At 35.2% G+C, this 71,350-nt stretch overlaps 6 protein-coding genes, 1 long non-coding RNA gene and 3 pseudogenes across 13 annotated transcripts in view; 5 read left to right on the plus strand and 5 right to left on the minus strand.

Annotated features, from left to right (window-relative positions):
* Positions 1 to 3,377, plus strand: part of LOC120214669 (general transcription and DNA repair factor IIH subunit TFB2-like) — a 4,113-nt gene extending 736 nt beyond the window's left edge. Inside the window, exons 4-15 of the mRNA XM_039212505.1 lie at positions 222 to 315; positions 463 to 563; positions 652 to 697; positions 783 to 842; positions 1,259 to 1,327; positions 1,603 to 1,686; positions 1,781 to 1,864; positions 1,984 to 2,069; positions 2,521 to 2,611; positions 2,759 to 2,839; positions 2,963 to 3,037; positions 3,132 to 3,377. Coding sequence (XP_039068436.1) covers positions 222 to 315; positions 463 to 563; positions 652 to 697; positions 783 to 842; positions 1,259 to 1,327; positions 1,603 to 1,686; positions 1,781 to 1,864; positions 1,984 to 2,069; positions 2,521 to 2,611; positions 2,759 to 2,839; positions 2,963 to 3,037; positions 3,132 to 3,266 — 1,006 coding nt within the window. The 3' untranslated portion in view covers positions 3,267 to 3,377. The remainder of the gene's footprint in view (positions 1 to 221; positions 316 to 462; positions 564 to 651; positions 698 to 782; positions 843 to 1,258; positions 1,328 to 1,602; positions 1,687 to 1,780; positions 1,865 to 1,983; positions 2,070 to 2,520; positions 2,612 to 2,758; positions 2,840 to 2,962; positions 3,038 to 3,131) is intronic.
* A 646-nt stretch (positions 3,378 to 4,023) lies between these two features.
* On the plus strand, positions 4,024 to 5,466 carry LOC120214663 (tetraspanin-19-like). Of its 2 annotated transcripts, XM_039212499.1 has the most exons (6): positions 4,024 to 4,217; positions 4,383 to 4,482; positions 4,610 to 4,690; positions 4,770 to 4,874; positions 4,962 to 5,141; positions 5,228 to 5,466. In XM_039212499.1, exons 1-6 carry the CDS (start codon positions 4,051 to 4,053, stop codon positions 5,237 to 5,239), a joined length of 645 nt encoding a protein of 214 aa, XP_039068430.1. In that variant the 5' UTR covers positions 4,024 to 4,050; the 3' UTR covers positions 5,240 to 5,466. The 2 variants fall into 2 exon arrangements, with proteins under 2 accessions (XP_039068430.1, XP_039068429.1); XM_039212498.1 differs by having other exon boundaries at positions 4,962 to 5,239.
* A 231-nt stretch (positions 5,467 to 5,697) lies between these two features.
* LOC120214670 lies at positions 5,698 to 7,607 on the minus strand (annotated as a pseudogene).
* A 3,183-nt stretch (positions 7,608 to 10,790) lies between these two features.
* Positions 10,791 to 44,896, minus strand: LOC120214674 (annotated as a pseudogene).
* Positions 30,215 to 38,893, plus strand: LOC120214675 (annotated as a pseudogene).
* Positions 39,339 to 53,631, minus strand: LOC120214672 (clathrin light chain 1-like). Of its 2 annotated transcripts, XM_039212508.1 has the most exons (5): positions 53,625 to 53,631; positions 46,421 to 46,432; positions 41,977 to 42,411; positions 40,204 to 40,357; positions 39,339 to 40,116 (listed from the first exon to the last, which is right to left on the minus strand). In XM_039212508.1, exons 3-5 carry the CDS (start codon positions 42,372 to 42,374, stop codon positions 39,583 to 39,585), a joined length of 1,086 nt encoding a protein of 361 aa, XP_039068439.1. In that variant the 5' UTR covers positions 42,375 to 42,411; positions 46,421 to 46,432; positions 53,625 to 53,631; the 3' UTR covers positions 39,339 to 39,582. The 2 variants fall into 2 exon arrangements, with proteins under 2 accessions (XP_039068439.1, XP_039068438.1); XM_039212507.1 differs by lacking the exons at positions 46,421 to 46,432; positions 53,625 to 53,631 and having other exon boundaries at positions 41,977 to 42,475.
* Positions 43,398 to 54,508, minus strand: LOC120214671 (RNA polymerase II C-terminal domain phosphatase-like 1). The gene is made up of 17 exons (XM_039212506.1): positions 53,717 to 54,508; positions 52,412 to 52,882; positions 51,991 to 52,201; positions 51,726 to 51,883; positions 51,529 to 51,599; positions 51,301 to 51,406; positions 51,080 to 51,163; positions 50,357 to 50,935; positions 50,176 to 50,239; positions 45,865 to 45,995; positions 45,699 to 45,752; positions 45,431 to 45,527; positions 44,625 to 44,857; positions 44,434 to 44,520; positions 44,260 to 44,325; positions 44,079 to 44,155; positions 43,398 to 43,992 (listed from the first exon to the last, which is right to left on the minus strand). The coding sequence occupies exons 1-17, from the start codon at positions 54,038 to 54,040 to the stop codon at positions 43,884 to 43,886; spliced, it is 2,922 nt and encodes a 973-aa protein (XP_039068437.1). The 5' UTR covers positions 54,041 to 54,508; the 3' UTR covers positions 43,398 to 43,883.
* Positions 54,509 to 60,651: 6,143 nt separating this feature from the next.
* Positions 60,652 to 62,535, minus strand: LOC120214684. The gene is made up of 3 exons (XR_005524895.1): positions 62,408 to 62,535; positions 62,127 to 62,242; positions 60,652 to 60,819 (listed from the first exon to the last, which is right to left on the minus strand). It is a non-coding gene; the product is annotated as an uncharacterized LOC120214684 (long non-coding RNA).
* A 1,234-nt stretch (positions 62,536 to 63,769) lies between these two features.
* The window catches only part of LOC120214676 (protein RTF1 homolog), a 16,478-nt gene continuing 8,897 nt past the window's right edge, over positions 63,770 to 71,350 (plus strand). The window contains exons 1-2 of one of the 5 annotated variants that reach the window (XM_039212510.1): positions 63,770 to 63,909; positions 64,638 to 66,649. In XM_039212510.1, the coding sequence (XP_039068441.1) occupies positions 64,682 to 66,646 (1,965 nt within the window). In that variant the 5' untranslated portion in view covers positions 63,770 to 63,909; positions 64,638 to 64,681 and the 3' untranslated portion in view covers positions 66,647 to 66,649. Of the gene's footprint in view, positions 64,004 to 64,637; positions 66,803 to 71,350 lie in introns of those variants that run through there. The other 4 variants (XM_039212509.1, XM_039212511.1, XM_039212512.1 and 1 more) reach the window with 4 other exon arrangements.
* LOC120214677 (dof zinc finger protein DOF1.4-like) lies at positions 67,260 to 68,180 on the plus strand. The gene has a single exon (XM_039212514.1). It carries the CDS (start codon positions 67,311 to 67,313, stop codon positions 67,782 to 67,784), a length of 474 nt encoding a protein of 157 aa, XP_039068445.1. The 5' UTR covers positions 67,260 to 67,310; the 3' UTR covers positions 67,785 to 68,180.

Consider the following 71,350-nt stretch of genomic DNA (forward strand, 5'->3'; position numbering starts at 1 on the left):
ATTTCTTTTACAGTTATTAAAATGTAAGGGGATAAAATTAGCCCTTTGTTATATATTGTGAGTTTATATGTAAAACCTTCAACTTTGCCTGTTTAAAATTTATTCATCTTATTAGGTATTACTTTTATTACAGCCAATTCTATCGTACAAATAGGTGCTACTTGCTAGATTCCTTATGCTGTGTTGTAGTAGTAATTATATAAAGGATTATCACTTTGCAGTGGGATTTTGCCAAGAGAACCAATGCCTCCAAACGTTATTGCAAGACTTCCAACCTTGGAGGAACTCGATGCCTATGCACTTGAGCAATGGGAGGTGTGACTTTCACCTACCTTTTTTATTGTTTTACTAGCATAATTTATGTTCTTAATGGTGGTGTATGTGATGTGGAATTATAGAATTACTTTTGCAATTTGATTGACTGTTTAGTTTTTTTTTTCTTACTTAAGCTTTGTTAAGCAGTGTTTCTTGCTGCAACTTATAAGTTCAGGACAAACTGAAAGATCATCAAGCTTCAGCTCTTCCATGATGAGAATTTTTCAGCGTGGTCTTTTACGTCAGAGGTGTTATATCCTGCCATGCATGTTAGCTTCATTTCTTTTATGCGGTAGATATCAAGGGTTCTGTATCTCACGTTTTCTGCTTCTACAGAGACAAAGAAGCACCAAGATTGACTGAGAGTGGTTTCCAGTTCTTGGTGTGCATCTTATAAATCATGGTGCTTTTGCCTCTTTTTTGGTTTTCTGTCACCTAAAATTACCTCTCATATGTGAAATTTACAGTTGATGGATACAAATGCTCAGCTCTGGTATGTTATCAGAGAATATATATCCAACTCAGAGGTATACTTCATGAGATATTTTTGGTGTTTTGCTTGAAACTTATTTGCTACAGATAGTGTGTTGTAATGTTTTTGAATTCTTGAAGGGGAAATCGGCATGGATTTATTATAAATTTGGTATTGCTTTATTAGTATGTATTATCCTCTCAATACTATTGACTCTTAGGTCTGCAACTGTGCATATGTATGCATGCAAGAGTCTGTGTATACTTGTGTGTTTCTTCTGGAATTGTTTATATTTAATTCTTTTATGGGATTTATGGTTGCATACGTGTTTGTGGATTGATCGATCCATCTAATGATCTGTCTGGTTTCACCTCTTTACTCTAATTGGATGTTGTTGATGCAACTTTAGTTCTGTCATGCTATATAGCATATCTTTGTATCTTATGCTTGGACTTTCATCTTTTGGTGCAGGAGCAAGGTGTAGACCAAGCAGATTTAATTGCTTTTCTGCTAGAACTTAGTTTTCATACCACTGGTGAGGTATGCCATATTCATTTTTTATATTTCCCTTGATCCATGATTGTCGATAGAAAAGTTTTGTTAGAAGAAGTCTATGATTTGCCATTTGTTTAATCCATTTTGTCGTGGAAAGAATCTACATTAATCTTCGTTTTTGTTTTTGGTTTAAACCTTTGTTATCCTTTGTTATCTGCATAGCAGCTTATTTCCTTTCTTTTCTCGAGGTTCTTTAATGCTAATTTCTGTGACAATTTTTTTTAAAAAATTTGATATAAATTTGTTTTGTCTTGTCATAGGCTTATAATTTAGATACACTGACGGATGGCCAGACAACTATGATCAAGGACCTTGCAGACTTGGGATTAGTCAAACTTCAGAAGGTTCTCCTAATTAATGCTATTTTCTTATTGGATACATGACAATCTGTTTCAAGTTATACCCTATGATGGATCTAAGGTATATGTATATGTTCAGGGCAGGAAGGATAGTTGGTTTATACCTACTAAATTAGCCACCAATCTTTCAGTGAGTTTAGCAGATACAACATCAAGGAAACAGGTATGGTGGATTAAGTCAGTTGTATGACTACATGGATTCTGACGTATAAACCATTATCACTGTTTCCCAAGTAGTGTTAGTCTTTACTCATGCAGTTCTTATGCTGTATTTTTCTTCAGGGATTTGTTGTTGTGGAAACTAACTTTAGGATGTACTCATACTCATCATCTAAGTTGCACTGTGAAATTTTACGTCTATTCTCAAGGTACGAAGTGGTAATATACCTAATAACATTCTTCCCCTGAAAAAAATGGACTTTCCATTTTATAACTGTTGGATATGATTTTCCTGAATGGCTCCAAGGAAAATGGAAATCACCCACGGTCAAAAGCAGAAAATCCCATTTTCCTCTGAGATATTTGGAGTCTGTGGAGCTAATATGTGGAAATGCAACCATACCACCAAAAAAGAAACAATCTGAATGGATTTGACGCTATTGTATATAGAAGATAGAAATGTAGTAATAGTTTTTTCCACAAGTGAACAATGTGGCCGTTTCTGCTTTATTTAAAGCATAGCTGCTTCATGGTTCTCTTTTCTGATTCTATCTATCTGTCAATCACTTTCACCAGCTTGTTTCTAATATTCGGAGATTTATTACTGCTATATTAACTATTTGAATTCTTCATTAAACAATAATGTGCTCACATTTATAGGGTAGAGTATCAACTTCCAAACCTCATAGTTGGTTCAATGACAAAAGAAAGCTTGTATAATGCTTTCGAAAATGGCATTACAGCGGAGCAGGTTAGTATCCATTTCCAGTTGCTCCTTTTATGTCTCAAATTGCAGGACGTAGACATGCAAGAAATCACACGATCAACAATAGTAGCAACTGAAATTATCCAACATGCCCTATGCAGCTTCTTTCGCTAATGTAACTCCTGAATACAGATAGTTACATTCCTTCAGCAGAACGCACATCCTCGAGTTGCTGAGAAAGTACCATCAGTACCTGAAAATGTCACAGATCAGGTTAAATACTTTAATCTGCCGAAAAAAGTTGGCATTGTGATTGACTAATTCATTTAAACTGATGCATCCCGACTTCAATGGACGCATATTGAGTATGCTAATGCAGGCACTCTTTCGTTGCAGATAAGATTGTGGGAAAGTGATTTGAAAAGAGTTGAGATGACTCCAGCGCATTTTTACGACGAATTTCCTTCAAGGGTACTCTCAACCCTCAATTTGAGTGATGTATTTCTAATATCTCTGAATGTTATGCGATCATATCTTGGTGTTCACATCTTTCTCTATCGGACAGGATGTCTTTGAGGCTGCATCTGACTTTGCCCGAATGCATTCCGGTTTACTATGGGACGATGCGAAGAAAATGCGTTTGGTTGTAAAGGGAGAGATTCATATACTTATGCGTGAGCATCTTCGCTCTCAAAACTAGATTGTATGGTATGTATATCGTGCAAGCTCCTGATGATGTTGGCCGAATGAGATTGTTCGAAGTTTTGGTAGTCAAGAGGGTGCTGAGAATCTCTAACTTAGCAACAACAGGGTCCTTGTATGAAAAATTATTTGTTTATTTTAAGCTTAAATTTGGTACGATTTTGATTCGGTTAATAATTAAATGTAATCGGTTCATTTTCAGATTCACAAGTTAAAATTCTTAATTATTTGAATGGAAAATACTATATAAAAGTATTCTATAAAAAAATTCAAAAGCTAATGAACTGCTCCAACCTGAATTTGGTTAACTTTTATATTTGATTATTTTTATATAAAAAACAGAATATTGAATTCTAATAGTAAATTCAATTTAAAAAAGAGAGTAAATTATTCGAATAGAGCCATTATCATCCAAAACAATTCTTAAAATAAAAATAATCTTGTTACTGCCCAGGATCGAATTGGGAACCTTAAACGTGTAAGACTAACGTGATGACTACTGCACCACAGCAACCCGTGATGCTAAAGAATTACATTGAGTTTTAAAATAATAACAGGGATTGCCATTATTGACAGACGAAAAATATAAAAGCCAAGCAACATGAAAACAAACAGATAGCTTCCGAGAAATTTCCCCCGTCTCTCAATCATTCCTTCATAACATTGATTGGTAAGCCACTGTCACACCCATTTCTCCTTTTCCTGTATTCCCAAACTCTATAGTGCTATCTAACATCCATCTTCTTGTTAATCTTGAGATTATCCTGGTGTTGATCATCACAATGGCTAGTATTCTAAAATCTTGCATGCAATTCACGTTGAAATCTGTGAACCTGATAATGGCAATGGTAGGGATTGCTATGATCTTATATGGCTTTTGGATGCTCAGGGTTTGGCATAGAGACATGTCAGGCTCATCTTATGAAGACTTGGATTATACTGCTCCATGGTAAGTTACATCAAAAGTTCTTCTATGCTATGTTACTCGGTACCTTTTAAAGATTTTTCTGTATATCTCGAGGATCTCGAAGGTCATATCCCATGTTGGAGATTTGTGTCCGAGCAGCATTGCTTTTCTGTTCTATGTTTACCGATGATCTTACTACAACTGCAGGTTTATATACACTTTTCTGGCCACAGGTGTCACCTTATGCCTACTAACATGCCTAGGCCATATTGCTGCTGATAGTGCAAATAGATTTTGCCTTTTATGTGTATCCTTTTTCGTTGAGTTTAGCTTCATTTGAGTTCATAAACTTCTTCATCGATGCCTGTTTCCCCTTTTTTCCATAGGAAAACTTGTTTTGCAAGCATTATTTGTTGTTCTTTAATGGTAGAAAGTACATGGTGATAATCTCAGTGCTTCTACTGATAGAGACTGGAATTACAGCTGATATACTCTTAAACGAAGACTGGGAAAAGGTAGGAGTCTTTTCGCTATTTTTTCCCCCGCTTAGTCTCTCTTCTTGTTAAGTATTTTTAGTTTCATTGATGAGACCAGGATATACCCGATGATCCAACGGGGAGGTTCCGTGATTTCAAACAATTTGTGGAGACTAATATCGACATCTTCAAATGGATATTCTTGATTATTTTCTTAGGACAGGTAACTTTGTGTGCAGATTTGTATAGATTTTGATATTCAAAAGATTACAAAGGATGTTTCGTTACGTTTCAAGTTGTTTCTTCACAGGGACTTTCAGTACTATTGGCTATGGCTCTGAGAGCTTTTATTCCCACCAACCAATGTTCAAACTATGATAGTGATAAAGAATTCACTCAAGCCAGGCAACCACTCATAAATAACCATGCTCAAAAACCTGCTTATGTCATTGGAGAACCTCCTTTTGCAAACAAGAACGAAACTTGGAACGCAAGAAATCGTTCCAACTACTTTTTCTCAATCTCTTTATTTACTTTTTGTTGATCTGATTTGATTTTATATTGATTTATCAACAGACGAATAAGTGATAGAAAGGGAGTCTGAGATTTTACGTATCATTTACATATCACAGGGGAGAGAAACAGAAAAGCAGAGCTGCTATGGAAAACACTGCCAAGCTAGAAGCACGATTGATATTCAGACCAGAAAACAAGTTTCAGCATCGCGTTAGAGTGGTTAAATTCGTAAATCATGTCATTTTTCCGTTGTGTTATGTTCATAATTTGTGTTATATAGACTTTGACACGTTCATACATGTGTTCGAAACTTGATCATGTCAACAAAAACCTGTTAAAGTTACATGTGACTACTAGACATCGAGAAAATCTCAGACCGAAATATATATATATATATATATATATATATATATATATATATATATATATATATATATATCATGAGTGAAAAGAATTAACAAATCTCTGAAAGATGGTCTATTATGAATAAATTAGCTCGGTCATCCAAAGCTACATGATTGAATCTGCCTCAAATGTTTACAAACAATAAGAATGTTAAAAGCTTCAAATCATAGCAAACATCATACTGAAACACACAACCTATTCAGCTTTTTTCGGGAGCTTTCTCTTCATTCGACTAAAAGGTCCAACAGTTCGGTCCATAATATACATGTAAATAACCTGGCTCCAAGATTTGTACGATTCCAAGCCTTTGTAATACTCAGGAGCGATTTCTTTCACCTTATACAGCTTGGACCCCGGGATCCTTGGGAAATCATGGTGTTCATTGTGATAACCAACATTCCACGTTAAAAGATTGAGGGGACCATAGTAAGAATACGTCTCTTGCTCAGGCTTGAATACATAATGCTCGGAGATAAAATGGCCAGCCATCGGGTGCATTCCACCCCCAACGAATGTCGAAAGGATCAAATAAGCAAAAGATATCCACCCATAAAAATAAACAACGGTTGAATCGAGAGCGAGCTGAACAAATAAGTTTATGACTCCAATAACCTGGGGGCTTTGGTTTGAGGAATAAAGGGCGGAGTGCATAGAAGAAGAGTTGGAAGATAACCCATATGGATTTTGAGACAGCATTAGTCACATAACGAGCTTCGATGTAGCTGGGAACATCCATGTCGATACCATCTACCCCTTGGAAACGATGATGCTCGAGGTGATACTTTTGGAAAGTGACGGACATAGGCACACCGATGGGGAGGTTGGCGAAAATCCCAAGCAAACGGTTGTAGATAGGAGTCGAAAAGGCAAGATTGTGGCTGAGCTCATGGATGGCTAAGAAGAGATTGTGGTTGAGGAAAGAGCCAAAAAAGTAGGCAATTATCAATGTTCTCACCCAGCTAGCATCATGAAGGATAGTGGCAGTCCATAGTTGAAGCAAAACCACCACACTTATCTGCAATGCAAAGGGTTTCAAATTTCTTTATATCAATCGACACAATTCACTTGGAATGGATCCATCATTTAAAAGTTCCAAGCATCACAAACTCCAACTAAAAGTCCCAAAACAGAAAAAAGGAAATACACCAGGATTTCCATTGAAGTAAGCATGAATAAAACAGAGGAAAACATCAAAACTGAATGCATTTAGCCAGCTTCATTGCCTAGAATCTAAATACAGTACAGCAAACAAATTGAATAATGAGATGAAAAAATATATAAGTGGCAGTCCTGTCCATAGCTGAAGCAAAACAACCATACTGATCTGCAATGCAAATGGTTTCAAGTTTATATTCATTAACCCAAATAACTTCAAACGGATCTATCATAGAGAGAGCCTGATTCCAATCAATGCGAATTGAAAGATGAATTCTTTTAACCCCAAAATAGGAAAAATGGAAACCCCAGATTTCTTCCATTGAAGTAAATATGAACAGAACATAGAAAAAAAACATCAGAATCAAAATTTCCAGCCAGCCATGGAGGGTAGTGGCAGTCCATAGCTGAAGCAAAACAGCCATACTAATCTGCAATGAGTTTAAGTTTATATTTCATTGACACTATTCATTTCAAAATTCAAATGGATCTATCATTTGGAAGTTCCAAGCTTAACTCCAATCAGTGTAACTTGAAAGTTCACTCTCTCTTCCTCCAATCTCGAAACAGAAACAATGGAAAACCCAGATTTCCGTTTAAGTAAATAAGAGCAAAACAGGAAGAAAAAAAACCGAAACCATTTAGCAAAGCTTCACAGCCTCAGATCTAGAAACAGATTGAAGAATGAGATTAAAAAGAAGACTACCTGAGGAAGCAAAGGGATCAGGGCCAAAGAGCTCTTTAATTTGAGGGTACTGAGAGAGGATTGACGTCTCCTTGAAGCATGAGGCTCGTCTGTATAAGACCAAAAGAAGTCATTAGCCATTACTATTCCTTCTTCTTTCTTATCTTCCTCTCTCCTTTCCCCTCCTTTCCGCATTATCTCTCTTTCCCTCCAAAGTCCAAAAGCCCTTTTGATTATCTTTCCTTCTGATTCTCCTCTTCTATCTGTTTGTCACTATGAAGTTGCGGATTTTCTTCTCTGATATATGATATACGTATACACGGAAACCGCTATAAATTTGTTGCGTAATAAAATATGGGATATTTTCTCGCCTTTGTAGGACTGATTGAGCGATCATCACTCTTCACGGTTTTAAAAATCCACTCGCTTCTGGGTAAAGTTCTACGTTGAGCCGGTTAAAATAAGGTTAATAAATGATGTTATCGGTAAAAAGTGATAGATTAAAAATTGAGCATAAAAATTACTATTAGTTAGACTAATAAAATAAGACATTAGATTTTTAAATAAAATTATATGTTCAAATTTTGATATTTGTGTATATAGCAAATTAAGTTTTTATAGTGCAATCAATTACGGAACATGTTTAACTGTATCAAAATATACAATAATATATGTTGATATATTAATGATCTTAAGTCTGAAGATCATACATATAGTCATCACCATAAGTAATGTTGTGACCGTCACATAATAATTTAAGACATATATAGCAGATCAATAAAATATGTTGTTCTCTAACAACATACTCATATATTAATTTTGATATCTCTATATCAATGACAATCGTTGTCATCAATCAACTAAACGTATTATTATTTTTATAACCATAATAATATTCAACTAAGGATCTTTAATAAAATCCATTATTATATATATTTTATTATCTTTTAATTTATTTGAATAATTTGAATCACAATGGTATAATTAAAGTAATAATGACAATGCATTATTTAATAAAATCAGTAAATAAAGTGTATCATTACAATCATCTCATGTTTGGTCTTTAAACATACTCTAAAATTAGGTGCAACCAGATTTCTTATAGATATTCATAACATTTTCAGTTTTAACTTATTTTGTTATCGTGAAAATGTCTAAGGTTCCATCAACTTAAACTCTAATAACATTTTAGGAACAATCGATTTATTATAAAAAAAATTATTTCAGGTTGCAACCTACTGCTTAGTGAGCCATAACATCCTTGAGTGCGATCAGATTTCTATAGTTATTGATATCATTTATAGCTTTTAACTTATTTGTTATTGATAATCACGGTAAAATATATTTCATGATTATGTCATTTTAAATTATTTTAAAATAATTGCAAACTAATATGTTACTTATAAGTAGGAATGGCAAAAAAATCTGAACCCGATGGGGAAAATCGAAAACGAATTAAACGGGGACGGGGGAAAAACCGTTTATGCTAAACGGGGACGGGAAAAACCGTTTATGTTAAACGGGGACGGGTTTAGTAATCTCTGTCCCGATTACCGACCCGATACCCGACCCGCTAAATATTAAAAATAATATATATATATATATAAATTTAATTTAAATTAAAAAATATATAATATTATATATTTAATTTAAATATATACCCGACCTGATGCCCGGCCCGATACCGTTTAAATAACCGTTTATGCTAAACGGGATACCCATTTCCTCACGGTTTTCCCGATTACCCGATGGAAATCCCCTTTTAAATCCCCGCGATTTTTTAAGCGGGAACGGGTACGAGTTTTTAAACGGAGACGGGAACGGAGGGACCAATACCCAACCCGAACCTGACCCGTTGCCATCCCTACTTATAAGTCACATTTTCAATCGTGCTAAACTAGTTTTATTAAGGTTCATTTTAAATTTTCGATTACGTTATTTTTTTAGCCTGATATATTCTGCTTTCCTTTCCTATTAAGTTCTAGCACCCTTATTATTATTTTCTAATTACTCAGGTAAATGTCACTTGCAAAAAATTAATTACAAAGTAACATTTTTTATAATCACCGATAACTAAATAAAAATGCAATTTGATCCATACTATCATGAAATATAAAAGGATAACTTTAAATATTATATAAATATATATTATCATCATAATCCGAATTTGATCAAATTTAAAATTTATTTAAAATCAATAATATTTTGTTATAAATATTTTAAATCTTACATTATATATTATATATAATAAATATTTTAATATATTCTTTTTCTTTCTTTTTTGAATAGAAGCCGCTAGTATATTAAAAAAAATATCCGAAATTACAATAAGAATTTACAATTATCATCGTAAACTAAATACATAATTTGAATTTTTTTATATAACATTGAAACTAACAACTTTGAATTATATAAGGACCATATATGGAAAAGTTTAAAAACTCAATCAAGAGGCTTGGACAAAAATAGATACGAATAAATCTGATTGCATCGGCAAATAAACCACAAAAGAAAATTAAGTTATTGAAATATTACCGAAAACTACAGATCAAAGCTGAGCGTCGTGAGAAACTATCCACAAACGCAAAATCACATATCCATATTAAATCCAAAGTCCATAGTAGGAAAAATCAACAAGATTTCGAATAAGCACCATCTTAGTCAGTCGTAACATCGTCAAATCTAACCCTAAGAAAACATAAATAAAAGAGCGGACAAACGACAGACAACCCCCTAAAAAAACATGCTACAAAGCCATATATAAATGTGCAACACAGACATAGATAAATGTACAACATAGACAAAATTATTCTTATTAAAAAACAAATAAAAAAATAAAACTAACGATCGACAACCAACATCAAAACTAGTACTACCGCCGGTTAAAGAAAATCAAAAAATAAAAAATTGATATAATTTATGAAAAACAATACAATTCGAAGAAGGAAAAATAAAGGAAGACAAAAAAAAGAGCGACTATTTTAATATATTCTTTTAAATATACATTATTAGATAATTAAAATAAAATTTATACATATCAGTATCACTATTTCTTTTTGATAAAATTTATACAGCTTTTAAGTTAGAATTATATTTTCATTTTTTATTTGATCATCAACCACCCAAAAGGTCTGCCACTTGTCAAAAGCGTGAAGTGATAAAATTACGAAATATAGAGATTATTAGTGTAAAAGATATTCATAGACTTAACCAAAAAAAATTTAAAAAATATGAGTTCATATATCTTAAGCAGAAATTAAATACCAAGTGGGAAAAAGTACAAGACAGGGTCTAAATAGTGAATAAAGCCTTATTTCTGTTTGATGACACTGCAAAAACTCAAAAGGCATCAATCTGGTAAAGAAGAGAGCAAGTAAAAACCAGACAACAGGTTATGATTTGGCCAAGGATTTTCATCAAACATAGGCTATACAAAGAATGTACACAACACATGTATTAAATACAGTTTCATAAATCCTAGATAAACTACCTCAACTTCAGCACCAGCCCACATAACTCGGACATGATCTTTTTTGGTTTAACCAGATTTGTATCTGATATATTGATCGAACCACCGACATGTAAGAGATTTAATATCTCACCCCACTAGATTAATTGGTTGTTGATACTCGGACATAGTCTTTTATACGTCAAGATGAACATACCCGGGATTGCAGAGACAACATTATAGACTATAGTGATCATCAAAAGGCATCAGGTACAATAAGTGGCAACTTATCTATGTACATTAAAAGCCTTCTAGATTCTCCCTCATCACCGTGGCCATGTCGATTACATCCCCTCTGTCTGTGTATACCCAGAGATCCCTAGAGTCAACTCTCTTGAGACTATCACGACAGAAAGGGCAGGACTGTGATCTTGTTCGCCTGCAATTCATTGCCACAAGTATATTCGGTACTACTTTTTAAGTTCTAAGGAACTTTGATCATACCGGAAGAGGCAATGATCGGCTAGTAGATAATCAGGAAAGAGGGAAACCATATGGAGGAAACAGTATGATATTTAAGTCAAGACACTATATTTAAGGCTAGAATAAATTCAACTATTCAAAGCATTTCGGACTCGAGATGACACGTTCAAAACTTAGTTTTAAAAGGCAAGCCTCGGGCGCACCTAGGCGCAAGGCGCACTAAAATGACTCCCGCCTGGGCTGAGGCAAGGCGAAATACACGCGCGCCTCCGAGCTTTAGCCGCCGGGCGACGGGCGGCAGCGCTTGGAGCTTCTGGAGTTAAACCCTAACTTTCAAAATCTGTCTTTGGTTGAATCCTTTAGTGGTGGTGGCTGGTAATCACTGGTTAGGGTTTATCTCTTTAATCGACATTTTGATAAAGGAAAGGAGAGGAAAGGAATAAGGGTATTGAAATAGCAGAGAAGAGATGAAATCAATATTGAAACAGTACAATCAAATGAATTTATAGTGAATGAGTGATCAGGTTAACAAACTAGAATGCATGGATAGATGTGCTCCATTTAACAGAAAAATAATGCGTTGAATTAGACGTGCTGCATTTAATAGTAGGATTAAATGCATTGAATTAGACGTGCTGCATTTAACAGTAGGATTAAATGCATGAATTAGACGAGGAACTAGCTCACATCTCTATTTTGACATATGCATGCATCTTCCTGTATAGAAGGAGAAAATACATTGAAAACACAAAAAAAGAGATAGCTAGGTTAAGCAAAATAGTCACTCTTCCTGTCTTCTATAAATTATCATAAATTACAAATAGTCACTCTTCACTGGTAAAAAAAGTTATCTCTCTAAGAAATTCAAGTTTGAGTAGTTGTGTTTGCGCTACAAAGTATTAGTGTGTTGTCAAAGTATTAGTTTGATTTATATTATAGTACCAAACGATGCGCCTCGCATACGAAAAGGTGTGTGCCTGCTCCTTCTGCCTAGGCTTCAGGGTGCGACTTGCGCCCTTAAAAACCAGGTTCAAAAGCACTTTCATCACAATACTTCCTAAGCAAGGTTAGAACGAAACAATTAAGGTACTATTCATGTCATATTGTCTCTAAAGGTTAAATTAGTAGGATATCGAAACTGTTATCCAATCAACTCTCGGGATGTCAAAACAGGACAACTTTACCGGATTTCTAAAGAGAAAGGATGAGGGGATTAAGGGCTTTTGAAGAGGAAGAATACCATTCACGAACATTTCAAGCACATGGCGTGGTTGCAATTTGGTAGCAAAATTTTACTGTCCGTCTCCATGCATATTCCGCATTCTTCTTCTCTTTCGAAATCAAAATCGTAAGTTGCCTGTACTCTTCATCTCCTCTTCTACGATACCTTTCCTGCATGATTTTCTGTTTTTTATCTTCGGTATCAGTGACACTACTCTGAAGTTTGCTGCAAAGAGGGATAGATAACAGCTGGACACGAAGGAATTGAGAAGCATTAGGATAACTTATGAACACGTTCTACAATTCACCACTCAACGGAGAAAGATACCATAGAACTCTCTGATGCTTGCTTTCTTTCATGTGTAGACATAGTGGTAGTTCCATCATCATAAACCTGCGAATGCAATAGGATGATTAAATCAAGCTAATTTCCATCGTATAAACAATTGAGATAAACATAAATAACAAGATACAACCTTGTAAATAAGTTTCTTAACAGTCCAGTGCTCCTGCAAGGTGAAAGTCAGTCCACTGCACCAAAAACAAAAAGAGGTGCGCGGCTGGGACTGTATGACATTCTCATTTGAAGGCATGCCCCATCATACTCCTTGGAAAATCCGACGCCCTGCACCTTGCATTGCACGGGGGCGTTAAGCCGAATGAGAAGAACATGATGATTATGGGAAGCCAATGTGGGTCAAAAAAATATGGTGAATGTGAATGCACGGAGCAAAATTATACAGAATGACAACAACAGTGATGAAGCCAAAGCTATGGTGGGATGCCCAGGGGCCATGGCCCCCAAAAAATTTATATATCCAAATGTTTTTAGGTCCCTCCTAATTTTAAAACTACACGAACTAAGTTTTGCCCTCCCATTTTTTAGTTTCAATTGCTTGTTAGGTCCTTTAGTTCGAAACTAAGCAAATTAAGCTTTAGCTCTCCAGTTTTTTGGGTCAAATTACTTTTTTGGATCCTTAGTTTTTTAAACTAGGAGAATTAAGCCATGACTCGCCATTTTTTTTAGTTTGAATTCTTCTTAAATCCCTATGAATTTCAAAATTAAACAAATTAGAATATGACCCTATTTTCTAAAAAAATAAATTGATTACATAATAATTAGAAATATCATTATTTTATTACTATTATATTCGCCCTAAAGTTTTATTTTTACTCCGTCCCTAGTCAACAATTATGTTTATACCTAGCTAAGGCCTAAGAGCAACTGATAAAATTATGATGTGCCAGTAAAACAAAATTCACAATAATAATCTGAACACCATTGTTTTTGAAATTTTCAAACAAAAAGCTTCGAGAAATATCAACAGTATCATTCATTCCCACCATAACTAAAGCAAAGACAAAGAAAAGCATCACCAAAAGGAAGAACCCAAACCATGAAAAAGCAAGAAAAAAAACAAAACCCAGAAAATTTTCCAGGACTTACAGAGTTATTAGCGTGTTGGATATCAGCTTCTAGTACTTTAAGAGAGTCCTTGAAAGATCTTCGCATAGAACCTGTGTACATCTCCCCCCAAAACCCAAAACAACCAATTATCCACCCAGAACCCTAATTTCTTTTTCCAAGCTAGTGATTTTTCACGTGTGTTTGAGATGTTTTCCCTCGCTTTGGCGGTTGGTTAAATTGTAGGTGGCAGTGGACAGTCAATGAACCTTTTTCGAAATGTTGTGATGAGCACCTTATCCAATACCCATAGTCGACTTCTTATCTTTTTGGGAATCTTTGGACGTTTGTTCTATTTTTGTGATTTTGTCTGCACCTTCCACCTTGCTTTCGGTAGCTTTTGTTTGAGATTGACCTTATTGCAGTTTTTTTACGTCTTTTATATTTTTGCTTGTATGCCTTATATTCGATGTCTACACTCAACAGTAATGATAGTTTATTAATCTAAATTGTCTTACATTCGAATTTATAATCATAAAATATATTACTTTTGTGGCGATATTATTATTTAAGTTAAATACATAATGTAATGAAATTTATTAAAATGATTAGATTAGCTTAATAATTGAGTGCTTTGCATTTCAAGCAAGAGACACATCTTCAATTCAAGATGGGATCCAAAATAATTTCTTTCATTTTATCCTCATAGGTGGTGACACATGTCACCAACTTGATTGGTTGAATAAAATTATATATATAAGACAAGGTGATGTGAAAGTAATAATATAAACATGTTATACCATATTAACATTGTTGGGTTATGTTTGAAAAAATAAAGTTTAGGTAATAAGTGAAAGAAAAATGATAATAGATACCAATATAAATTTATCCTTTTTATTTACGTAATATAAACAATTCAATTAGTAATATATTTTAGGGTGTCGCATTAACTGTGTTTTAGTGTGCGACATATGACTGTAATTTTCCCCTTATATTGCAACATTTATTATAGTATTAGGCGATAATAAAATAAAATTTAATGTGAAAATAAATCAATTAAATTTTTATTTAAAAATATGATTAATTAATTTTTATAAATATAAAATCTGTTTAAAATTTTCCAAACATTCGATAATAAACATTTATACTTTTATATAAGCAATGTTTGAATTTGAATTTAAGAAATAATAATAAATTTTTTAACCATTGAGATCATTTACTTCATACATGATTAATTAAATTTTACCACACTAAATAGGATAAATTATACCAGTGATCACCCGACTATAGCCCATAGCCCATTTTCATTTTGACCATCATTTTGAATTCTTGTCAATCAGGCTACTCAACTATTTAAATGCATTCAATCAGGTCACTAGCCCTTAACGTTTAACGGAAGTGTTGATGTAGCTGTTAATAAAAGTGGTATAATTACAATTTTGATCCTCAATATTTATATTCTTTGCTCATGATTTTATTTTATTTAATAAAATTAATGCCCAATTAGAAAATGACACGTGTCACAACTAGATTAAAAGATAATTTAGTAATTTAACTATTTAATTTATTTTATTTCTTGCCCAATCAGATGGTGACACGTGTCACCACCCTTTTAATGCAAACATGTGAGTATTTTCACAACATTATGTATATAATTCTACATACTGCTAATATGAACTAGGAAAAAAAGTTTATCAAATCTTTCGCTGCTTGCTTTCTTCTTCTTTAAGTCTGTTAACATGCGATTTAATAATTATACACTTGAAATTTTTTTCATTAAATAATTATTTAATTATTAATATATAATCATTAAATTATTTAAAAAAACTAAATTATATATAAAAATAATTTAATGATTAAATTATATATAAAAATTAAATTATTTTTAAAATAAAAATAATTTAATGATTATATATAAAGAAATTATATAAAATAAATATAAATTAAAAATCTAAAATTTTATTTTTATTTAAAATTTAATTTAATGATTATATATATATATATATATATAAATTTTTAATCGAATATAGACTTGATTTAATGATTGGGGTGTTTGCAATCTCTTTAATTCCCAAATTTAAATCCCTTTATATAATTTCCATTTTACTCTTCTATTATTAAAAATAAATTATACATAATGTTGTGAAATATACCAATTAGAAAGCTTAGCCTAATGGCTTTAGGCGTGAGCGGAGAGTGCCAAAGGTCTGTGGTTCAATTTCCTTGGCTTCAAAGACTCACAATGTCTTGCATTAAACAGTGGCCTTGATTGGACACGAAATAAATAAATAAAATAATTAAAATCAATAAACTATCTTTAAATCTAATTATGACATTTCATCATCTAATTGGATATTATTTCATTAAATTAAATTAAATCATGATAAAATTATAGGATACATAAATATTAAGGATTAAATGTAATTATATTACTTTTATTAACACTAACATTAGTGTTTCCGTTAAATATTAACGGCAAGTAGTCTAATTAAAAGTATTTAAATAGTTGAGTGACATGATTGACAAAAATTTAAAAATAATTATTAAAATGAAAAAAAATATAATTTGATGGTCACTGATATAGTTTAACCTACTAAATAAAAGATTAAATAAATAATTTAAAAAAATTCCGATAAACATGTCAGTGGGTTCGCAGTCAGTTCCATTTCGTGTCGTGGTCTGTGACTTGGCCCGGGCCGTTTGCCGGACAAAGATTCTTAAGCTCCCTTCTACTTTGTTAACTTTAAAACAAATCATTGAACATAATAATTTATCATATATTTGAAAAATAAACAATAATAAATTTATGAACTTTGCGCAAGTTGTTAGAACAATTATAACTATGTCGAATGAACATTGTTTGATCGATTCAAACTCACCGTCATCTACCTCAAAACCTAACTTAAAAAAAAAATCTTATAGATTCACGTCAAAACTCATATTCATGTATTTTAATCAATCATAACATTTACACAAACACACGTTTTCGATACATTTTGCGTATGTCAAGTTTTTAGATGACATTTTAATGTCTAAATCAATGGTTAAAACAACAAAAGGACCAAATTGATACTCAAAGAGATAAAATTACAGTGTTTTAAAATTTGAGAATCAATTTAAAAGCTAAAACCGTAATTTGAGGACATCTGACAGAATTATCACGTTAATATTTAATATTAGAGTAAACTATAGCAGTGGTCACCCAATTATCTCACGTCAATATATATACTTTCAACAACCATCTCAAAATACATGTAATAAAGTTGTACACTTGTACTATTATTTTAGGTTGGGTTTTGTTATAAAAATTTCATCCTGAAATTAATCTGATTTAATTTTTTTAGAAAATTTTGTCCTATCAAATACGTGTGAAATCTAATCAAAACTTGATACAATCAAGGGCCCTTTTTTTCCACCTCAATTGAGTCAAGAGAGAGTCGCTCATTCATCTCCTCTAACCCATATCTGGTTTAACATGATGAAGCCCGCACAAAAAGGTTAATTTATAAACTGGAAATGATAGAGCCTTCCATACTTATTTTGACCCAATGACTCGCGTCTATTGTGAGTCGATCTAACGTCTGTCCTCTTTAGCTTGGTTTGTTGTACGAATTGGAATTTCCTCCACCAAAAACACATCCTCCTCTCCCAAGCTCGGATTTGTGACAAGAAGATGTGCTAATTTGTTTTCACATCTCAGAAGAAATCTGTAATCACATGCAGTGAATTGTTTTGCTTGCTGTTTCACCGCTCAAATTATCGAGCGGACCGATATTGTTGACGAGAGATTCAATGTTACCATTTTTGGAGTCCCCCTCCAAAATGATACTTCCAATGCTCAAATCAGCAGTCAGTTGTAGAGCATGGTTGCAGTCACAGCTTCAGCGGCAAAAGTTGATGAAGCTCACAAGATTTGTCTTCCATATGCTCCCAATTCAAAACCTTCATTATTTCTGGCTATTACTCGTGACCATGTGATTTCTTTTCGTTTTGCTTGAAGCTAGCATCGTAGTTCATCTTCGCCAAGTTTGGAGGAGACGGAGACCATTTTCCGTCATTTATTTGTGGAGGACCCTGTTATCTGGTATTTGTTAAGATAAAATCTTTGCATTGGTCGTGTATGATGCTAATGATCTCTCCTCTACTTAATGTTTTTCCCTCATGTAGTTTCTTATTTCTTGCATACTACAATGCGGGATGCTGGATGCTGGATGCTGGATGCTGGATGCATATTATCACTTCTGCATGCTTTTCAATTTCGTAGTTTTTGAAAACCCAACTCAACCATCCCTTTGAAGCTTCATTGGTTATTATTTTTAGTCATTGATAATGTAGTTTATGTCATACTCCATGAGTCAGTGTACATTCTTTTGTGATATGTAGTCTAGATTCTATTTGGTTTGGCATTTTATTACCTATAGTTGTTTAAAAATCACATGTTCCAATTGTGAATTCTCCTCTATTCCTATTAACAACTTGTACCCACTTTGAACCGTATATTGTCCTGTGTCTTTCTTACTTCAGACTCTTTCGTCTTGCTGATAGAAAATAAAAATAAATATAGCTTTATTTTTCTCTGCAACCTCGAGTGTAAAGACACTATCAATTAGGTCCTCTTTCCAAAGTTTTGTTTCAGAATTGATTAAATCGACCACTTTGTCTATGCCTTCTACTCCTGGATTGGGTAATCGTCTTAGTAAGGAGATCGAGAGTCAGTAATCATTCCAGGTCCCAATACTTGAACCGTTTCCACCTTACCATCTTATTCCTTCTTCAATTAAGCCCCTTGCGCTCGATATATTTCACCATATGTATGACGGTTTGCGACCCTAGCTAGCTTTGTATTGTAAAACTATGTGGAATGGAAATATTTAGCTTTCAGTAATCTGCTTACCAATGAGGTTGGTTGATTGAGAATTCTCCATCCTTTAGTTTACATAGGTTTCCCCGTAAACACCAATGTATTCTTTTTTTCTCAGATTTGTCACCAGAATCGTTACATTATTCTTTTCAATTTCTCACACAGTATTTTTTTATAGTAAAAAGCAGTTCAAATTGAACAAAATCAATGTTTGCATCACTAATTTATTGAAAATCTCTTTGCCTCCATGCGACAACATCCTTGTACTCCATGAATGGACTCAAGTCCAAAATTTTTCCTTCATCTTTATGAAACTTCTTGTTCCTGCCTATTAGGGGTTGGTAATCCCAAATACTTCTTCGGATTTGAGGTATTTCTTACTTCTCACTTTTGTTAGAATCTATAACATTAGAGCTGAGGAAAATTCTTGATTTATCAAAGTTTGTAAACTGTCTCGAACTCTTATCATAGGTCTAAAGCAAAATTTTCAATTCCCTTGTTGTTCTTGTTGTTACTTTCCCAAAAATTAAACAACGTCCTCAAATAGTAGATGTGTGATCGTGGGTGCATACCTGATTATCTTTACTTTTTTTAAACTTGTCTGTGGTACCTTCTTTCCCAAAAAATGCTACTTGGGAGTAATAAAGGGCCTGTCGCCTATGGAGCTTACTCCCATGCAGGTTAGTTGGAATTAATCCCGGGGAAGACTGATGCGAGTGACTAGATCCAATCTGAGGCGTCATATTAGGACCAAGAGATACATCTAATGAAGGACAAAGGAATCAATTTGATCATCCAAAGCACTTGACTTATGAAGATTCAGGAGACATTTCAATTCCAAGAGTTATAACCATTCATGATTCATTGAACACGTCTAATGGAAAGCCATGGAACATGATACATATCAAGAAAAGATATGGACTGGATCTCCTTATCTTAGCCCTCTCTGGGATGAAAAGGTTCCCCTATCTTTCCATTTATCACTATAGAGTATATGACAGTAGAAACACAACGTGTAACACCCAAATACAATCTGATCCGAAGTCCAGAAAATTTGGATACTACACGGAGCCACCGAAATTGCTAACTATTTTTTTAAAACATTTCTCAAACACAAATAAATCTTTTATATTTTTTAAAACATAAATATTATAGATTTACAAGTGGGGAGCTACCAATTTAATATCCAAAATAAACATTCAAGTTTTAAACAAAAGAGTTACGAGTCAATAATACCAAATGTCTCTTAAATATTTGTCCTCTAAAATAACCGAAACATACTCTGCAACTTGTCAAAATCTAGAACCGTCACACTGGCAATAAACTCCTCAATTGACACTTACTAACCTATGAACGAAAACAAATTTTGAATACTGATCTATGAGCATAGTGTCATACAGATAACTCTACTATACTATATACATCCATTAATTGTGTACGCTAACAAGTACAGTCATGCGACAATGAATAACATCAAGCATAGGACATAGCAAAACATCAAATATAGATGTATATGCATAGACGTTACAATATGTATATCGAGGCTTAGCCATCGATTAATGGAAGCGCCGTAACACTTATACTAAAGTGCCTCAGCACTGATACAAAAGTGCCTCAGCACTGATACAAAAGTGCCTCAGCATTGATACAAAAGTGTTATCACACTAATACTAAAGTACCTTAAGACTGGTAAGAGAATATCCAGATATCTCGTTCATAAGTTTAGACGAATGTAATATATTCAAGTAATTCGGGTGTCCTTTTCGTTTCCATAATCTCACACAAGGGTTTGAGTTTTATGAATCATTTCATTGTTACGCTCGTTTCCTTTTCACACAATATTTTGGCTTCCACTCTCAAACTTATTAGAGTTGTTACGGGAGTTTGAAACCTTCCCAGATCTTAAATCCAAAATCAGGCTCCCTATCAAATTTGGTACGAGGGTATCGATACTAACCCCATTTTGTATTAGTATCGACCCTCTAGTATTGATACTAAAATATGTTATTGAAAATTGTGGGACACTATTAATATCGATACTCTTACTTGGAGTATAAATACTACAGCTTTAAAGTATCGATACCATCTTAGATATCAATACCTAAATTTGGTTCGATGTTTTATTTTAGCCACTCACTACTGATATTTTTCCCTTAGGGTATTGATACCCCCATGAGTATCGATACCTAAAACAACCATTGGATTATGTCATTTGCATATGGTACTGTTACCCATCTTTGGGTATCATTACCTAAGGAACAATATCGATACCCAAAGAACATGTATCGATACTACCATCTCAAAATCCCCTTTGTCTTAGGCTATATGACAAACAATATCGATACTGTTCACCAAGTACTGATACTTAAACCCTAGAAATATCCTATTTGAGAACGAAAATATCATCTCACTCCCCTCACAAGTCCCTCTAAAACCTTTAAATGTTATTTAAGCTTGATGAGAGTTTCAAGGGATCATAATAGGTCATTTTAAAGCATGTTAAACATCAAAACATCTCATTTCCTTCATAAATCACAACAACCCATTTAGCACCCATAAAACAAGCAAGCAAATCACAACCTAATGAACTACAGGTGGTATAAGTGAGTTAGGAGTATGTTACCTTACTAAAATTTGCTGAAAAAAGTTTTCAATGTCACTCAAGCACCAACTTCTCACTGTTCTTGCTTTTGGAGCTTTCCCAAACTTCTCTCACTAACAAAAGACAATGAAGAGGATTACTAACGTGCTTAAAGATTCTAAATGAGTGAAAATATGGTTTTAAGCACTTAAGAACGAATTAGGAACACTTTAGGATACTAAAACCGAAACCTCTCCAAAACTCCCATTAGGAATACCATAGCCAAAACTTTAGATGATGGGCTTGAAATGGAGCTCTAGAGGATGATATTATCCTTCTTACCTTTTATAAATCCGAACTAGGAATATGTAATAAATAAGTTGTCTCCTTTGATGGTTCGAGACAAGGAAGAGGATGGGAAATATGAAGAGGAAGAAAAAGGGGTATCTTCTCTTTCCAATGTGTGACATATGCGCAATTAAGAGAGATTAGCCCTTTTTTTAGACCATGGGTAAATTGCTTCTTTGGTCATCCCTCAAATGCCCTCAATCCATAAATGCCCCTTTTAAACTCTTTTGGGCTCAACCGAAGACAAAATCCATGCCACATTTAACCTAATTGATTAATAAGGCCTGCTATGGCACTCTAAGCCCAAACAGTTTATCCGAAACTATTAACCTGATTTTTGAGTTGTTACACAACAAACAATTGTTTCTATACCCTAGAGAAACCCAATTTTCCATTATATGTCAAATAAAAGTCCATTCCACTCTATCATATACTTTGCTCGTCTCTAGTTTCATAGCAAAATATCTCCTTTTTCTTTCCTTTTTCTTCGCAAACGAGTGTAGCAACTCATAGACTGTTATAATATTATCTGTTATCAACCTTCTCAGAACAAAAGTACTTTAGTCCTTATCAATATAAAGATGAAGATAGTCATGCATTCTGTGTACTAGTATCTTTGAGACGATTTTGTACAACACATGGCACAGATTAATTGGTCAAAATTTGGTTAACTTATTCGACTCACTAACCTTGGATATCAACACAATGTCAGTACAATAGACTTCTTCTATGTTGGTCTCCTTGAAGAAGTTTGATGCATTTTCCCTTTTCGATTATGTGTCAAAATCACTGGTAAAATATAATCCCTAGCCCGTCCTCCTCGAAAGTCTTTACTAGACCCATTACCTTTACGACACTTGTGACATCTTTATAAGTGACCGATCTCAATAAATTATCGTTTATTTCTTCAGTGATACACTGGACAAATGTAGATGTAATTTCTCCTTTCACTATTGCATATTCCAAAGTGAAAGGCTCTGAGAAATATGTCTTCGTACAATTTTGTATTTTCTCTTCTCTTTGAGAGTGATCTTTTTTTCGTTCTCAGTCAATCAAATATGATTATGCCTCTTTCATTAGGATGTGTAACGATGAAAATAATCATATTATTGTTATCATTTTTCAACTTGTTTGCTCTTGCCCTCTATTCCCAGTAGATTTATGCTTTATCTGTCTCCAAGGTTAAATTCAGTTTGAATTCAGCTATCTTTCCTAGTATTTCATCAGAAGGTTCTTGCTCCATTAATTCTTCTAACTTTTTTTTGAGTCCTCTATCTTTTAGGTTCTTCTCGTTTCGCTTTTTTTGGAACCATTTATCTGAGCTATTCGAATTGTACTTAACTTCTCAAGTTCTATCCCTGTGTTAGTCGTCTAAATTTTTTCTACTTCCTCTGTACACGAGTCCTCCAATAGCCATAATGCTTCGAATTTAAAGTGCCAAAACTGATCTTCTTTTGTTCCTTATCCTGTATCAAATAATGAATTAATTCCATGGTAGCCTACATCCTCTAATCTGCAATCTGATAGTGCTTTGAGAAATTAAGTCATTCGCCTCTCGTTTCAATTTAATCTCCTTGCTTTTAATGAGAGTACATCATCTCGTAAATTATGCCCCACGAATTCTTCTAATCTCCTCTGGTGCGCCATAGAAACCAGTGAACCTCCATAGTTTTCTTTTCGTGTCATCTACAATCAGAACATTTATATGTGATTTTGAGAAATATCAAAGTGTTATGTTAATTGATTTCCTCCACCCTAAACTCAAACCTTCACTGGTTCCCATCGAATGTAATTCAATGCCATTCCTAAAACCAATCGATCTACAAATCTTTGTCATAGTTTCACTTTGTAGTTTCGTCTCAATGAAAAAAACTACCGATGAGTTGGTATCTCTCAGTTTATGCCTCAGTCTATGCTTGAGACATTCAACCGTCTGAGGTCTATCCAAACTCCGGACGTTTCGGCTTAGGGTTTTCATTACATCCGAATGGCCTGATTCTTCATGCCTGTCGATATCATGCTTTGGTGAACTTGAAACGTTTGAATGAAAATGCCTTTTTCGTTTTGCTCTTTCCCCTTTGTCTATTAAGATTTCCTCTTAAATTCCCATCATCTCTATTGTATTCATGTCTTTATATTAATTTTACCTCATCTTTTATGAAAAGTTGCTTTATTAGTGGGCTAACTAAGTCAATATGCAATGCGGTCCTTGTTTTGTCCCTTACTCGTTTTCATAGTATGTCCAGTTTCTCAGGCAAGGACCTGCTTATACCGTCCTTTGCATTGGTAAGGCTTTCAAAGAGGAATCTGATTGTGACTATAATTCTCTGCTATTTTCATAGTAGCCTTACCCTCGCCCTTATGCACCATCTGTACTTGAGTTTTATTGTCGATGCATCATACCACAAAAATCCTCCAATGAAATTCTCCAGCTGTCTTGTAAATTATTCTGAAATAAATCCTACTGGAAGGTCATTAATGTGCACCCAAAAGTCAACTGATTGTAGTAGAGTCATCATAGGATCTTCCACATGTTTCAGTCTATGAAAGATTAGAATGTGTTAATTGAAGTATCAGAGACCATCATTTTCTGTCTTGTCAGCATCAATCACATGATAGACTCGAAAAAGGTTACGCCCTCCCCAAGGTTTGTAATTGATATTTCCCCTAAAGAGTGCCATATGTTTGCCGTCATCGTAAACAAGAGCACAAATCCTAGATTAAACATACTTTAATATTATATTAAAATATAGTTTTTCTCCCAACAAACTTAACTCTTCCCGAATCGAAAATTACAATTTCACACACACATATATGAATATTAATCAAATCAAACGACGATAACAACACTGATATATAAAGGGTAAATTTTATCGTCCCTCACCGAACTATATCTATCTCTTATTTTTCTCACCCAACTTTCAATTTTACTATTTTGCTCATTGAACTTACAGATTAAATCATTTTGCTCACTTCACGTTTTCTCTCTAACGACTAGATGAAGTGGTTTTTTTAATATAAAATAGTTGAGAAAATAACAAAAAATCAGAAGGTGCCCAAATGCCATCATCGGTCACCGTCGACCGCCGTAGATGGTGGTCGTTCGGTCCCAAATTTCATGGGTCGCTTCGCCTCGACGTCGTGATTTCAAATCCGACCTCCATTTTTTTAGAAGTTGTTCTGAAGTCCACGAATTTGAAATTGAAAGTGATGAAGTCGAAACGTTTCAGTCAAGTTTCACGGGTTTTGGGATATTTTTCGGTGAAACCACCACCATATTCAGACTCAGGGGGTTAATATGAACCGACAGTGGCCGAAACGAAAATGACATGGTGGCCAGTGGATAGAAAATGAAGAAGAAAAGAAAAAAAGGGGTAAATTACGCAATTCCTCACTAAACTTTATTCCCTTTCCTATTTTACTCACAGAACTTTCAATATAGGATTCAGAATGACGTCATTGTGGTGTATATTTGAGTTTTTCAAAACGATATCGTTTTGATACTTGTGTCACGTCATAACACCGTTAAATAGTTAACGGCAGAGTGAACAAAATGATTCAATTTGTAAAGTTAAGTGAGCAAAATAGAAAAATTGAAAGTTGGATGAAAAAATAGGAAAGAGAATATAATTCAATTAGAAACAGTGTTATTTACCCCTATATAAATCTTAACTCGAATTTTGGATAAACATTGTGTTTTAGACAAAATCATGCCTTAAAAAACAACAACTTTACACCAAATTGTTTAAAATGACCTATTTTCATATATAATTCACCATCATTCCTATTTCACCAATTTTTCCCACAAAGGGCATCAGACTTTACATTGTTTGGAAGTTATACCGTACAATAGTCTGAATATACAATTAAAAAAATACGTTACTGATTTTATTTTATTTTTTTTAATAAAATCGGTAAAAAATTACCTAAAACATTATTATTTCTATTTAAAACATTAATGTTTTTTAACATTTCCGGTAAAGTGTCAAATGATAACAAAATCGATAAAAAAAATAATGTTTTAAGTAACGCTTTACCGGATATGTTAACAAAACCGGTAAAATGCCCAATAATAATAAAACTGATAGAAATAATAATATCTTAGATAATTTTTTTATCGGTTTTATTAAAAAAAATCGATAACGTCTTTCATTAATTGTATATTAAAACTACCGCTTGTGATACTTTCCCAAATTATTTGGGCAGATGTCGATGCCCAACCAGGAATTCCGGACCAGCCCATATCAAGCCGGAACTTTAGGGTCTGTTTGTTTGGCTGTAATTGGTTTTCTGGAAAATCAATTCCAGAAAACCAATTACACTGTTTGGATGCTGCATTGTAAAATGTTTTACGCTGTTTGGTTAGTTTTCCTGAAAACAATTTACGAAATCTGTTTTTTTTTGTAAAAATGTATATATTTTTATATTTTTCTTGTTATTTACATTTTAATTTTTTTAAGTTATTTTATAAAATTTTATTGGCTCAAAAAGGCAATTGCGTACCTTAGCACTGTAGAATCTACTTCTTTATAATCCGTGATGTATCTTTGAAGTCATTATCATGCTAACTGCTTTATCAACCGTCACCGTAAGGGATAATTTTGCTTGTGTTTTTATTGCCATTTCATTAGTTAAATATCTAGCAAATAATGTCAGCTGCAGTGTGATTAGCGAATGATGTATTGAGTTGCATTTGTTACTTTTTCCTTTGGAAGATGAAATTGAAATGCCATAAATTTTGAATGTCGCTGTTTTGTTGTTATAAACTTCAAAGTTTCAATATGGTCATGCTAAATCACTTAAAACTTTTTCTTTAAGTGAGGCTTAAAAATAAGGATTTATTATATAATCAAACAACGTCACCATCTGACTAATTGGACATTATTGCATCATCTGTATAAAGAAAGGGGTTTGTTGTAAAGATAAACATCTCTGTTGTGTCTTCTGCATCAAAACCTTGGGTTCCTTTTTCTATTTGATATATTAATTGGACTTAGGGAGTAGTGCATATACTACATTTGTAAGTATCCCGCATGGTAAATTGAGGAGAGTGAGATCTACATATCGTATGTCGAATATTTATTTGGCCAACAGAATACTTACGTAAAATGAATAGTCATTTTAATTGGGTGGAAAACTTGTCTTTGTTCTGTTTATGGTCATTTTGTTCCTGAATTTTAGTGGTACATTGGCACTGGCTTATAGAAAGCTTGAGGTGTCTGAGTAATCTGCTTGGAACAATGAATTTCAAAAGGCAAAAACTTCTATTGGATCCGATAGAGACATAATGCTCGAAAAGGTGATAGAGATGATGGAGAAAATTTTGATTACAAACATTAAGATAACGATATTATACAACCATAATAATACAAAGATATTGTCTAATTCATAATTAGTTCTACAACACATCAAACCGACATATGATTAAAGTATAATAATATTACTACAACACATTAAAGTTTAAATAATGTCTAAGTCATAAATAGTAGTACTCCACATTAAAAGTTCACATCCTAACTTTGAGGAAACTTATTTCCTATGTTTTGTTTTTTTTTTTTGCTAAGAAAGCTTTGGCCTCCAACTCATTTTTTGCCAAAAAATCGAACACCTCACAAAGAAATTCATCATCAAAGCCTTCAGAATAAACTTGATATACTACATGTCAAAATTTGATAAAATATCCTATTTCATAAGTTCAATTCTAAACAATTTTATTTTTCAATTTTATTTCTCAATTTTTATTTCATAAGTATTCAGCTTTTACCTAAAGCTAAAGTTCATATTACGTATTAGCTTTTACCTAAAGCTAAAGTTCATATTACGTTTAAGCTTTTACCTAAAGCTAAAGTTCATATTACATTTAAGCTTTACCTAAGCTAAAATGGATGTAATTTATGTCGATATACTATTAAGAATTTATGTCATAAAGATATACGATGAACATGTTAATATGAGGTTTATTGTTTGTGGATCACCACGCCTATTGGTAGTTTCAAGTTTTTCCTTTGTTCAAAAAATAACATATGCTACTAATATTTTGTTCATCCTGTTTTATATTGGTTATTACTGTATGGCCTGCAGGACGCATCCCTATTGGGATATTTGGAAGATAGACTTAATGCCCTCTTGAGCATATAAGTAAGTTCATAGAAGTGCTTTTTTTCCTCCTTGGATGTATATCTTTAGTTTACCTATTTCAACTTATATGTTTATTTCCACTATCATCTTTTGAACGTCATAATATGAGAGATTAAACTAGTTATTGTTGTATCTAGATTTGGGTAGTCAGTTGGTGAGTTTTAATGCCAAATACAGGACATCACAAGATCTTATATTCCTTCTTTCTTTTTTTTAAACAGTTTCACATCTCCATTGTCTCATCCTAAATGTTCAAAGTGATAGTTTTATTATAATTTAGTTAACCTAAAGCTAAAGTTCATATTACATTTAAGCTTTTACCTAGGCTAAAGTGGATGTAATTTATGTCGATATACTATTAAGAATTTATGTCATATATCATATATTGAAAAACGCACCTTGTTTCCCTTTTGTTATCAATGATATGCCAGGTTCAATGGTCGATCCTCGTAATGGAGAAAATTTTAACCAAATGTGCAGATGGACTCCAGTAAGAATAACCTATCAGAAATATTACAATTAATAAGATAAGAACGTCATATAACAGAAATATTAATCGATGAGAACAAATTGACAATATGAAATATTAATCGATGAGAACAAATTGAGAATACGAAATATTAATTTTTGCGGAAAATCCTGATAACATCAACTTAGCATAAAATCCAGTGATTCAAAATGACAAGAACATCGTTCTCGTTTAGTTCTAAACTCAAAAGCCACTTAACATTGTGTTATTCTATTAATCATAGTATAAAACCAAAAATCAAAAGCCGAGAGTTAGTAGTTATATGTGTGTGTGTGTGTTTCAGTTAGTTCCTACCATGTTATGCTTGATTCTAACACGTTGCACTGTCTTTGTTTTTTCCGAAAAGAAATTGTTCATGGAGAGCTAATTTCTATTTAATATTCCTATTGTAGGATTAGTTGGCATACTTTTAAAAGAACTTAAGGATGTTCTCACTCAATTGGGGATTTCGAAGCAGGGGAAAAAGCAGGTCAATGGAATGTTTAGATTATGGACTATATTTTAATCCTCTTGTTCGAAATGTCTCTGTGGAGTCTTCTTATTTCTCTCTGTTCATTGTTTGTGGTGTTTTTCCTATCGTTTTCTAATTTCTCTTTATGTGGCTACTAATTATTATAAATTTTAATGGTGTTTGATGAGATCACACTATTTTTTACCATCATGTGACATTGGTTCTCATAGTGCTAGTATTTAGCTGTTGATATGCTTGTGTCTTTAACTCAATCACAATCAATTTTGCATATTGTTTTTGGCTTTAGTTCTCAGTAGGACCTTGTATCACTCAGTTTGTTTTTATTTTGTGGGGAGGGGGGAGGGGGTTGTACTGGTCTGTGGGATGTGATGAAGGAAAGTAATTATGGAACTCGTTACATTGTTGAGAGAGGTTACAAACTACAGTTCAGAGCACAAGATGAAACCAGCAAAACTAGGGCTTGGTAAAAAAGGAAAAAAACATCTCCAAGAGTTGTCATGACAGACTATATAAATCGGCTGCCATGGCCAAATCCCATGAAAGCTAGACATCGAACTTACTTTGAACTGCCAAAAGTAAAACCACAACTACAATGACTAAAGATTTTCAATCCGCCATTGAAGAATAGGAAAAAGACCCAACCAGCACTGAACGTACCCAGAAACATAATAGAATTAACAGAAACACAGAACTTACAAGTCGGCGATAACAATTGGACTCCGCTTTGCGAGCGAGAAGAATCCGACGAATGGTAATCTAGAAATGGTAAGCTGAAAAAGTTGAGTTCGACCTCCTAAATGGTAATCTGGAAAGCATATGGACAGTAAACAACGAAAAAGACAGAAAATTCATAAGCAGGAAACTATCACCACATTCAGAGGGAAAATGGCAGTGTGATTGGTACCTTTTAAAGAGATTTACCCTTGAAAATCAAAGAGAAAAGCAAAAGGGGAGGAAGAACATTAGGGATTCGAAATATTACCTTGGAATCCTAGAGCTTCTCCCTTGATTTTGCTGGAAAAATCTGTTGATTTTGTTGTTGGTGAGAAGGAAGATGGTGATAGTTGATCAGAGAATGAAGAAGATCAAAGGCAAAGAAAAATGGGAGTCAGGTTCGTAAAATGAATTCCCGATTTTTCCATGGTAAGTTGTTTTACGGGCAAAAAGAGTTTATTTTACGTTGACTGTAATTGGTTTTACATTGACCAGAAGCTTTTACGAGAACCAAACACGGGAATTGAGAGAAAATCAATTACGAGAATTGGTTTTCCTTAAAACAAACATACCCTTACTCACAAAATCAAACGAAACTCAGATCTATCCCTCTTCCCACTCACGACTGCCCAACCGCCCTGGCGCGGCCGACCCCTTCAACTTCCGAACCGGCCATTTCACTGTTTTTTAATTATCCCGTCCCACTCAAAACCCGTATTTCCACTCTCACAAAAGAATAATTGTTTTTCTTTCCTCTCTGGAAGAATCGTTTCAAACCCCAACACTGAGGAATAATAGTAAAAATCACTAAATCACACTAACCCCAACATTCACCTTACTTTTTCTCTTGATCTACAGTGCTACCTGTCGCCTTCAATCGCGACTTTTGCATCATCAGCTCTCGCACTGCCCTTTCTCTCTCTTCCCGTTGTTTCTTTCTTTTTTGGTATAAACAAAGGGATTTAGGGTTTTGGTTTTTTTCTTTCTTTCTTCGATATGAGTCAACAGCCAGGTCCGGGTGATAACAAGGATCCAGAGGAAGCGCCTGTGGCCCAGGCGGTTGAATCCACTGCTGTTAAGTCGAGCCCCGAGAATCCGGTTGCTGGTGTCGGAGAAGACGAGGTCGTTACTTCGTCGGAGAATTCTGAGGATTCGACAATGGAAGATGAATCGGTTAATCCGGCTTCCGTGTTTTGTATTTGGTTGAAACAGCCGAGGTCTAATTTGCAGTATAAAATGAGAGTACCTGAATTGTGCCGCAATTTTAGGTTAGATTTCGAGTTCCATTCACAGTCAACTCTGGTATTTACTCTTTTTTTGATCCATCCTTTTTTTTATTAATATGGGGTATGTATAAGGCAGAATTGTACAAAGATAACTCTCAAGTTGACGTTGAACGCTCGCATTTCCTGGTGCCCGAACTGGGAGCTCTAGGAATAATAACAATTCCTTTACCGCTGACATCGATCTTTTTTGAATGACAACTCTTTGTTTTTGTTGTTGTTTCAGTGCTGTTGCTTGGTGTGGGAAGTTGAATGCTATTGCTTGTGCTACTGAAACTTGTGCTAGGATTCCGAGGTCAGTTCTTTTTCTTTAATTGTTCTTCTTTTTCGAAGTGAAGTTTCGTGTACTGGACTTGATGGTTAGAAAATGAGCTAGTGTTTTTCCTTTTAGAATAATGATTTCGTATCATACAAGTGGATTATAGAATTATTCCGAAACCAAGTTTCTCAGGAACACTAAGGTTGTGAAACTGATTTATTCTATACTATTTAAATTAAAACTCATTTAGTGTTTTATTTATTTGTAGTTCCAGTGCAAATTCACCTTTCTGGATCCCTATACAAATTGTGATCCCTGAGCGTCCTACGGAGTGTGCAGTGTTCAATGTTACAGCAGGAAGCTTATATATACATTTTCAGCTCTTAATTGTTATAGCTCTAAAGTATTGCCATTAACGACCTGGTTGAATATTTTGACTCACGTAGCAGTGTCAAAATGTCAACTTTATAAAGTTGGATTTCTTTTTTGATTGATCTTTGTGTCTTTTTTACACCTTTGTTTATTTATGTAACATGTTTGTGGTTGTTTCATTGTTGGCATGTCTTAACAATATTAGCTCTGACATTTTTTGTGAGTTGGCTGAAATTGTGTATATGATTAGTTGCTCTGCCCATATATTGCGGATTCTCCTCGTGATTCTGTTCAGTTTATTGAATGGTCACCTACTTCTTGTCCTCGTGCCTTATTGATACCTAACTTCCATGGGAGGGTGACTATCTGGACTCAGCAATCCCAAGTAAGTTGGCTCACTAGATTGTTTGTTTGAGATACTTAATTGACCCCACTTTAAGTTCTTAACATGGCTTCCCTGTTTATAATTCCATTTCAGACTTAGTTAGTCTGGAAACATTGGTGTATTCCGTTACTTGTCATTTTGATTTATCTTTTGCTCTTTTGGGGCTATCAAATCTTACCCTGGCTTAAAATTCGATGTTTAAATGCAGGGGCCTGCTCATCTGGTTCGTGATGCTAGCTTCTGGAGGTGTGAGCATGAGTGGCGACATGATATAGCTGTTGTTACGAAGTGGTTGTCAGGGGTGTCTCCTGTAAGTGTTTTGACTATCTGCAAAGTTGATTCCAGGAAATGGATCTTTGAGGCATGAATTATTGTGTAATTTAGTATTGTGGTGCAATTTTTTGGTCTTCTAGTAAATTGCTTTAAATTTATCATCTTATGTAGAGATGATTGTACTGAATCTTCTTTCCATCACTAATGCCGTTTACGAAAAGAAAGAAGTGAAATTGGACATTCTTTATTTTGTTCTCTTATTAACATTCTTTTTTGTTCTTTCAATGGATACCTTTTCCTCAATTTTTTTCTAATTTCCCTTATTACTATATATTAATGATATGATCACTTGGTATTGATTTATGTATTTTAATAATCAGTATAGGTGGCTTTCTTCAAAATCTGGTAATCCTGCAAACTCAAAATCAACTTTTGAGGAAAAATTTCTTTCGCAACAATCTCAAAATTCAGGTTTGTAGTTTTTCCTGATAAAGTGTTTGAAAGTTGAGGTCTAGCTCACAGTTTTGTGTTCTATTCACAATTTGAGTTAGAAATAAATTTGTAAACATTCTGGATTTGTAAGGTTGACTGTTTTGTAGGATCATATAGAAGCTATTAGTGTTCTTTGATGATGAGCTCATTGGTCTGTTCTCTCTGTTTTTATATTAGTATCATTATAGAAATTTGAAAGATAGTCATTGATTGAATCTCTTTTTTAATTTATTTATTTTTTTGCAGCCAGATGGCCCAATTTTCTCTGTGTTTGTTCTGTCTTCTCTTCTGGGTCTGTTCAACTTCATTGGTCCCAGTGGCCACCTACTCAGGGTAGTGTTGCACGAAAATGGTTTTGCACAAGCAAGGGAATATTGGGTGCTGGGCCTGGTGGTATCATGGCTGCTGATGCTATAGTAAAAGACAGTGGTACCCTGCATGTGGCAGGTGTTCCAATTGTAAACCCATCTACTGTTGCTGTCTGGGAGGTCACTCCTGGCTCTGGAAATAGATTTCAAACAACTGCAAAGACCAGCACTAGTAATGGGATACCACCTTCTGTTAATCCACCCAACTGGGCAGGTTTTGCTCCATTGGCTGCATATTTATTTAGTTGGCAAGAATATTTGATATCTGAAGCGAAACAAGGGAAGAAGTTAACAGATCAAGATTTTAATGATGTTGTGTCACTACATTGCTCTCCAGTTTCAAATTTCTCAGCATATGTGAGTCCCGAGGCTGCAGCACAATCTGCAGCAACCACTACTTGGGGCTCTGGAGTAACTGCAGTTGCCTTTGATCCAACTCGTGGTGGTTCTGTAATTGCTTTTGTTATTGTTGAGGGTATTAGTCTGATCTTTAAAGTTTATTTTTGAAACTTCTTGCTGCCCCTATAACAGAGCTTATTGATTAAAATGCTAAGTTTTTAAACCTTAGAACGGCATTTTTTACCATGTAAATGAGAAAATAAGATTAGATGGATTATGTTTCTGGTCTGTATCAGCACATTTAGGTGGTAACTGAACCAGTAACTCATTGCTGTAATAATGATAACTGAACCAATAATAATTTTTTTCTGTTGATTTTGGTTGGCTTCTGAATAAGATAGTACATATTTTATCAGATGTTAGTTGGCAGCCTTTAAATTCCTGTGTTTGTGTTTTGTTTATTGTAGGACAGTACATGTCTCCATATGATCCAGATGAGGGTCCTACAATCACAGGTTGGAGAGTGCATCATTGGGAGTCTTCACTTCAGCAGGTTGTTCTCCATAATATATTTGGGAATCCTTCTTCCAGTTTTGGTGGGCAGGCACCTATGCAAACCGTTTGGGTGTCTAAAGTGGATACAAGCATACCTCCCACGAATGACTTTAAGAGTCACCAAGCAGCTGCTGTGGGACCAACTTCTGATGCTCAAAAAGCATCTGATTTGATCGCTGAGAAGGCTTATAGAGTTAGTGTTGATCCTTTTGACCTACCAAGTGATGTTAGAACCCTTTCTCGAATTGTTTATTCCGCTCATGGTGGTGAGATAGCTATCTCGTTTCTTCGGGGTGGAGTGCACATTTTTTCTGGTCCAACCTGTTGATAACTACCAGATTAATGTTGGATCTGCCATTGCTGCCCCTGCTTTCTCTTCAACAAGCTGTGTTTCAGCTTCTGTTTGGCACAACAGTAGCAAGGACCGTACCATGATGAAGATGATTCCGTTCTTCCTCCTGCCGTTTCAAGTAGTCAGACAAAGGCTAACTCATCAACCTGGGAACGCGCTATTGCTGAGAGGTACATAATTAGCTATGCTCAAGTACCGACTTGATGGATTTTTATTACAACTATTATTAATATTGTTTGAAGTAGGTTTTGGTGGAGTCTTTTGGTTGGAGTTGATTGGTGGGATGTCGTTGGCTGTACACAGAGTGCTGCTGAGGATGGCATTGGTAAACAAACTTTCACCAACTTTTAATTTTTTGACCCAAGTGTGAATCATATTTTTCCTTGGCATATGCATTTTACATTTACCATCTATGCTTATTTGATGTTCATTGTCCTTTTCAGTTTCTTTGAACAGTGTGATTGCCGTCTTAGATGTGGATTTTCACTCTCTTCCTTCTATTCAGCACGGGCAACAGTATGGACCTGTATGTCTTTCATTAGCTTTATTTTTGCAATATCTGGTCGGCTGTTGCTTTTGAAATGATTAGTTCTAGTTTGTTATTAACTTTGCTAATTATGACCTGGTTTAAAGAAGCTGTGACAAGTGCCTAAACCTAAGCCATCATGCCATCAGCTTCTTGGAAAAGAACCCTCCCTTAAACCAGCACATAACAGAGAGAACCAACAAAACAAAATAACCTATAGAAAACAAAATCGCAGGAGAAGCACTCGGACACTTTATCCATTCAACAGCTTTACTACTATCACTCTCCACCAATAGTCTGCCCCTTGAACTCCACCTAGACTTGAAAAAGAATAATATTCCTGCTTGGATAGCCTTTAACTCTGCCAGAATTGGATGTTCAAAGCAGATGAATAAGAAGCTTGAAACTTTGAAATTCTCTGTACTAATTCTTCCATTTGCTTGAATGTTCAATTTTATCTTTACTGAGCTTAGTTGATTAGTTTTATTTATTTCATTTTACCTGCTTGTTGAGTTGTCTTTATACTTTGCAGAGTCTGGACAGGATAAAGTGCAGGCTACTGGAAGGTACAAATGCCCAAGAGGTTAGGGCAATGGTTCTAGATATGCAAGCAAGGTTGTTGCTGGATATGCTAGGGAAAGGAATTGAATCAGCTTTGGTTAATCCTTCAGCCTTTGCAGAACCATGGCAGGCATCTGGCGAGACGTTATCCAGCATTGATCCTGAATCAATGGCTGTTGATCCAGCCCTTGTTCAGAGTATTCAGGTGTTACCTCTATGTTTAACTTATCTGCAGATATATTGAGTCTTTTGTTGAGCTGAAATTTTACTTTTGAAATAACAGAGTACCTGCTGTCCATTCTTTTGATGTTTCTTTATTTTTCCCCCTTTGTTTCACTTATAAATTAGCAACTTTTTTGTAGTGCAGCATAAGGTTATATGGTGGGTCTCTGATCATGTTGTCAGACTAGTGACTGTTTCCTACCTAAACAATTCAAATCTCGGGATTTAAAAATACTCTTATATGTTCTACCACTAGCACTTTCTTTCAGCAGGGCTAAGTAAGCTTATATTTTCCGTCAATGCAATATGCAGGCTTATGTTGATGCTGTTCTTGATCTGGCTTCACATTTTATTACGCGTCTGCGACGTTATGCAAGTTTCTGTCGTACGTTGGCAAGCCATGCTGTTACTGCAGGTACAGGAAGCAATCGCAATATGGTAACAAGTCCTACCCAAAGTTCGGCAACTCCTGCAACTATTGAGGGTCGGGGGCAATTGTCTTTTGATATTCAAAATTTATTAATAGAAATTGTTTTTCTTCTTCTCTCTGCTCTAATGGGTTATGCTGAAGAACTACAAGTCTCTGTTACCCTTCTCGAATTGTAACTTCAAATTTGCTGTATTTATATGCCTAAGCCAACCATGTTTTCACAGCTGGTCAAAGTGGCACCACAAGTTCGACCGGCAGCACACAGATGCAAGCTTGGGTACAGGGTGCTATTGCTAAGATTAGTGGCCCAACCGATGGGGTCTCCACTTCAACTCCGAACCCCATAACTGGCCCCTCTTCCTTTATGCCAATAAGTATTAATACAGGAACTTTTCCTGGAACACCTGCTGTTAGGCTCATCGGGGATTGCCATTTTCTTCATAGACTATGTCAACTTCTACTTTTTTGCTTTTTCTTTCGACGAGCTCTACAACCTCGTTTTGCACCAAGAAATACTGATGCATATGCACAAAAACCTCAGCCCGGTGCTCCTGGGAAAATGGAGGAGGTCAATTCTGTTGCTGCTAAGCCAACAATTATTACTAGGCCTGATGAAGCTCAAGGAGCACGAGGTGGGCAGTTGGTACCCAGAGGTAAAGGTGCTGTGGATGGTCCTGCTGGAAGATTAAAGATAGGTTCTGGAAATGCTGGTCAAGGATACACTTTTGAGAAGGTAGTATCTGTGTATTTCCATTACGTACCACTCTCACCAATTGTTGTCTCTAGATAGAATATTTGGGTAGATTTTTGGAATATCATGTTCATATGCTGAAAATGTTTCCTTATAAACTGTGTTCTGGAGTCCCAAATAATGTTTAGGATTCTGCCTTGAGGAATGGCTGCCTGGATTGATATCTTGACATAACAGGCCTCCTATGTTGCTCTGCAGGTGAAGGTTCTTTTCCTCATTCTTATGGATCTCTGTAGGCGCACCTCTGCTGCAGCACGCCCATTACCAGTTTCTCGGGTGGGGAGCAGCAGTATCCAGGTGCGGCTGCATTATATTGACGGAAATTATACAGTATTGCCCGAGGTGGTTGATGCATCCCTTGGCCCACATATGCAGGTAGGTAGATTTAATCATGCAAGTTACGAGACCTAGTTGCGTAATGCTGTCAATAATTGTTGGGCAGTTCATAAATACTGTAACTCATGATTTGCATTTTGTAGTTAGTGAGACGTACTGATAGAGCTAGTAATGTTTCTACGTGTAGTTTGCTATGGATATTGATAGAGTAATCAATATGGGTATCTATCGTTCTGTTTCCCTAATCTTCTGAACCTACAGAGCACGTGGTAGATTTTATATTAATGAAAGCAGTTTTAATTTGTATAATGGAATCCTCTTTAGAAAAAGTAAAAAAAAAATGAAAAAGGATTTAGTTGAAAGTTTTTGTGCTCGTAGACATTAGATATTCATTTTGGTTCTTCTACACTTAGATATTCTAATTATTTGAGTTCTGGATTCCGCAGAATATGCCTCGGCCTAGGGGTGCAGATGCTGCTGGTTTGTTATTGCGAGAGTTGGAATTGCACCCCCCATCGGAAGAGTGGCACAGACGGAATATGTTTGGTGGTCCATGGTTCGATCATGAGGATATGAGCTCAGATGATAGTCCCAGGCTAAGTAATTCCGTTGACTTGATAGGAGCACATTGGAAAGTTCTAATGTCCACTATGGAGCACAAACCCTCTGGCCAAGGAAGCGTCGCCTGTCTGAAAGAGATGCAGCATTTGGCTTAAACACTTTGTTGGTCTGGGTGCATATCTTGGTATAATGGGATCTCGACGAGATGTTGTGACTGCTGTGTGGAAGACTGGTCGTGAAGGTGTTTGGTACAAGGTTTGAATTTACTCTCAACTTCTTTGTTTGTCTATGTCAGTATTTACTTGCTCTAGAGTTACCACACGGAACCCTTTCAATTCCTATCAACCAGGACAGGGAAGATTTCTTGTTCCCGCCTTGTTGATAAATAGAATTCATTTAGTTCATGCATGATTTTACATGTTCATCAGTACTTCGAAAATTGTGGTGTCAAATAGAATAAGATATGACAGGAGCTTAGACTGGTATTTTGATTGGAAGGACAACTTATTTTAGGTAAGACGCTTTTTTTTGAGATAATGATATGTGCTCCTTTTGTCGGCCACGGCATAAGTGCTGGGACAGAAACGAGTCATTCCTTCTTCGTTCCCGACTTCTATCGTTGACTCTTTCTGATGAACTTCCTTTTAATAAAAATATCTATTGGTGTATATTGTGCAGTGCATGAGATGCTTGCGGCAGACCTCAGCTTTCACTTCCCCTGATTCTCCCAACCACCCTAGTCAAAACGAACGGGTGAACTGGTGGATTAGTCAGTGGGCCTATGGATGTCCGATGTGCGGTGGACCTTGGGTTCGAGTCGTGTAGAGGATGCCTGCTGAAACATTGATTCTTTATCTGGGATTCATCTCGGTTCCTCTTTTCTACGTACGGGTATGTCTCGGAAGAGAGAGCTTTCGGGTATAGCCCTCCATGGCTTTAGAAGTTGTTGCAGTTTAAGCGTAAACATAGAAACAAATGATTGGCGCATATTAACCCCTAGAACCTGTTTCTGTATAAAAACTTGTTTGATAAAATGATTTTAGGTTTTTCTTTAACATACGGCAAGTAGAACGTTGATTGCAACGGGGTTAATAGATTCCTCCTTGATAATCTGTGCTTACAAGGCAACCCAATGATTGTATAAATGTAGAGCCGTGAAGTGGAAGATCAAAAGTTGACATTATTCTTTTAAAGATAATATCTTGGATTTTTGTTTTGTTTTATTGGATTTAGAGTTATATTTATATTTTCAGTTCGAATGATTTCAAGTTAGTCGAGTAAAACATTATTTTTATCTTAAAATTAACGGAAGTGGGTTAATATGTAGAAAATTGACTAAATTATTCTCTGAAGGCAGCCGTTGTCGTTTTTTGTTCAGGATACAAATGAAGTGGATACACATGGATAGTTTAGGGATGTGATGTAGTTGAGACGACTTGAGTTTGATTATCGTTGAGTTTAACTCAATTTGAACTTGAGCTTAACAGCTCAACTTGAAAGGTTCAAAGTTGGATTTAATTTGATTTCAGGCTTTATTCCAATTTAAAATCAAAAAAGAAAAAAAAACTCGAGTGAACTATGTACATTTTTTGATTTAATTCGGTTTGAGGTTTGGTTAAAGATTATTGCTAATCTTTGTATTTTGCGACACTTAAAAAAGTAAACAATTGTGACATTGCGCTAGCAACATAATAAGTTCAGAGTCAAATTAGTAAGGAAATCCAATCTCATTAAATGTCCAAAACGAACTACTTAAGAAAAGGGTTGAGTTTGATTAATGGTACGTAATCTTTTCAAGCAAAATATCAAATGGTAATATGAACTACAGTAAGAGATCAATCCTCGAGGAAAACAAAAAACAACGGGGGCAGGAAAACAACCATGGTAAATGTGCCCCGCAAGCAATTAAGCTGTAGATGTTGCCTCTGGTTCCGCGACAGTTTCGTCCTTGGCAGCGGCGGTAGCAGCAGTAGCATCCTTGGCAGCGGCGGTAGCAGCAGTAGCATCCTTGGCTGCGGCGGGAGCAGCAGTAGCATCTTGTTCGGGAAAGGAACTACTTGCAATGGTCGCAGTGGTGGCGTCTTTTGTAGATGAAACAGTTGCTCCTTTTTCTGCAGATGCTGCCCTGTTTGATGAAGTACTGTTTGCGTTTTTCGCATCTTTTCCAACTTTAGCATCCTTCTCTGGTGCGGGTGGGGGCGGAATCATGTGAGGTGGGGGGGAATGCTTCAGCTTCACAAGAATGTTCCGCAATCTCGAAAGATCGGTTGGCTTTCCGGGCTTCGGTCCCTGAATGACAGTAACTGATGGCTTCTTGTCTGCGTCCTTCTTTCCTCTTTTCTCGATATTAGGGACCTCACGAGGAATGAGTTCTGCTATCGCGGTCCAGTACTGTTTATCCGCAATCTTATGGAACTTATCTTGGTTAGCCACATACAGCTGCTCCAAGCCCAGAAGAAAATCCAGTGATGAGATAAAGCTGGCATTATCCAACGGCATGAAATGACATTTTGTTCAATATATTACCTTCTCTCTTTCTCTGTTATTAGTCTTGTTGGTCTCAATGGTTTTCTCCCGCTTCTCATAGAATGCTCGCTTATACTCCTCAGCTTCTTCGATAATCTGGTTCCGCAACTCCTTTTCCTTCTTCTCCTTCTCTTCAAGCACAAGGGCATTTTGACTGCAAAAACGAAATTACGATCAACAATTAAAACCTTTGGCTACTAAGAGGTAATGGTATTTATACGAAGAAGGAGAACAGAAAAGTTTTCCCATAAACAAGTTATTAGAGGTATTAATGTGTTAGGCTGGATTTGGTAACTTTTCTTTGCCGCAACAAGGCCAGGCCTAAGAGCCCGTTTCATTATTTAATAACAATTAGAACCTTTTATATTTTCATTACATGAATAGTAAATTCAGCTAGGTCGGACCAGACTGGATTACAAACGCTTTTCTGGACCAACAGTAACTTGATCTGTGAATCTATAGTTCAACTAGTATAAAATACAAAATAAAAATAGTCTATCTAGAAGTAATACTATAGTGATTAGAAACGTATTTCAGGAAAACCAACAAATATAGTAAAACACACCCTAAGAAGCAAATCGAGATCATCTCTGATATAGGATAAAGGACACATTAATTCAAAGGTCTTCCGAGGAAAAACTCAACCAAAAATTGCAAAAGTGAAATGTTCATAAATGTCATGAAACTATCATGCCACAGCAAGCTAAGAAACAACTCCGCCATAAATGAATACAATATAAAGCACTTGGGACATTTTCACGATTCTGGAAACCATAACTGCAAATGTTGAGTTCAAAATGTGGAATGTCACAGGAATAAAAGTCATAAGAGGTTCAAAGAAAAGCATTTAAAACATTATATGCTTTCATAGATATGAGAATATTCTCAGGATCTACAATAAACAAGGTAATTATTGACTGTTCATCCTCTTTATTATCATTGTGAAATATAGAACTACCCTATTCTATCCATCATAGCCTGGAAGAAAACATGTTTTTCAACCTACAAGAGATCACGTGGGAACTACAGAAAAACAACAACCTTAGAGCTGTGAAATATATTTTCATATCATTGAGTTTACTGTGACAGTACAATAATGCAATTATCTGTAAACAATATTAATGTGCAGGCAACGGTGATTGGATCTTACTTTATTCAGAAAAATATTCAAACATCTTATTGGAAAATCAACGTGGATCTGAATCTGCTCGATCTACTGGCTAATAAGATCATATAAGTAGCGATCACATTCAAAAAGTTCCCTAATTTGAGCATCACAGCTAATAAACTCTTATGGATTATAATGAACCGAACAATAGACCAATACAAAAACAAATCTAACAAGAACAAATTTGAACCTCATAAGGAACATATATGAAACGGCAAAAACTGGCTAATTGACTCAATGTTTAAAACCACGGCAGATCTAGAAACACGAAATGACCATTAACAAATTTGAATTGAAGTTAAACTTAGTTCAATCAATGCAACATCAATTTGCAGCTGATTCAACAGCATTGCAGATCTAAGCTGAGAAGGATTGCTAAGCTAAAAGTACCTATTTAAGAACACGAAATGATCAATAACGAATTTGAATTGAAGTTAATCCTAGTTCAACCAATGCAACAACAATTCGTATACGACTCAAAATAAATGCAGATCTAAGCTGAGATAGTTTGCTAAACTAAAAGAACCGATCAAATCAAATCCACACAAAATGTCAACAAATCAAACGATTTAATTATAAAAAGTAAATAAATTTCAACTACTAACCGACGCCATTCACGAAGAAGGAATCCTTCCTCGGGAGCCATCTCAGTAGGAGGAGGAAGCACCGGTCCATCAGAAGCAAAAACGTCATCGTTTCCACTAACGAATCCGTTCATTCCGTTTACGTTTCCATTTTCCACATGAATCGTATCACCGAAAGGAGATTGCGAGTAAGCAGGGGACGGATCGGAGGATCCGAAGTCAAAGATCTCGGGTGAAGAAGCCAATTGATCCACCGCCACGTCACCACCGTCCGCTGGAAACTGCTGGTTGTCGGTAAAGTTGGAGTAAGAGCCGTAATTGGAGTAGCTCTCGTCGTCTACTTCGAAAGGATGGTTATTTGGAGCTGCTGCTGCATGAACCTCTTCTCCTTCCATTCCGTACGCATCAAAGGAAGCCATTTTTCTCGGTAAAGAAAGATAAAACGAATCGAAATGGGGAATTTTTAGCTTACAACACAGAGAGAGAAAGAGAGAGAGTTTTGTTTCTTCTTATCAATAATTTTTTTCTTTATTTTTGATCTTTTATACTAAACGTTGACGGCCGACGGAACCGGACGGGACTTGATTTTGGCAAGAAATTAAAGACATAATAACTATTTTGACCTCTCAACTTTATCAGTTTAATTATTATAACCCTTACATTTTTTTTATTTTAAAAAGGAAACAATTGACTCAAAGTGACAAATTATTAAAATGAGTTATTTTTTTCTTATTGAAATGTCGGAATTAGTTATTTTACTGTTTGCTTTCACTATACCATTAAATTTTAAAAAATAAAAAATTGTCAAAAAATAATTTAACCTTCAATAAGAATGAAATAATTATTTTCTTTTCAATTTTGTGTTGAGTTGATAAGAGAGGACAAATAAGCTGATGATATCTTAATAGTATCGTTACTATTTTTAAAGGGTAAAATTGCTAAAGTGATAAAATTAGGAAGTTGAAAAGGTCTGCCAAAAGAAATCAAATGAAATTACTTGTTGATCCTTCCTTCCATTTGAAAGACAGCTAAACGACGCAGTCTTCGATATCTTTGGTGGCCTTGTCTTTTGAGGAATAAGTTCACTTCATGCATAATTTTTAAGTTATAGCTAAGCTGGTACCCACTTATCACCATCACGATTTTTATTTAAAGTGAAAATCATTTAAAAATATACCCACAGTGATTATTGGTACTATTTTTCCAATTATATCGTACCCTAAATATGTTATCGTTTAATTTAAAGTGGTAAAAATTTCAAATGTTTTTAGATTAAAAAAATTAAAATTAAAAAACCTTTCACTATTTACATTTAATTAGAAACAATTTATTTTTCCATAAAAAGTTTTATAGCGGATCCTACCGTTATTTAGATTTTTTTATTTAAAATAAAAATAAAAATGCAAGCCAGAATCACTAGACGAAACAGCCGAGACTAAATGAGATCCAAACTCGTATAATCAAAATTGTAGTACAAAAAGTCAGTGAACTAAGCGAATTTCACCAATTTCAGACACAGGTTTGCAAGAGTAATTTTCACACGTACTGACAGATATATATGGCAAGCAAACCAGTTAGTAGGGGGTCCTAGACTCTATGGTTCAGAAATAAAGTTACTGGCTATAATTGGACCATGTCTCACATGAATTTGGCACTCTCTTTGCCACCTTGTCGGAACCAAATGAGCGTTCATCCCCGGGAAGGAATAACACAGTCAATGAGAATCCTCGGTTGCTTCCGGATGATTCATGTCATGAAATCTCATCTGTTGGGGTTCAGACGTCATACAAGAAACACTCGAAGTTAAACAGTTAACTTGGGTTGGCAGGTCTCAATGGCCTTCACCCGTTGTCCATATTACGTACTGTACAGATGTCACAACAACTGCTACACTATAAAATGAGAAAAATCTACCAAAAGGGTTTTCTTCAAGGAACCGGAGGAGCATTCTTGTGATATCTACCAGAAGAAGGCATCCTCTGTAGACCTCGCGAAAAATCCGGCTTTAAGCGTTTGCTTTGCATGTCTTGCAATGACCTTGTCCAATATAAACGATGATACATCAAATAAGAAAACGTAAACGAAGCAACAATGGCTTTTCACCAATAAATGAGATCACATACCTTGGAGAACCCTGACGTTTCTGAGTATATTGGCCGCCGAGCACTGATCTTAGACTTCCAAGGGCTTTTTCAGCAGCCTAAGGGCGGGGATAAAAGTGCCCAGCCAGAAAGAAAAATTATACCATAAGGAAAAAACGAGTCAAACGATAAAATTTTGTGAATCAATAGACCAAAGGTATACCTGCATCTTAGCCTCTTCCCACGTGAAACCGATACCTTTTCCTAAAACCTGCCCATCTACTTCAACCTAAACCATAAACCAGAACACACAAACTATTGAATACAGATCCCCCAATGAATTCAGCAAAAAGAACCATTCTTGGATAGACCTTAAAAAGAAAAGTGAAATGTGAACCTGTGCATATACTTCATCTTTCTGCAATGTATTTGATGCAGATGGTGGCTGTGATTGGAAAGCTAGCCCAAGGCCCTCCATCATGCACTGCAGACAAACCACATATTATCAGTCCAACCTAAAGACTATATTAATGCTAGCAGTCGCACATTTTGAAGACTAAAAAGACTAACGAGATCCTGAGATCTTACCAATTCTTTAAGTGCGGTGACCGAACCCAGAGATTTCCTGGAGCCTTCCAGCCTTGGATCAAGAAACCTAGATGGTTCCGGTGCAATTGAAAATGACATAGATTCATCTTTAGACAATGGCTGGTTCCCGTACAAATTCAAATTACCAGGAAAGCCATTGTCAGTTGTGTTGGCCAACCTTAAATCCCCTTGTGCGGACCCATTATCAGGCTTAGTACGTGACAAATATGTATCTGTAAGTATATCATAAGAGAATCAGAATCATACAAAGAACACTAGAAGAAGAGAGCCTGAATATGGAAAGCAAAACAGAAGCATCTCAAAACAACAGAAACAAAACCAGCTAAACACATAACCACAAGCTTTGAAAACAATCTAGTGACAAGTTCTGAGGCAGAAATGTTTTGTTCAGCTAAGCAAAGCTGAAACATCAAGCAATTTTATTTGTAGATTACTACCACATGTTTATATAAAATTAACCTAATGCATAATATAAGGTCAAAAAAAGTTAAATGCAGTTCTCTTATTGCTGGAAAATATACTAATCACTGTAGTAGTAGTAGTCTTGTTCATTGATAATTATTATTATCAATGATCTTGTGCATTGATTATTATTTTTATCCAATTTATATTATAGAATTTCAGCAAAGCAGAGATTAAGGTGTAAGATTGCTTTTAGGTTTAGCTCTTTTGCATTGTTTATTATTATTATTAGCCAAAAATGCCAATAGAGGTGATCTCAACCCATCAAATTCAGACTTCAGTACATGCTTGTAGATAAGAATAAATATAGGAAGAGATATTACTAGCTAAGCCTTTTATGGAATCCTCTGCAGCCTGACGTTGAGCTTCTCTTCTTGTTCTCCCAATTCCTTCACCAACTTTCTCCCCAGCAAACCAAACCTACCGCAGGCAAGAAAGAGGATGAGCCAAAGAGTGACCCCATATCAAATTTTGAAATACCAAATGAAAGCAAACCCGATAACATATTCAAAAGAGATAATTTGTGAACAAAAAGGTCATAAGCTCATAGAATGAAAAAGTAAAAACTGATTTAAGTCGGTGTATATAAACCTCAATAGAGAATTGCAGGTCCATGCTAGCAACTAAAGCTGGTCTAAATTCCACCTAAAAGATTTAGAAACAAAATTCAGAAGCAGTTGGCATATGGTGAAACCATACAATATTTATAACATAAACATTACGACCTGGCTCATGGTAGAAATTACTTCCAAATTACCTTGGCTCCACACTTCATTGCAATATCTTGTAAGACTCCCACTGGAGTTTCTCCACTTGGAACAGTTCGTCCAGATTCGAAGTCAAGATCCTTGTGACTAGAAGTTGACCGACCAACGGGCATCTCCACACCTTTGAAATGTAGAACAGTATAGGAAATCAGACAAAGATATAATGCATAGACATAGTGTAGGAATTATAGAGATATGATTTGTTATGATTTGATATCATTCCTTTAGTTAAGGGATTCTGTACATATAATTATACAATCCCTTATTTTAAGGGATCACATCCTAGGATTAGTATCTTTTCTTTCTTAAGTGTTTCCTACTTTAGAGAGATAATTTGCTATTGAAAATAATATGAAAATACAGAGAATTACTCTGATTTCTACATCGTATCAGATTAGGTTACGGTTTCTTTCCAACCTAGACGATGTCCACAACTTCTTCTCCTACTCCGGAGATCACTTCGAATCCAGAAAATTTTTTTGGTTCTACTGCTCAATCAGAAGGTAATCTGGTCATGAAAGAACCAGAAGGTAAACCTCATGCTACAGTTTTTTTCTCCTCCCAGTTGACCCCTAATTGGATCCTCGATTCTGGTGCTACGGATCATATGACTGGTAATAAGGATTTGTTTTGCAATTTTTTTCCAAACTTTGGTAAAGCTATCAAAACGGCTGATATGGTTCTTTGTGCAAAATAGAAGGACATGGCACTGTTATTCTCAATGATCAGATTGTACTTAAAAATGTCCTCTTCGTACCAAATTTGGCTTGCAATCTCGTTTCCATTAGTAAACTTTCCACTGACTTGCACTACTCTGCAATTTTTAATGATATTGATTGTACTTTGCAGGCATTGAACTCGAAAAAGATAATTGGTAAAGCCAGCTTTCAAAATGGTCTTTATATTCTTCCTGCCTCTACTAAAACCGAAATCTCGAAATCTTTCACCGCTTTAGAAAAAATTGATAATGTTATGTTATGGCACTATCGTTTAGGCCATCCTAGTTTCCACTATCTTGCAAAAGTTTTTCCTGCTCTATTCATTCATAAAAGGCCAAATTCTTTTTTTTGCAAAGTTTGCTCTCTTGCCAAACATACAAAATCAACTTATTCTCCTTCTACATATAAGCTTTCTCACCCTTTTGCTTTGATCCACAGTGATATTTGGGGCCCTTCTCGGGTGAAGAATGCTGATAATTGTAAGTGGTTTATCACTTTCATTGATGATCACAGTAGGATAACTTGGAATTATTTGCTAAAAGATAAATCTGAAACTGCTGGTATTTTTACCCAATTTTATAACATGGTTCTCACTCAATTTGGGTCTAAAATTCATCTCTTTAAATCTGATAATGACAGTGAATTTTTTGTTAAGTCTTTGGGTGCATTTTTCAGGGAAAATAGCATAGTTCAGATTAGTTCTTGTGTTGACACCCCACAACAAAACGGCATTGCCGAAAGAAAAAATAGACACCTCCTTGAAGTTACTCGTTCTCTTCTATTTATCACTAATGTTCCAAAATATTTGTGGGGGGAAGCCTTATTAACTGCCAGATATTTAATCAATCGAATGCCTAGTAAGGTTTTACAATTTCAAACACCTCAATCTATACTTTTGCAATACTTTCCCCATTTTAAACCTATCTCCTCTATTCTTCCACTTAAAATATTTGGTTGTACTGTTTTTATCCAAAACATTGCTCCTAATAAGTCCAAGTTAGATCCTAAATCATTACAGTGTGTACTATTTGGGTATTCTTCACTTAAGAAGGGTTATAAATGCTATCATCCTCATTCTAAACGTTTTTTTACCACTATGGATATAACATTTTATGAGCAGGATCCCTATTTCACTCAGGCTAAAATTCAAGGGGAGACATAGAAGGATTTTCAGCCACATCAGGTATCTCCTCCTACTCTTCATTCTTAACCTTCATAATTGCCACCAATTTTGTCTTTACCTACAGATTTGTCACCTGTAACTACTCCCATTGATTCATCTGTAGTACCTATCACTACTTCACCCACACCTACTTTAAGCACACTTCCTGAAAACACACCTACTCCCATTCAAAATCTTCCACAAACATCACCAATCAAACAACTTCGTGTCTATAAAAGGAAAAGAAAACATATTCCTGAGGTTGTTTTGCAATCTGATGATTGCCGAGAATTGGATTTGGGTCCAGCTGCCGAAATAGAAGAAGAAATCAGTAAGTCCACTTCCCGTACTCTAGATGACTTCCCTATTGCTATTAGAAAAGGGGTTAGACAGTGCACCAAGCATCCTATTGAAAAATTTGCTGGTTATAATTCATTGATGCCGTCTTTTCAAGAATTTACAGCAAACTTGGATAAAGAACAGGTTCCCACAAGCATTTATAGCTGAAGCTCTAAAGGATGCAAAATGGAGAAGAGCTGTTGAAGAGGAAATTTGTGTACTAGAGAAAAATGCTACTTGGACCGTTACAGACCTTCCTCAAGGAAAAAAGACTGTTGGCTGTAAATGGATCTTTGTTGTAAAGTATAACTCCAATGGTAGCATTCAACGATACAAAGCTAGACTAGTGGCCATAGGCTTTACGCAAACATATGGGATAGATTTCACAGAAACTTTTGCACATGTGGCGAAGCTGAATGTTGTTCGAGTACTCCTAAGTTTGGCTGTAAATTGCGATTGAAAATTACCAACTTGATGTAAAAAAACGCTTTTCTTAATGGCAAGCTAGAAGAAGTCTATATGAAGTTGCCACCTGGCTTAAAGTCTGTTAAAGGAAGTAACAAGGTGTGCACGCTCAACAAGTCTCTATATGGATTAAAACAATCACCCAGAGCTTGGTTCGAGAGATTCACTAAAGTCATTATGAAAAACGTCTACAAGCAGTCCCTCGCCGATCATACTCTTTTCATCAATGTAACTTCTACAAATAAGAAAGTTATCCTTATTGTGTACGTGGACGACATAATTCTTATGATGAAGAAGAGAATTGCAATTTGAAGAAGTTGTTAAATGAGGAATTCGAAACCAAAGACTTGGGAAAGCTAAGGTATTTCCTAGGAATAGAGGTGGCAAGGTCAAAAGGACTTGTAATCAACCAAAGAAAATATGTACTTGATTTACTCAAAGAAACTGGTTTTCTTGGTTGTAAGTCGATTGATACACCAATGGAGGCCAGCTTGAAATTTAGCAAAGAAGATGGGTCCTTAGTAGACAAAGAGAAATTTCAAAGATTAGTTGGGAAACTAATTTATTTATCCTTGACAAGGCCAGATATAGCATTTCCCGTAAATTTGATAAGTCAACACATGACTAATCCTACTGAAGAGCATATGGCAGCATCAAATAGAATTCTCAAGTACTTGAAGAAAACTCTAGGACACGACTTAATGTTTAAGAAGACACAAGACAACTGTTAAATTTTTTACAGACTCTAGTTGGGTCGGAGACCTTACTGAAAGGAGATCCACTAGTGGCTACTGCACATTTGTTTGGGGTAACCTTACAACTTGGAGAAGTAAGAAACAATATGTCGTTTCAAGTAGTGATGAAGTTGAATTCAAAGCACTAGCATTGGGAATATGCAAAGGAATTTGGCTACTTAAACTATTGAAAGAACTTGGCACTAATCAAGAGGATCACTTTGAAGTCTTGTGTGATAATCAATCTGCTATTCAAATTGCCAAGAACCCAGTTCAACATGATCGGACAAAGCATGTTGAGATTGATAGGCATTTTATAGCTGATCAAGTTAACAAAAAGACAGTCACACTTTCATACATTCATTCAGAAGAACAAGTTGCAAACATTCTTACTAAGGCTTTGCCAAAGCCTGTTTTCAATAAATTCCTATTCAAGCTGGGATTATACAATGTATATTCTCCAGCTTGAGGGGGAGTGTAGGAATTATAGAGATATGATTTGATATCATTCCTTTAGTTAAGGGATTCTGTACATATATTTATACAATCCCTTATTTTAAGGGATCACATCTTAGGATTAATATCTTTCCTTTCTTAAGTGTTTCCTACTTTAGAGAGATAATTTGTATATAAAGGTGTAATTTGTCCTATTGAAAATAATATGAAAATACAGAGAATTACTCTGATTTCTACACATAGCAACCAATTATCATTCAAACTGAAAGAAGATAAAAACATATCATCCTTCTCAAAAACCTATAAAAAATTATATATCAAAAAGAACGTAATTATGTCTGGAGTTTTAAGTAAGATGAAAACCTGAGTATAAACAATAAGAAAGTTCACATTCAGTTCAATGGGTAATTAATTGCTTCAGCTTACCTGAGAAAGAATGATAACTAGACGATGTATGGTTTAACCCCAAACGATCATCTCTATGAAATGCCTGCAAATGAATTATGCTCAAAGATAACTATGTTTCAACAACAAGAGATAACTTTAACCTTCGACTTTAGCATAAAAATCCTGGCTTTATGCCAGGCCATCACAAAAAACCAATTACCTCTTTTGATAATCTTTGATTTTCGCGATGTCTATCCGATGGAACAGAATTCTCAGCCTTAGGGAAGAAGGGAGGGAACCGATGTTTCTCGATATGCATTAGCTCAGAATCTAAATGAAAATCTTTGGAAATTGCTCGGTTCAGTTGCCGTGGGCTCATCTCCTCATCAGCAGAAAACCAACCCCCACGGGATTGAGCACGTGAAATTGGAACTTGCATTGCAGGTCTTGCAGGGAGGAATGCAGGTTCAGGTGGTGTTGCATCTCTGGTATCTTGCCCATGTTGCAATATCAGAAGTCTCCTCCTTGTATCGGGATCCAATTCTGATTCTGGAACCTCACCTTCTTCCCTAGCCGGGGAGTTTTGCAAGCTTGGTTCTGGGGCTACAACTGGAGCCACTGGTGTAATCACGGGTGCTGCCTGAGAAAACTGCATGTTTGGAAATGATACCATTGATGTCTGAGCTGCTGGCAATGGAACTGAACTAGAAGAAGGCATAGTGAACTGAAGAGAAGAAACAAGTCTTGGATCTAGGTTAAGGGTTGATGAAGAGACTGTTGATGCTGTTGAAATTGCCTCCTGGATGAAAGAAGCAAATTAAAAGGAAATATTTTATCTATTCAATTCACATGGATAAAAAATTCACCTCCATAAGTAATAATAATTTTAAAATCAGCACTCTCACCTAATCCAAACACGCTGGAGAAAACAATAACAAATTACCTTTAGTCTTTTTTCAACCTCAGCATCGGCCATGCCATCAAATGTAAGTGGATCTTTGTTTCCAGTAGAAGCAGAAGTATCATCCTGAGAGGCATGGCAAATTTAGTAATGAACAAAGGGAAACAAAGCAACACTAGATAGTCCAATACCATATATAACCCGTAAACATTACAAGAAAAAATAGAAAAAATAAAGAAAAGAAAAAAGATCTCGTGACTAACCTCAGAGACCAAATAATTGCCCACATCTGGAGGTGAAGGAATATCTTTAATATCATCTTCATATGAAATTTCAGGAATTTTTTGAAGAAGGCCTTCGTCAAATTCTCTGTCATCAATTCCCAGGGTTATTTAATGAAAATTTTGGAAGGCATAAACAAATAAGACCAATTAAATTGCTCAAACTTGAGTTATAAGGTAGACAAGGTTATGCTGTGCAAGAGTTATTACCTGAAAAAACCACCTCTAACATTGCATGCGACGTTTCTTGCAACGCATAAAACTGGAATAGTATTATTTGCCTACAAGATAGACAGTTGCAATAAATGCATGTTGAAAAAAAGGATGTTGAACACTAACGATTATATTGTTCAAGTATGCAGTTATCAGATGTCCATAAATAGAGAACCGTTTTTGATCATGCATACTTCGGCTTGAGGAGCGAAATAAGGAGCGAATGCTGGAACAACATGCACGCGAGATTGATCTTTCTCATCCCAAACTTTTAAACGATCATCAATAACCAACGCCATTTTTGGATGGCATATTCCATCTTGAAAGACATTGAATAATGATTTCCTCAAACCTATTATGATAAATATTTATTAGTACAAAACAACCTAGAAATGAACCATTTTAGACAGAAAGTAAATAAATTTGCAAGATATGCAGCTTTACCGATAACCAGCTTACCAGATTTGACACACACAATTCGATCCAACAATTCTTTTGAATTGATCAAATTTGACTCAGGATCAAGAAGCCTCCACATTTCCAAAGCATAATCCCTTTCAGCCATTGTACAAACATAAACCTCAAATCGTTTACGCCCTCTTGCAGTCAAGTAGCTTCGCAGATCCTCCCAAGCAGGTCTCAACCTCACAAGAACACTAGTATCACGAATCTATGGGGAAAAAACAAATGCAATTAATTCAATATGTACTCGACAAAACCATGAGTGAACATGAAAATAAGTCTCTAAACGGTTAGCTGGATAAAATCCAAACAGTTCCTCATTTAGAGGATGAAACAAATCTGCATTTCACCGGAACACACAAGAAAAGATCATACAGAACATGCAGAACATTTTTATGTGGATCGGCAAAGTCCATACCTGTGGGTTGATGCGTGTCAGAATAATGTTTTTCTCTTGTAATCGAATAAGAGGTCGAACAATAGGCTGGTGATTATCTGATAAGGTGGGAACAACCTCAGACTGAATCTTAATCACCTTTCCATTTTCAACAACCTGGTCATTCTCTGCATACTGCTTTAATATTGCTTTATCATCTTGATAACGCTTAATCTCTGCCATCATACCTGCAGCACGTTGTGAATCAACCTCAGTGTTCATCTTTCGTTGCAAAGCCTCTATTCGGTCCTCAAATGAGCGCATTGTATTTGCAACAACGAGAGTTTCATCCAGATCAAATACAATTCCAAGACATCTAAGGTTCAGCATGACAAGACAAGAATCATAGAGTCCCCTTGCAACAGTGAAAGCCCAGAAACAGGGTCTATCGCTATTCCTAGAATATATCGCAACCAAATGGAGCTCACGATCTCCCAAAGGCATTACTGCAGTCTGAAAGCACAAATAGCATCTCCATAAATTCTCAAAAAATTCCAACTAGAAAAGGAGAAACATCATCGGATAACAAAACAAAGGAACATAAACATCATAAAAGTTTTCACTCAGAAATTGTAAGAAACAATTCAAGTTCATCCCAGTAGTCCAGACTATGCTAACAATAACAGGCTAATACAAGACATGACAAATGCTATAAATATGTAAAGGTGTATTCAGAGTTCTTCCATAGTAAGGTATCCACCTTAGTAAATTTAGTGATAAGGCTTCAAACAGCTCAGCACACGTTTTCTGGGCAGTTCAAATGAAGTTGAGAAAATTCTTGCAGTTCACATTTTTATAGTACATGCAATTCATGGGTTCACTCTAAAATTGTCAAGAAATTAATAATCTAGAATATCATGATTCCTCAAAAACCAGTTAATATTTCCAGTGTCTGGGCTAAATATACAAGTTTCAACAAGTCACCAAGGATTAGGGCATCAGCATCTTCAGCAAAATTGACAAAAACCTCAGAGTTCAGAAGTTCATGCATTTTCAGTTCATACAGTTCTCACAAAAAATCAAGAGCTAGAACTGGTTAAAATTCCCAGTTGTCTAGGTTTGATGCATTTTTAGCAAGTATCTTGTGCTCTGCAAAAAAAATCGTCTAGATTTCAAATTGGAGGTCCTGAAAAAAAATTGTCTGTCCAATAAAGAGTCCAGTATAGTTAGTAGCATCTGGGCAATTAAGAATAACTTTTTTGAGCTTATTGTTTGTTTTTCCAGTTCGTTTTGGCTCAATTGTTTTGTCTTTTTTTTTCAAGTTGATGGGCAATTGGTGGGCTATACCTTGTTGTCTCTGATACATTCCGAGTGCAAAAGATGAAGCGGAGGCAAGTCCTGAGAGGAAGAAGAATAGTAGTTGTTGTCCTTTGAAGATTCCATTTTGAAGCAAATCCCAGTACTAGTAATGGTATGCAACACTGCAAGTGGCGGACATCTCTCACTGCCTTGCGTCAAATATCCTATCCTGATTTCCTTCATTTCTTCTTCCATCATCATCACCGTTAATTTCCCCCCATCTTCTTCCCTTAGATGTTGTTGTGGATAAATCTCAACCTCTCCCAACACTTCCTCTCCTTGGTACACAACCGATTTGTACATACTCATCATCAGATTTCAGATCCTCAATTTCTCGTCAAATTTATCAACGAACAAAAAGTTTTTACAGTTGTTTCGATCGATTCGGTTCTCTTTAGATTTGAACAGATTTCTTGCAGATTGCGAGTTCAATAACAGTAAAAACAAAAATCAAAGGAGAAATTTAGGGTTTCTCCTCATGTTTTGGCCAGATTCGTTTTTACATAGATCTGTGCTCTCTTTTTGGGAGGTGTTCGATCTCAAGGGAAATTTTGAAAGAAAAGAAGGAAAAACTAGCAGATCTGCTTTCTTCTTCTTCGGTTCGATTGATTTGTTGATTTCAGATTTTGTAAATTTTCCAAAACAAAAATTACAGAAAAAAAATCCAATGGCTTTCTTAGGGTTAGCTTTTTGGTGACGATGAATAATTTTGAGAAAACCCTAGATCCAGTGGATAATAATAATAATGAATCTTAAACCATTATAAATTGTCATGTGATCTGTGAACGCGTCATTGGCATTGCTGTGGCGGTGGTGGGACCGGAGATGAGGGGGGCTAATCCGTAATTTTCCCTTTTTTGCCGTCATGCGAAGATGTGCTCGGGAAAATCACCTAATGGAAGGACGTCAGAGGACTGAGGAGGGATGCAATTGAATAATTGGCAAAAGTTTCGTGGAGTTATATGATATTTATTAAACTCTTGGATCGGATTAAACCTGTTGGGTAGCCGCTTTATAGGGCTTTTGTGGTTTGTATATTTGCTTCCGTCTGGTGCTTTTTGACCGCTTCCGTCAGGTTAAGATTTTTTTTACCCTAAAAAACGAAATTTTCTATTTTTTAAAAATTTAAATTTATTAGGATTACATTTATTTTTAGTTAAAAGGTAAATTAAGTTCTTTTTGTAATTTTAGACAATAATATTTAATAACCATTATGATATATTCAGTTATATCTATTTATTTTTTCGATCTCTATTTCAGTTTGATCTGTTGAATTAACCCTGATATTATTACTAATTACAATGTAATTATTTTATATTTTATTTCTTATTTTCCTACGTAAACTTATATACTTTATATTAATAAATAGTAGTTTGATTAGATCAGATCGATCGAAATTATAAAATATTTTGTTATAAAACCTCAATTGCGTGAATAAATTGATGTATAGATAAGATCAGAGACCATGGATGGAACTCCCTTAGAGCTAAACGGGTCTCGTCCTTGTTAAAATTTGTATATTCAGTATAATTTTGGTTTAATATTATTTTAGTTTATGTAAAAATAAATATTTAAAATATAAAATTTTATTAAATATTTGATCAAGTAGTGGTCGAACTAAAGAATGATAAATATGTATTCTCAAATTTTTAGTCTAATTATAATTTAGGTCGTTGTAAGTTTAAATATTAGACAAATTAGAAGTTGTCTTGTGAATTTTAAGATTTTTATTATAAATTTAAGGTGAATACAAAGTAGTATATGTACAAAGACTTTTAACTATTTGATTAATAATTATTTCAATAAACATTGATTATTTTTTATTAGGAACAATTGTGAAATATGAATTCTATAGATTTTGATTGGATTAAATTTTATAAAATAAAAAAATTAAACTTATATCAAATCATATTTAATTTATCTTTGATTTATTTTGATATGAGATAATAATATAATTCTCTCTTACACATTTAAAAAAATCGGTACATAAAAGTTTAGATCAGGGGTGACTCTCTAAATACTAAGTCAGGATATACCTAAGACTCAATTATGATTTATATAGGAAATTACATATTTCCCACCAATAATTATAGTGGTAGGATTTAAACTTGGCCTTACAAACTCAAATTCCTAAATCACAACCACTTATGCCAACACTCATTAAATTTTTCAATCTTAAGATATTGCAAGTAAAATATTTTTCGTTGTTTGGTTAACTTTTCTGAAAATTATTTTCGAAATCTATTTTCAATAAACAAACATACATATTTCATAATTTTTCTTATTTTTGTAACACCCCAATTTAGGGGTTAAATTTAAGAAATTATAAAGTGGTAGATTTAATTGGTATTTTAAAAGAAACGATGGATTAAATTGTAAAATTTCAAAGTTGACAGATCGTTTTAAGAAGTGCAGGAAATTCAGTGCCTAAACTAATGATTTGACCATTTTTCTTTTGGGCTGAATTATAACCACATTTCTTGTGTATTCTGTAGAAAAAAATACTTCATTTTCCTCCCCTCGTCAACCCACTTCCAACTCCGATTTACTCCTCGTCATACCTCCGATCAATGAACTGAAACCACCATCGTGTTCGTTGTTGACCGAAGAACAAAATCCCTCAATCCTTTCGTCGTGAATCGTTTCCGTTCGTCGTTAATTTCTGTCGGAAGTATCGTCAGTAATAACTCGATTTCAGTTGGTTTTTCATCGATTCACGATGATCCGGTCATCCGTTTTCGACACCTCCCTCACCATCGTGTTCCTTGCGTCGTTCCGCATCTACTGGTGTCCTCCGTTTCTCTGTCGTCGCCGTCGCGTAGAGGGGTGAGACCGTCAAAGTTTTCGGCGTTTAGAAATCGAGCTCTCCGCCGTTCAAAATTGTGAACCGAGCTTGGTAAGTGTCTCAAAATGCATTAAAATAATTTTTAAGAATTCTTTCGAGAATTTTTCGATACCGTGTTACAGTTCACGCGACGCACGCGCCATCCCGGAGAGTGGGCATCGTCTGGTTGTAATTAATTTCTATTTGGGTGCTATTTGTGTAAAATTCGGGTGTTAGTTTCGTAAATATTTACAGAAGGTGGCTAATTTTGTAATTAATTTTTGTTAGGGTGATATTTGTATAAAATGGTCGACTGTTGACTGTTGACCAGCGTTGACCACTGTTGACTAGAACTTTGACCGGCGTTAAACGACCTTTGACTTTAACCTAGTATATCTATCCTGATGTTTTTCGACGTTCTGAATCCAATTCCGTAGTCTGTTTTTCGAAATTCGGACCCAAAGGCCTCGAAATTGCCAGTCAAACCCGTTGACTTTGATTTTGACCGAAAAGTTAAAATTTTCGAAAAGTCATATTTTAGGTTTTTCGACGTCCTGAATTCGAATCTGATGTCTGTTTCGCCAAATTCGAACCCGGTAAGTTGGTTTTCACTAATTAATCACCCGATTCGATCCATTTATCGTAATTAAACTCCGTTTTTATATAATTTATGTTGATATGGATCCGAGGAAATATTGGAAGTTGAATTAAAGATCAAAGGCGTTCGAATGTAATTTATATGGTCGATCAGTATGGCACGAAAATCGAGGTAATACTTTACTTCCTCTTTATGCTTTATGAAACATTTGAATATTGGTAAATGCATGATTAAGATAATGTTAGTCTCATTTGTGTAGTTAATTAATTTTTACATTCAATCTGAATACGATAAAAAGGTTCAGTAATTGATTATGGTTCAGATAACTTTTATAAGAAATTGAGGGATTGTTAGAATTAAATTACAAGTTATGTGCTTAGTGATAAAGAAATCAACCTGGATCCTGGATCTGTAACTATAATTTATTTCATCAAAGGTTAAATGTTAAAGGTACTTTGATGAGAAATTATGAGAATATTTCAGTAGGGTAAAATTACAAAATACCCTTATGTTATAAAAAGACAAGATTTGAATATGGAAGTTGAATAAGAGATTTTTACAGACATATTGATCTGATAAAAATATTGATGTGCATAAGAAATGTTAGTTTTACTTGGAAATTATGGATAACCGGTTTTTAACCCCAATAAAGTTTGTGCAAGATACTAGAAGTTTGTTAAGGAATCATCAAGATTTAAGAATGTTCTGAAAAGAAATTAATCATAGGATCTTTGAATTATAGTTATTTTCTTAAAGAGTTAATACTGAAATTATCTGGTTAAGAAATTATGAAAATGCCCTTGAGAGGTAAAATAGTCCGAGTTGACCCTGAATGAGAAAGTACTTTAAAGATTTGTACTTAACTTGATTAAGTACGAATTTGATTGTTAAGATCCTGACTTAGTGCAGAAAAATTCTTGATATTCCGTAGGTAAAAATCTGAGAAGGCACTTGACCCGGAAATATCCGAGTTACGAGTAAATACCTGAAGAACAATTTATCGGGGTGTTCTTTTATCAGAATTGTTCGAAGTGACTAAAATAGATGATAAATTGGTATTAAATAATAAGACAGGATGGAAGGAAATGATTAAAATACATCGGATAGAATGACCAGAATACCCCTGTAATGGAAATGACTCAAGAATATCACCAAACTCAGGAATGGTTGGATATCCTCGAGCTCTGAAATGAATGGAATAAAACTGAACAGCAAAATTACCAAAATAACCTTATGACCTAAACTAAGTAAATGTCTTGGATTAATTAAAGAATCAAATAGGCATAGGTGTTGGACTACCTTTAAAAGTAATGGAACATAATTTAAGTGAGTAGATCAACCCTAAAGCTATGACAATACCTGGATGGAATAGATATTACTTGAATACGTGTTCGTCTTCTCAAGTTTGGCTCGATGATAAATTTTGGAAGTATTCAGCTCAGCTCAACTCTAGATCGCATTCAGTACTAAGAATTGAACGTTTGTTCGACAAATCAACCACGAAGACCAAATTGAATGGAACGGAAGTACAACATGTATCTGAAATTCAAAAACATTTGAATTACTCTAGAAAATCCCGAAGTAACTGGAATATACATGACTACCAAATGAACTAGGTAACCTCAATGAATGAGGATTTAGTAAGTGATTTGGATAAGTCTGGAAACTCTGATGAGTTTACATAGTGTACAATTACAATGGGTTATGAACAAATTAATCATGTACGTCAAAATTACATGATATTGTGGAAGCGTGGAAATGAAATAAAGACATTGGAAGATATATTCAGCGATGATTCCGAAAATGATCTATGTACAATAATTTGTGGAATTAAAGAGTAAATACCCTGGAAGAACAATGAATTGACCAATCGACAAGCATTAGTTCTGGGAACTATTCATCTAAGAGTTGTCCGATAATCCGATCAATTGACATAGAATGTAAATGTCATGAACCTTCATTTCTTCCTTATCAGCTCAAGTCACATTCTGAATAACTGATGATTATGTCAGTTATTGAACTCTTCCAATAGTGATTCTGAATTTCGATATTCTATCGGTATACTGAAGATCCGTGTTCCTCTACTTGTTAAGATTATCCAATATCTTTGAATAATATCTGTAAATTCTGCTGTGTTCCCTACTCACATGAATATTTTATCTGATTTTCGATTTAAATTCTGATCTGATACTTGACATGGATTCTAATATGATATCTGACATGGATTCTGATATGATACTTGACTTGGATTCTAATCTCATACATGACCTGGATTTTGATATGATACTTGTCATGAATTATGTTTTGATTTTTGATATATCCGTTTATGGATGGAACATGTTTTATTTGGGGGGTATTGTTGGAGGAAGTATATCTGGAGGCTCCTCGGCCGTGTGCTCAGGGCCTTACTGGACGTGACAGGGTTGTATGGTTCTGGGGAACCTACACATTTTGTACGTGACGGATGGGGGTATATATATATATGTTTTAAAAGAATATGTATCTTTTTACTATTTTTACGGAAACACACTAGATAACCTATTTTGATCTCCTGAACTCAGTCATCTGAAATATTTCTCTGAACTGAAAGCTCATTGTCCGTTACCACATGAAATATCAGTAAGATCTAAGCTCAACATAAAAATCTGTAAATGTTCGAAACCAATAAGAAAATATATGTTTATTTGTATATGCACGTTCTCCAGCATCATCTGGCAGTTCTGTATTACTGAGCTTTCCGAAGCTCATTCTGTAACTCATCTTTTCAGGCTAAAAGAATTGTACCAGTGCAACTATCGACTTTAGTAAGGGAGATCTTCTGGTGTTGCTTACAGAGTACGGTACATGTGATTAGGGGGTATGTAATTGTATTTTGTTTTATATATGAGTCTGGAAACTTGTTTTATTTATAAACACTGATAAGTCATTTTTTGAGCTTACAAGTTTTAAGAAAAGTTTTAAATTTTCCGCTATTTTTACGGTGGGTCACTCCGGTCACTCCAATGGTCTAATGTGACACTCCAGATCGATCGGGTTACTCGCATCGGTCTGAGAGGGTTATAATTTTTTACTTTAATTAAGTTAATCTTATTGTTATAAATTTATATTTCACAAAAATTTTAATCTAAAGTACAATGGTTTATTTCTATAAGTATGCAAAATTAAATTTATAAATAATGTGGATAATTTATGTTGATTGTGCACTTATATTTATTGAAAATATACTTCTACTATATTTACATTGGAAACAATAAATATCGATATAATACTATATCTATCGACAATCAAAATACATAAATTATACCATATAACGTTAAAACAATAATATTATAAAAATATATAATTAATCATTCACCGCATTAAAACAATAATATCATCCAACCATAATAAGACAATAATATTATAACTCTTGATTACATTAAATATTGTAACAATCCAACATCATTCTCTAAGAGAGTCTTATTACATCAAATATAATAAAAAAAACAATGTAGCTCTTGATTTAAGACGTCTGATGCAGTTCCATACTTTCCATTTATGGAGGAGTTACGGATACAATCCTTTCTAATTGGAGATATTAAAAATAAAAATGGTTGCACGAACTAACTTACCTCAGTAGTTAAAGTAATCTTTGTTGTTCTTAGAGGTCACGGATTCGAGCACCAACGACTACAACAAGGTGATTGAACGTTCAATGTCAAATGGTTGAGAGTATTTAGAACATATAATTTTTTGTAATCACCTTAGCTTAATCAAAAAAATATAGAATAAAGAGAGAACAAACTAAGAATCAATACCAAATATTTCAGTAAAAAAATTATAAAAAATCAATCAAACTTTTGATTAAATAAAACAAATTCAAAACATGACAACAATGAATATGTATAGCTTTTAGTAATTCTACAATTCAACCTAATAATTACCGATGCATATATTAACTCTCTTAATACTAAGAAACACCTGAAAATTTTGATCATTTTTGTCTTGGATATATATATATATCTAACATAATAGTTTGCTGATATTCATTCTTGAATCAACACAATAAAACAAAAACAACATCAAAAAAGCAAGACCAAAATTTTCTCATATTTTCTCTTTTGTGAAGATAAAGAAGAAAATCAATTAGAATTAATTTACATTTACAACTTATCTAACATATAAACAACCAATCACAACTTATCTGATATTGTAACAATTTAATGTAATAACCCAACCTACTGTTATCTAAGCCACTAGAATCAACTAGGATGACTTAATCAATATGGACATTCACCTAAACACAATCCTTAGCAACTCTAACTTCCCACAATCAACATTTTTGCGTTCTTTTAACCAAATAACATATGTTAAAGAATAACGTAAATTTCTCCATAAACAGTAAGCACGTATTCAACAATTTCTTCATCTGTCTTTACTTTTATTTTGTAAAATTCTTTCCCATATAAAGGCAATTAAAAAATAAAGGATGATCATAACATGAAAATCCGAATTGTAGAACTACTGAATTTTCAGCATGCAATAAATAAAACACTGAGAAATAATCAACTCTGAATGATCAAGTAAAACAGGGTATCATATGTCCACAAACACAATAGTCCCAAGTTGTTATACTCTATAGTTTTTCTAACTTAATTTATAACATATGATTGTCTTTATAACTCTGAATAACATATGATTGTTGAGAGAAAATTCATTTTCCTCACTCATTTTAGTTTTTCTCTTATGAGAACCCTATTCTTTTGGGTTCCTCCATTGTCGGAGGAAAAGCTTGCTTATACATTTCTTTAAATCCTACATTATCAAGGTTGGTGTAGGCATCAGATTCAGTCCAAACATATCAAAATTTATCATCAATTGGATAAACCCAAAACATACCCAGATCGAAAAACCAATCAAATGGCTTGAATTTGAACAAGATTCAAAATAAGAAAACATAAAGCTGAAGAACAAAAGGGAGAAGAAGTGAGAATTACCTTGGCAGCATTGAAAGCTTCTTCCGATTTTTGAAGCTAATGCATTACTTGAAGCATAAATATGCATAGTGAAATCGATAAATCCGAAATGTAGTAAAATCGATAAATCTGCATATCTATTTCAACAAGTAATTTAGGATTATCTTTAACTATAAAATCGAAGCTATTAGTAAAAATCGATGGTGAGAAAAAGGTAACAGAAATGATAATGGGATGCTTTCTGCATAACTATTTGAAGCATGCATCTGAAATTACATAAGGGTAATAAATACTGTTATTACCTGAGAAGATGAATAGTCGCCTGAGCAGTCGTCGCCGACGAGAGGGAGACGGTGCTATTTGGTCGGATGATTTTGAGCATCAAAAACTTTCGAAGTTAAAATTGAACGTTGTAAAACAACTTACCCATTTTCAGTCGGTAAGTTGTTTTACGGAAAACAAAGGTCTTCATTTTCTTTGACCATAAAACGTTGACCTTTGAGTTTTCCTTCAGCCCAACACGGGAACACTAGGAAAATAATTTCCTTCAACAATAACAATAATTTCTCTAATTACTAAAATAACTTAATTTATATAATTAAATAAAAGAATTTACATTAAAACTTGACTCAAAATTTAAATAAGATAAACTCTTCCTAAACTCATATTTAAATTAAAGAAATATATTTTTCGAAATAAAATTAAGGGTAAGTTACAAAATTTTCATTGAATTTTACTATCTCCGATTTTATTCAGTCTACTTTCAATTTTTTTTATTTTTTCATTGAACTTTACAGATTAAATCATTGTGCTCACTCTGTCGTTAAATTTAAACGACATGATGACGTGTTTTTTATATTATTTAATATAAATATTGAAAAATATAAAGGGTAAATTACACCGATTCTCACTGAACTTTACTGTATCTCCTATTTTGCTTACCCAGCTATAAAATAAAAACATAAGGTGATCAAATGCTACCTGCGGCCACCGTCGGCCGCTATAGATAGTGGTCGTTCAGTCCCAAATTTCATGGGTCGCTTCACCTCGACACATTGAGTCCAAATCCAACCTTATTTTTGTCAGAACTTACTCCAAAGTCCACGAATTGGAGATTGAAAATGAGGAAGTCGAAATGTTTCAGTCGAGATTCATGGATTTTGAGACATTTTACGGTGAAACAACCACTAGATTCGTACTCAGTGGTCAAGACAAACAGACCTCTGAATTTTGAGACCGAACAATCACCATCAACGACGATCGACGGTGGCTGACAGTGGCATTCGACCACCTTCTTTTTTTTTTTATAGTTGGATGAGCAAAATAGTAGATAAAATAAAATTCAGTGAAGAATAGTGTAATTGACAATTAAATAATAAAAAATGACACGTCATCACACTATTAGAGAATTCACGACAGATGAGTGAAAACGATTCAGTCTTTAAAGTTAAGTAAACAAAATAAAAAAAATGAAAGTACTGTAAATAAAATAGGATATAACGTAAAATTCAATGAGAAATAGTGTAATTTACCCTAAAATTAATAAAAAAATTGTCTTCCATAAATTAAAACATTTCCTATAACACAACGAGTTTTCCTAAATAGGCCGAAAATATAGTTCAGAATTGGATTTAAAAAGCAATAAAGAACCATTGGCTTGTAATAAATGGGTCGATAACTAAAATCCCAAATCCAACCCAGCTTGTTCTTAACCTTCTTCCCTACTTATCCTTCGATTTCTCTCTAATTTGAGACTCAGATAAAAAAATTCGCGACGAAACGATAAGCTTTTCGCGATACCCAGGTTAGTCTTTGTTTCTCTTCATTCGTTCGCCCTCTTTGTTTCCAGGGTATATTCATATCTCCGACGTTAAGGCAGTGCCGTTTCGTTGGCGCCGGTGCCATATCTGTTTCTTTCACATTTTTGTTTTGTTTTGAAATTCGTGTTATCCGATTTTCGCCCCAAATTTTAAAAATTAAAATAATGGTGTTGCATGCAGGGAATGGGAAAAATTGGTTTTTCCAGTCTATCTAGGTTAGATTTTAGATCGTAGTAAGTGGTTTTATGGAATCGTTGCTTTATCATTATTCTGCTATGATGTTTATTATTTGATTATGTGATTTATAAATGATAATGGTAAAAGAGCTGAAGAAGGAAGCTAGATGAGCAAGTTAAGGACCTGAGGTTTCAAAAGTACACCTCTTGAGTTGTTAAGTATATTTCAATTGAAATTGTTTTACAGTTAAAAATGTCACTAATTATTATACCATATACGAGTTTATAGGGTGTACGAAAACCCTGCTATATGGGTTATGTGCTTGCTTTGTATATGTTTTAATAGAGTATCTCATCATAATTCCTTTGTAGATGTGTAACGGAATTTGCTTTGTATATGTATTTAATGAATGTTCAAACTGGTTTTTGGTATTCCCTTCATCTGCTTGTGTGTGTACGAGCCAATGCATTCGTGTGTGTGTGTTTGTGTGATGAATGTTCAAACTGGTTTCGTACAACTTATTAATTGGTTTCAGAAGTGGAACAAGCTTTCACAGCGTAGAAGGGTGTCCGGGTGATCATGGCAGACTTAGAAAATTTGCTTCTTGAGGCAGCGGGAAGAACAGGTACTGGAGGGAGAAACCAACACTCTCATCCACCGTCAAGAAGGCGACGTGAGGGTTCATATTCAGATGGGGGAAGTGACTCTAGGGATGATGATTCAGATGATGATCATGGATATGCAAATAGAAAACCATCCGGGTCTCAAGTTCCATTGAAGAAGAGGCTGGACACTGCTGAAAGAGATGATGATCAGGGCAGTCAGGAAGAAGGCGATTACGGTGATGCTGGTTCTGGCCGTGAACGTGATAGCAGTGATGAATCTGATGTTGGTGATGATCTTTACAAGAATGAGGAAGACAGGCGACAGCTGGCACAATTGACTGAACTGGAGAGAGAAATGATTCTGTCTGAACGTGCAGATAAGAGAGGTGATAAGAAATTTACTGAAAAGATTAGATCGAAGCGGGAAAATGATAGGCCTAGCCGATCACGGAGAGAGACCCCACCTCTTCCTTCTTCTCGTGGAGTGCGGTCATCGGCTAGATCTGCAGATAGAGCTGCTGCTAAGGATGATGCCCTGAATGAGTTGAGAGCAAAACGACTGAAGCAGCAAGACCCAGAGGCACATCGTAAGTTGAGAGATGCATCTAAAGGCAGTTCTGGTGGCCGAGGATCATCACCAGTCAAGCGGAAACCCTTCATTGCATCAAGTCTAAGTAGCTCTAGTCAGAGTGAGAGTGAAAGTAGGTCCAACAGTGAAGACGAAGGGTCAACTGGAGATGGTGGAATGGCTGATAGTGAGGATGAGAGGGGCACATGGGGACCAGATGGACCAACATTTAATGATATTAAGGAAATTACTATCAGAAGGTCTAAACTTGCAAAATGGTTTATGGAGCCATTTTTTGAGGAGTTGATTGTGGGTTGTTTTGTTAGAGTTGGTATTGGAAGGTCGAAAAGTGGCCCTATCTACAGGCTCTGCATGGTCAGAAATGTTGATGCCACAGATCCCAATCGGACATACAAATTAGAGAACAAGATGACATATAAGTACTTGAATGTTGTTTGGGGAAATGAAAGTTCTGCTGCCAGGTGGCAGATGGCTATGATTTCAGACTCCCCGCCACAAGAGGAGGAGTTTAGACAATTGATTAGGGAGGTGGAGCGAAGTGGGGGCCGGATGCCGAGCAAGCAAGATGTATTGGAAAAGAAGGAAGCATTACAGAAGGCCAAAACTTTTGTCTACTCTGCGGCTACTGTAAAGCAGATGTTGCAGGAGAAAAAATCCTCTTCATCTAGACCGTTGAACATTGCGGCAGAGAAGGACCGATTGAGAAGGGACCTGGAAATTGCACAAGGCAGGCATGACGAGGCAGAGATTGAGAGGATTAAGAAGAGACTGCAGCATCTGGAGGCTTCCCGGCAGTCACAAGAGAAAGATTCCAAGGCTATTAGGTTGACTGAGATGAACCGAAAGAACAGAGTTGAGAATTTCAAAAATGCATCAGGTTTGAAACCCATAAACACTGGTTTAAAAGCAGGAGAGGCTGGCTATGATCCATTTTCAAGGAGGTGGACTAGATCAAGGAATTACTATAATGCAAAGGCTCCTGGAGGAGATGCAGCGGCGCCAGTTAATGGTGGCACAAATGGCAATGATGCAGGTGCTGCTGCTGCAGAGGTTGGCAGGGCAGCCACAGCAGCTGCCTTGCAGGAAGCTGCTGGCGCAGGGAAATTGATTGACACAAGTGCCCCCGTTGATGAGGGAACAGAGTCTAACATGCTGCACAACTTTGAGCTTCCAATCTCATTGGAAGCTCTTCGGAAGTTTGGTGGTCACGAGGGTGCTGTGGCAGGATTCATGGCCAGGAAACAAAAGATAGAAGCAACTGTTGGATGCCGAGTCCCCGAGAATGATGGGAGGAGACACGCCCTTACCTTGACGGTTAGTGACTACAAGAGAAGAAGAGGGCTTCTTTAGAAAGTAATAATTTATATTTTCCTATTTGTGCTCTTCTTGAAGAGGGAAGTTCGACTGTTGGTGGCACAGTGTTTGCTTATTGTTTTAATTGTTTTCTGGGTGTATGAGTATGTTGTTTTCGGTTCATAAAATAATGGTTTGACTACTTGCAGCTGATATCTAAGTTCTGAAGTTTCTTTTGATATGCAGAATATAACAGTTTATACCTAAATAAAAAAGAGGAAAATGGAAGTGATATAGGATATGATACGTTTAATCCATAAGTTTGTTTGTCATTAGTCCTTGTATTATACACAAACTGTGTGTTTAGTATCTGAATTTTATTATGGATGTCAATTTTAGTCTTGTATTTTTTAAATTTGAAATTTTAGTTATAATTCAAACAATTCCAGGATTTAACGTAATTTTCTTATATTCATAGCTTAACTAGTTCACTCAACTTATTATAGCAGAGTATGAGCTCTACGTGTGCCCTTTACAGCACATCCAATCACTCCACTGTCAACGGTCCAGGTAACTCCACGTTTCATCCAACCCCACCCATTTAAGTAATTCCGTTCTCTTCCCATGCTTCTATATATCATTAACCGCTTATCAAAATTCAAAAGCAACCCGTAGCTTCCCTTACAATACAAAAATCATGTAATTATATATATATATATATATGTATGAAATTACAAATTTGTTCCCTTTAGATCATGGTATTGTGGCCATGGTTGGAGCCACAAGATCCATAATGAAGAAGCAACAGCAACAGCAAGAACCGGAGCCATTGAAGTGTCCGTGGTGTGATTCCACCAATACAAAGTTTTGTTATTACAACAACTACACGAAGTCACAGCCTAGGCATTTCTGCAAGGCTTGTAAGAGGCATTGGACCCAAGGTGGCGCTCTCTGCAACGTTCCAGTCGGCGGAGGCCTCAAGAACAAACAGCTGAAGACATCGAATGCCCGCAAAACCACCACTGCCATGCCAATTCAATGGCGGCGGCAGCAGCAAGGAGCTTCCGGTACCATCTTCATTGCAGCAGAATCCTCTCGATTGCAGCTACAGGGAGGTGTTCTCTTTCCCGAGTTTGGATTCGTTCGACACGACCACGTCTTTGATATCGACCTCGTTTCAACCACCGAGCACTGATGACTACACTGGAGAACCGATGAAGGATCCGAGTGGCAATGTTTCACGGACATGGCAAGTGCCTGTTGCTAGTAATGGCATGGACATGGCAAATGTGTGGAATTTGGATGATGTTGATGCACTTGTCTCAACTGACATCAACATATCATGGGATGATGATGATTCTGAGATCAAATCATGATTTTTTGTTTCAGATTCACCTGATCTCCAGGTTCTAGTTGTACATCTTTTGTACACTTTACATACTAGTTTTTCTCTTATGGGGGATATGTCATGTATGTGAGATGGGGGTCACTTTCCAGCTATGCCGAGCAAACTGGATGTGATGGAAGTTTCTTGTGGATATGCATATGTCTGAGTACATGATGTGGGGCCACTTCTTGAGAAATCATTCCTTTTACTTTGTCCGCTTGTAAAGTGGTATTTTCTTGTTCTATTGCTATAAATAATACCATAAATTAAGAGAAAATTATACAGAAGTAGAGAGTATTTTAAATTCTAAATTCTTAGATATATATAGTTGTGCAAATATAATAATCGTAATTAAATAAAATTATATTATTCCACGAGAAATTTAGTTATTCCATTTTTTCTTTTAATTCAATTCTTTATCAAACAAATGATATCCTATACTTTTAATCTAAATTAAACAAAATTCAAATCATGGAACTTTAACATCATACCTATAATAAACAGTATGGTATGTTTTAGTTCAAACATTATCCAGAGCATCATGTGGGATATTGGGGCCACAGTTTCCTGATTTGTTTTATAGCACCGCCTTCCTTGAATTCAATTCCATTCTCCAATCCGACTATATCAATCACTTTCAAATATTTTTAGAGTCGAATTCAAACATGATACACAATACTGGATATCAATTGATGTATTTCTACAATTCTGCACAGGGTCTCTTTAAGAGGGGTTTCGAAACCTACATTTTAAAATATTTGACCGTTGGCATGGAGGTTTCGATACCTTTGACTATTTTTGCATTCTGTCATAGGTGTTTCGAAATCAGACCCAAAATTGCGTGTTTCACTTTTTAAAAACTTAAAAACTTTGAATTATTTTTGCAATGTTTGAACAAATTCAATTGAGTCCAAAACACATTTTGCTCTTATTTGTTATATCAAAATATAGGTTCAACAAAAGGGAATGAAGATGTTGGTGGTGAAGGCAATGGATATATTGGCGGTGAAGGCAATGATGATGCCGATGGAGGTCGTGGTCTTGGTGGTTTTTTGGCAACCACTTCTTTATCTTTCAACAACTTGGAAGGTTGCATCTCTGGTGGTGGTGATGGCAGTGCTGCATTTGGTGAGAGCTTTGTTTTATCACTAGCATTGTTTGAATTAGAAAGCGGAACATCTAATTTAGCATTTCGAAAGCTGAAATCTCCGGTTTCATCAACAATTAATGCTTTTCTCACCGGAAAATTCCCCATTACTTCTTTCTTTTGTTTCTCATTGGTAACTTCTTTTGGTTCGAAGAGCTAGGAACATGGACTCGAACCTTGGGAAGCATATTTAACGGGAGCTGCTTCACATCGTCAGGGTTCAGTTTTTCTGTGGCTTGAACCCTGATCGGCAACATAGCAGATGATGAGGATTTTGGTGAACCATTCGCCCTCTCGGGAAGTACTGAAGTTGGTGTCACAGGAGAAGGGCAACTTGAGCTGTTATCCGAATAAGATTTCCTTCAAGAGCTTTCCGAACGTTTTCGCCTTCAAACTGAACTCCTTGTTCTCATCATCTTCATCGGTCATATCGAATTTCTCTCTCGCTATCATAATCAATCCATTGAGTGTTTCCACAGCAATTTCAACTGCCAAAGTCAAAATGTAAGAACACTATATAGTCATCACCAACATGGAAGAACAACGTCCGGAAATTTTACTGCATACCGAGTTTATAAACTTTTTTGCATTTTTCATTGTCATTCTCATATATATCATATTTGTATTTGTAGAAAACAGACTGTGTAGAAAACAGACTGTAGAAAACAAACAAGTCTGTTATTTTTATTCTTGTGTACATTCATTCAGCAGAACATATTACATATTTATATACAAATTATGCCTCTAAACTAGGAAACTCTAAGAAAGGAAACTAATCCTAGGAGATGTAATCCCTTGAAATAAGGGATTGAAAAACAGAAAATAATTACAGAATCTCTTAACTTAAGGGATTGACAACTCATTTCTATAATTCCTACACTCCCCCTCAAACTTGTGTATATATGTTGTATATACCCAGTTTGAATGACATCTTATCAAAAGTCACTCGTAGAAGGGCTTTGGTGAAGATATCTGCCAGCTGTTTCTTCGTCGGAATGTACTGTAGTTTTGCAACTCCATTGTTGACCTTCTCGTAAATAAAATGTCTGTCTATCTCAATGTGTTTCATTCTATCATGCTGCACTGAGTTTTTTGCTATACTCATAGTGATTGACTGTCACTAAAAATCTCAAAATTCTTCTTTTCATCTAAGTCCAGTTCTGTGAGCAGTCTTTTAATCCACATTCCTTCACATATTCCGAGAGCCATTGCTGTAAACTCTGACTCAACACTACTTCGAGAGACAACAACTTGTTTCTTACTTCTCCAAGTCACCAAATTACCCCAAACGTAGGTACAGTAGCCACTAACTGACCTTCTATCAGTTAATTCACCTCCCCAGCTTGCATCCGTATAAACATTTACTGTTCTGTCTTGATTTTTTCTAAATATAAGTCCAGCTCCTGGGGTAAATTTCAAGAACCTTAAAATTCTGTTAACAACTTCCAAATGTTCTTCTCGAGGATCACTCATATGTTGGCTGACAATGCTCACTGAGTATGCAATATCAGGCCTGGTCAGTGAAAGGTAGATTAACTTCCCAACTAACCTTTGGTAGGTTTCCTTGTTTACTGGATTTCCAGTCCTTTCCTTGCAAAATTTCAAGCCTGGCTCCATTGGAGTTTCAACTAGTTTGCAGTCGAGCATCCCAGTTTCTGCAAGAAGATCCAAAACATACTTTACGCTGGTTTATGACCAGCCCTTCCTCGGACCTTGCAACTTCCATACTCAGGAAATACCTCATACTCCCTAAATCCTTGGTTTCAAACTCCTTTGCAAGATTCATCTTTAGTTTTTCTATTTCTTCTATATCACTACCAGTTATAATTATATCATCTACACATAGACAATTAGGAGGGTTATCTTACCACTCGGTGTAATTTTTCTGAATAATGTGTGATCCGCTTGGCTTTGTTTGAAACCATTCTGTGTCATAGCCTTAGCAAATCGATCAAACCAAGCCCTGGGAGACTGTTTTAAGCCATATAAGGATTTATTAAGCTTGCACACAGTTTTCTTAGTGACCTTTCATTCTAATCCGGGGGGGGGACCTCCATGTATACCTCTTATTCAAGGTTCCCATTCAGAAAAGCATTCTTTATGTCCAGCTGATGCAATTTCCAGTCCATGTTAACAACTACTGATAACAATATTCTGATGGTATTCAATTTTGCAACCAGTGCAAAAGTCTCCTGGTAGTCGATGCCATAGGACTGAGAAAAACCTT

This window comes from Hibiscus syriacus, unplaced genomic scaffold, assembly GCF_006381635.1.
Source record: "Hibiscus syriacus cultivar Baekdansim isolate YM2019G1 unplaced genomic scaffold, ASM638163v2 tig00110085_pilon, whole genome shotgun sequence".
Taxonomy (NCBI): domain Eukaryota; kingdom Viridiplantae; phylum Streptophyta; class Magnoliopsida; order Malvales; family Malvaceae; genus Hibiscus; species Hibiscus syriacus.

Coding starts and splice junctions, on each gene's coding strand:
- LOC120214671 (XM_039212506.1), bottom strand. CDS start 54,040: ATGATGAGTATGTACAAATCGGTTGTGTACCAAGGAGAGGAAGTGTTG. Junction 51,884..51,990: donor AATTGTGTGTGTCAAATCTG/GTAAGCTGGTTA, acceptor TTATCATAATAG/GTTTGAGGAAATCATTATTC. Junction 44,326..44,433: donor AAGATGAAGTATATGCACAG/GTTCACATTTCA, acceptor TTTATGGTTTAG/GTTGAAGTAGATGGGCAGGT.
- LOC120214663 (XM_039212498.1), top strand. CDS start 4,051: ATGGCTAGTATTCTAAAATCTTGCATGCAATTCACGTTGAAATCTGTG. Junction 4,483..4,609: donor ATAGATTTTGCCTTTTATGT/GTATCCTTTTTC, acceptor AATGGTAGAAAG/TACATGGTGATAATCTCAGT. Junction 4,875..4,961: donor TGATTATTTTCTTAGGACAG/GTAACTTTGTGT, acceptor GTTTCTTCACAG/GGACTTTCAGTACTATTGGC.
- LOC120214677 (XM_039212514.1), top strand. CDS start 67,311: ATGTATGAAATTACAAATTTGTTCCCTTTAGATCATGGTATTGTGGCC.
- LOC120214672 (XM_039212508.1), bottom strand. CDS start 42,374: ATGGCTTCCTTTGATGCGTACGGAATGGAAGGAGAAGAGGTTCATGCA. Junction 40,358..41,976: donor CTTCTTCGTGAATGGCGTCG/GTTAGTAGTTGA, acceptor TCGTTTTTGCAG/TCAAAATGCCCTTGTGCTTG. Junction 40,117..40,203: donor ATAACAGAGAAAGAGAGAAG/GTAATATATTGA, acceptor GGCTTGGAGCAG/CTGTATGTGGCTAACCAAGA.